Source organism: Hesperophylax consimilis, chromosome 8 (genome assembly GCF_061612785.1).
Source record: "Hesperophylax consimilis isolate HC1 chromosome 8, BYU_Hcon_1.0, whole genome shotgun sequence".
In the NCBI taxonomy this organism is placed as follows: domain Eukaryota; kingdom Metazoa; phylum Arthropoda; class Insecta; order Trichoptera; family Limnephilidae; genus Hesperophylax; species Hesperophylax consimilis.
The window spans coordinates 22,432,389-22,497,143 of NC_142843.1; the positions used below are offsets into that span (position 1 = coordinate 22,432,389).

The following is a 64,755-nucleotide window of genomic DNA, read 5'->3' on the forward strand; positions in this document are numbered from 1 at the left end:
TAGTGAGGAGATCTAATGTATACGTAATATACGTAAGTGTAGTGAGGAGGTCTAATGTATACGTAATATACGTAAGTATAGTAAGGAGGTCTAATATACACGTAAGTTTAGTGAGGAGGTCTAATGTACACGTAAGTATAGTGAGGAGGTCTAATGTACACGTAAGTATAGTGAGGAGGTCTAATGTACACGTAAGTATAGTGAGGAGGTCTAATGTTTACGTAATATACGTATGGTGAATAGAAAATTATGTACAAATGTAATACTCACAATGTAAACTATTCAGTTTCTTTGAATAAAAACTTTTTTCTCGTGTTATTTTATATTCTATTGGACAAAGTGCTGATTATCAGAAGGAAAATAAACAAAGTTTTAGACCTCGTAAAGTAATAAAAGTCAAAATTAGATTATTTTTACGGTATCATTTTGTAGAATAATGCCTCAATGGCGATTTACCCACACGGAGAAAAATGAGTACTGCTAATTTATTAAGAATGCCTTCAATGTATTGGTAATCCTGATAAAAACGAGATTGCACACCTTAACTAATTGATTAACAGGTTTCCTGGTAAACTTTGCACGTATATTTGCCTTGATGATATATCAGGAGGAAATTCGAAAATTCTGATTTGCATAAACACGTGTTCCAACAGCATGATTACATATTTTTATTTTTTGGAAAAAATTAATGAGGAAAACCTCAAATTGTAATATTTAGTTATTGAAGACGATATTGGCGATTATATATCCTAAGCAAAAACATATTTTGAATAGTTTGAATTGAAGAGTTTCTTGATAAATTAGCAATACTTATGTATTCCGTGTTCAGCAGACATCCCAGGCCCGGGAGGAAGTCTATAATACTAAAGAATAAGTTAAGCAACAATATTCAGCATTTCTAATAATAAAAATACGGTATATAGTGAATGATTTGTAAGTGACCAAGCGTTTAAAGTCGTCGGGCACCCACCGAGGCGTAGTTGGTTCAATCTTCTGCTAGTTCATGTCTTCCATCATCATTCCAGCTTATAATGGTGGCAATAAGAGGAATATAAAAAAATTTCATGTTGTTCATAACCTGGAAATGTTTGTATTTCTTTAAAAAATGTGTTAAGCATCTCATGTTTTCTTGGGATCTAATTTAACACCAAAATTTATCAAGTTTCAAGAATATCAAAATACCAAAAAGGAAACTTGCCATCTATCTTATTCCAAAACTTCCAATGAATTATTATTGACTAGCCTACATATTCATAAGAGTCCTACAAAAGTTTTGTTTTCAAGTAAAGAAAGTTTCTGAGCCGAGTCAGTACTTTTCTACTTTATTGCTTTACTGCCAATAAGGTCTGATTCATTTAAGTATTTGAGTTTAACCCAATATCCGCGAAAAACTTTTTTACTACGTACTATTTCGCAATGTGATTAATAAAAGCCTACCTTTAATCAGTCATAAATTGATTTAAAATATTCTAATTGTCTTTAAAAAACTATTTTTCTAATTTGTGTACCTGATATATTGTACCCTTAATTTCCTCACGCTGACTTAATCTGTAAAAAGATAAATTATTTTAATCATCTTTAAAAACACACTTTTCTAATTTGTGTACCTATGTTAATATTGTGTTTGTATCTATGTCATAAGTTTTTTTATTATTGTTTAAAAAATCATTAGAACTAAAGGTAAATACTCCTCCCATAAACACGAGCTCCCGGAGCTCAACTTATGGAGTAGTAGAATAATAATATGTAATGAAAAAATAATAAAAAAAGAATTCACAAATATTGTCACTATCAAACAACTATACTTTGCGTATGAACGAAGCCATCTACAGTTTGCGTCAACTGTGTGATCTCCATTTAATGCATTACAAATCCCACAGTTGATTTAATAATTACTTGCAACTGTAATTTTTAAAATTGATTCCTTGAGCGTACTTGAGGCAATATTCAGATGCGACGTAATAATAATAATAAAATTTGGATTATTTTTAAAATCACCTCAAGGACAATGGTTATGGAATAGCATTGTGAGTTTATTTTTAAACAAAAGCTTATAGAATTTAGTTGACAGGAGAAAATTTCTGAAATAGGGAAGTTATCTGCTCTGTAAGAAGTGATTTTATCCTTCGAGACTAATAACTAATAACCATTAATTACAAGTGTTTGAACCCTCGCCGCTTACTGCGGACCAGGTACTCAAGATACAATTATTTTAGTGTAAAACTCTTTTGTTAACTACGACATTCGAATAAAATATTATTATATCACATTGCTATCAGAGGTTAATTACACAAAAAAACTATTACTGCAAAAGTGGAAAAATTATTTCGGTATAGCCTCACAGTATTCTCCCAACATTAGGAAATATTATGAGGCGATGAAATATGTCAATCACGAAATGTTATGACGATTTATTGTTTTTATTTAAGATTTATTAAACCCCTATCAATAAATTTAGTTTATTATAATTTATGTGTTATCAATAGGCCGTTATAATTTTATTGCTCGATATCATCTCCGTCATAAAATAAAATATGGTTTTTAACACAATATGTATTTCTTTTGATGATGATATTTATTTTTTGCAAAACACAGAATTGCCTACTAATAATTATAAATAAAAAATACATATTTCAAACAAAACGGTTAACTGTTTAAATGGTATAATTTAAAATTGTTATTATAATTATTTTAATCATAAAATTAATATAACATTTAATTTAACATAATATAATATAATTAATATAATATAATACATTTAATTTAATATAACATTTTTACTCCTAAACACATCATGTAAACCTACAAATAGCTGTAATTTTCTGTTTTTCTTTCTTGTGTTTGTGTGACTTGTTGCATAGCTTTTATCAAATGTAATTTTTTTTGTAACTTTTAAAGTATCTGTCAAATTAAAATTATGTATACTACCAACCATGTTAAAGCCCTCTGGGCGTTAAATAAATAACATAATTTTCGAAACAACTGAAAAGAGAAGACATTTAAACTTTGGAACAGAAAAACACACAGACAAGAAAAGGTTTTTTGCTGTCACTGGGACTCAAACCCGGATCAAGTTTCAAGCGATAGATTAAGGTTCATTGGCACCTGAACCCTCTTTCAGTTTTTTTTTCTAGTTCAATTCTCGAAAGCCTTGTGGAAATGAGTGAACCTTTTACGAAGTAATTTATTGGGTTTCGATAAACAAAATTTACATATTTGTAATAAGCATTTACTTTGTGGCTCGTCATAATTTACAATAAAAGATATAAATTTGTTTTAGACCACTTTAATTTTAATTGTACTCTACCGGTTGCGGAAGCACCCTTCCTTCGTCAGGAGAATATTAAAACCTGATGAAGGAAGGGTGCTTCCGAAACCGGTAGAGTACATTAAAATTAAAGTGGTGTAAAACAAATTTATATCTTTTATTGTAAACAAAATTTAATTTATTATTTAGGGTCTTATCTGCTCGACCATGGATGTCGTCGATTTTTAATGTATCATTAACAATATAAAATAAAACATAATAATAAAAATACATTTTTTAAATATTCTTTTTCGTAGGAACGACGAAACAAAGTCGCCGAATCATCCAGCGTAAAAGCGACAAGACTCTTAAAAGACTGATGTCTCCCATCTGTATATGATTTACTGTCAAAATAAGAGGATTCATTCACACAGACGAGAAGAGACCGAATAGGGCATTTACCCGTCGAATTGGTGCGTTTCCGATGGCATAAATTCTTATAGCCGATACACACACATCATCCTCTCTGGACCTTTGCAAGGGGTCTTTTTTACGGACAACGAAGAGGAAAATGGAAAAGAAGCATGATATATTAGACAGAATGTTTCGATACATGGATACTACGATTACCAATGTGCTGAAGTTCAGCCAGAAACAAAATATTTAGATGATACGATATGATTTGAGATTTTCACAGACAAAATCTTTTTTTTTGGCTTCTGCGTTGTTGCGTTTTCTCTTGCTTTAAACAAAATTTACTCTGCTGAAGTACACTGTGACACTGTTCAAAAATTTTTAGTAAATTCTCAACCTGACATAGTAACCCTAAAATTAAACTTTAAATCTTTAGGTCAAATAATAAATACTCACTTAAATTAATTCTACGGATAGTTTTAAATAACAAATAGAAATAAATAACGGAATCAAGTAAGTATTAGATACATTATAATCTTTAAATATTGAAGACAATATTAGTGATTCTTAAACGCAAATCTGAAACAGAAAAATCAGAAAAGGAAACGGTCACATCTGGGACTCGAACCCAGGACCCTTGTCTTTCCGGGACAATGCTCTACCAACTGCGCTAATGGGACCCTATACTCATCGGTCACTTTTAACTGTATCATACTTCGAATAAGAACTACCAACGTTGTCTTCATTTTTTTCACCGCACATTTTTATTGGCAACTATCTTTATGTATGATCGCAAGATTCAACCCGAACTAAATGAAATCCTAGAAAGCGTCTTATAGATAAACCTATCTTATTGTTTTTATTTTTAATGTGCGACATCTATTGACTTTTTCTGCAAGTCTAGAAATGAATTATTATTTTTCGGAATAACTTATTGAGTAAAACCTCAAATTATAATATTTAAATATTGAAGACAATATTAGTGATTCTTAAACGCAAATCTGAAACAGAAAAATCAGAAAAGGAAACGGTCACATCTGGGACTCGAACCCAGGACCCTTGTCTTTCCGGGACAATGCTCTACCAACTGCGCTAATGGGACCCTATACTCATCGGTCACTTTTAACTGTATCATACTTCGAATAAGAACTACCAACGTTGTCTTAATTTTTTTTTTTTTTTTTTTTTTTTCACCGCACATTTTTATTGGCAACTATCTTTATGTATGATCGCAAGATTCAACCAGATTCAAGAGTCTGGTAGAGCATTGTCCCGGAAAGACAAGGGTCCTGGGTTCGAGTCCCAGATGTGACCGTTTCCTTTTCTGATTTTTCTGTTTCAGATTTGCGTTTAAGAATCACTAATATTGTCTTCAATATTTAAATATTATAATTTGAGGTTTTACTCAATAAGTTATTCCGAAAAATAATAATAACATTATAATCTATTTATACGTGTAGTGTGAACTCACGCAATCATAATTATAGAACAAATTCCAACGACGATCTGAAGATTTTTCACCAATTTTTGGGAAGGTCCACAGTTAAAAAAATTTTTAACATAGGTAGGTACTTGAAACTACAAAAAATCAGCATTCCGTGTGGCTACAAAACTAGCATAAACTTTTGTTTTATTAGACTGAAACCAGTTTATCAGATTGCATCCATACAATAATAATAATAATAATTGATGCCGCTATTCCAAATTCCTGAAATATGCAAAAATCTGTTTCAGAAAAAATAAGAAAATACACAGATTTAGGAAATGAGATTAAAAGAATTTGGCATTCTCAGAATATAAAAATATTACCATTTGTTACTTCAGCTACTGGCATTATACCTAACTTTCTCATTAAAAATTTAGGCGTATTAGATCTGTCAAAGAATTTATATTTAAAAATGCAAAAATCAATGATTTTAAATACATGTAGGATTACGAAAGATTTCTTAAATATTTATATTGGGGGGTCAGTAGGATTTAACGGTCCAGTAAGTTCTACCGAGCCGAACCCTCTGATATGAAAATATATGGAGTCGGTGAATTATTTTCCCATTTGACCTCTGGTGAGTTGACCTGTTGTTCTTGTATTGCTTTGTATTTATTAAGCTTATATAATGCACTTGCATAATGTGGATTGACTAGATGATCATTTGTGAAAGAGTGTGTGGAAGGACTTAGTTTTTCCTGTAGGGAAGATTTAACCCGGACATAAATCGAAAAAAAAATCTTTATTCCAGAAAGTAGAGAGGTAAGCACAATCCCACACATTCCATAGAGAAAAAAGTCAAACAATAGAATTTTATTAAAAAAGGAATAATAATGATTTAATGTTAATGTTGACTTTAAACGTTTCACGTTTCAGTGAAAATAATGTATTTATTTATTTAAAACAACATTCAATGGTTAAAAGTTTTTTAACAATACCCCTTCACATTATTACTCGTATGTGTGTTTTTTATTAGAAACAATTAAAACATTTAATTAATTTCCCAAAAGCTTTTGAAATTATTTTGAAAACTTTTATAATTAACTTTCAATTTTTTATACTTTACCCATGTTTTAATTACAGGAAAAATGGGATAAAATGAAAAACTGGCAACAATTAATTAAATTCTATCAACTTGAGCGATGCCCTCGTTAGTATTTTGTGTATTAAGTAATAAATTTCAAATGTTCTACGCGCCCAAAATGAATTAATTATAAAAGCGGATAAGAAAACTACCGAAAAGAGACTAGGTCAATTAAATTTTTTTTAGGGAACTAGTAATTATTTTTCTTGACGATCTAATTAGCTAGTAGACGATTAAAAATACTGTGCTGTAAAAAATAACTGGGGCCAATCACCCTTATACCCCCATTACACGCAGCAGTATTTACTATCAGTGTACTGATAGTGGCCGTCAGTATTTGTATTCCATTAGACGTATCAGTATACTGACGTTATTATTTGTATGCCATTACACGTATCAGTATACTGACGTCAGTATTTGTATGCCATAAACGTATCAGTATACTGACGTCAGTATTTGTATGCCATTACACGTATCAGTATACTGACGTCAGTATTTGTATGCCATACACGTATCAGTATACTGACTTCAGTATTGTTGCGAGAATCCCGCAGAAGACCCTGGACGAAAATAAAGCCTGTGTTGCTATCATTTTAGCGATCGGTACCTCCAAAGAAATGAATGACTGAGATGAAGACGAAGGATTGGCTTCTCAAAAAAGAAAAATTCTCACATTTGAATTTAATACAATAAAAATTATTTTGGGATGAGCGTTTAGAAATTCAATAAATTTCTAGATATGGCTGTTCGATATATTTAGAAAAAAAATACATCCGTGAGAGCTTCGATCACGCCAAGAAAAAAATAAGCTATAATACGTTTCTATACGATCGGCAGAAGGTTTAAGGATTTCAAGTTTTAAGCAATTCCGTCTTCAGCAACAATAAGCCAATCAATATATAGGCTTTATGTTGTCAGTATTTGCCATTACACGCGTCAGTATTCGCATCAGTATTTTAATTGATGCGTTTAATAGAAGTATTAGAGCGATCAATTAACAGTTTTAATATTACTTGAAGAACCAGGAAAAAATAATAAAACTCTTCTAAAACCTATTTTTGCCATCGCTATGTTATAAAATAAATACTGAGCGAACATGTAACTCGTATTTTATCTCTAGGACCACTATAATACCAGCTTTGTATAGTTTAAATTCAAGCGGGCCGACACGACGCACTTGGAAGTTACCTCGAAAGTTGGCTAAAATTGAGTGAGTTTTTTCGCAAATAAATATATATTTGGGGGAGTATTTTACTGGAGGGGAGTGAAATTATTAAAATGGCCGCTATTTTAGATTTTTTAGGTTTTTAACAAGTAAATGTTTCCAAATTATGGCCAACTGTCTTAATAAGATACTCGTCTGTGCGACGCGACATCAGATGAAAAAATGTGCAGGGCAATTTTTTTACTACCAATACCAATATTCGCAGTAACTATTATTATAGGCGATATTTACATTAGAATGTCAAGACAATAGATTTGGTAAAAGCTATGAGTAATTTTTACTAATTACCGAAAAATAATTAAACTTCTTGTGACAGAAGATTTCGTGATTAAATAAATTGCAATTGATTTATTGCTTTCTGTTATTTCAATTGATTTTTGTTACTATATGTGCTAATGGTTTTGCTTTTGATTTTTGCTTATATTTGCCATGGATATTAATGGTTTATGTAAGTGATTTTTAAAATGCGGTGTTTGAAGAGTTAATTAAAATGTGTATTTTAACATGTGTACAGAGTTGAGACGACGTAAGCATTGGATTCAAATTTTAATCGCATCCGATGGTCAAGGTTTAGCCAACTTCGGAGTCATATTGAGTAAAATAGAGAGACATCTTTGGAATAACGAAAAAAAAATTGGGATAGCTTTGTAACCAATCATCCAACTCATCCATGCACGGCGGAAAGTATAAAGGAGGTTTGCGTCACGGCTAACCCGAAATCTCTTCTCTAAAAAACAAAACCCACCATCTGATATATGCGTCCTGGAAGTATCTTTGCCCAAACTGAAATTTTCGTAAATCAACTATGAACCACAAAAATCGAAAATTTCCGTCCAATCGATTTTTTTATAAAATCATGAATGAGAAAATAGGTTTTCAAATTGAAAAGTCTTAAATTTGGTGGTATTATGTTGATAGTCAGAATAACGAGAGGGCAGGTAAGGAGACCATGCATGAATGTAAATGAGGCAATGAGTCTGTAACTCTGCCTGACTCTGAAAAAACGGCATGATGGTTAAAATTAAACATTTTTTTCATATTGCAAATTATTGCAATTATTGCACTGTGCAGGAAAATCACTAACGTACTCTGAATGCAAATATTGGTGTTAATAAATCACTAACGTACTCTGAATGCAAATATTATTGTTGAGAAATCACTAACGTACTCTGATTTCAAATATTAGTTTTAAGAAACCACTAACGTACTCTGAATGCAAATTTAGTGATAAGAAATCACTAACGTACTATGAATGAAAAAATATTAATGTTAGGAACATCTTACCGCCTGAGAAAACTTTTTGACGGCTCCTGCCTTACGGCTCGTATTTTTCCAATAAATTTCATGGTTTTTGAATTTTTTCGTCGAATCTTCACTTCACCAACCTCGGCCTAAATCATCCAAAATTCGTTGCACCATAGCAACCGAAAACAGCTTCTAAATTAATTTTGTTTTATCCACTAAAGTGAGTAGGTAGTAAAATTGGAGTACTCAGTGGAAGTGTGGCCCATCGACCATAATCAGCGAAAACAACAATTTTAATGTTTTAATTTCAATAAAACAATAACTTGGTAAACACCAATTTTGTTTTACTTCATATGAAAAATTTTGTGTATATTTTTGACAAAATATCCATAAAACCCGGGTTAGCTCAATCTTACTTTTCATGGAATTCAAGAGATGGCGCTGTGTAATATTGTTCTTTTTTACACAATTACATACTAAAACGGCTAGTTAAAAAAATAAACATGGCATAATATGCATGAGGTTACTATAGTCTTTCTTCGATTAGTAAAAATGTGAAGTGTGAGGGAAAAAATCCAATACTCAGGGCCTACGAGATATCCTATATAAATACCTCGGGAAATCCTACACTCGTATCTCACCTTTGGGGATAGTGTGTGGATAATCGTTTTGAAGATATGAAGGAGTGAACCAGGGTCTTAAAGAGACCCTTGTTGTAGGACATAGAAAACACAGTATTTTAGAGATAGGTACCTGAAATATTTTCGTAACTCAATGATTATTCGACTGTTTTTATCTTTCCTCACCAGGTAGCCATTAACTCTGATTAATTGATGTGATGATGTATTATTTCTGTAGATTAACATTAATTTAATGGATTGCATGCATAGTTACATCATATCTACCCACTTATCTTTTATCTCCTGCGGTTTGAAATTTGTTGATTAAAATATTGTTCACAGGGAAAAATAAAACTCGCAGTTTAAAGGTAAAATATGTTATATTTATTATTTGGCAGGAATTAAGTATTAAATATTGTCATTGAAAAGTACAGTTAACAAATCTTAAATATATAATATAAATAAATAATTCTTGAGGAATCTTTCAGCTTAGAAAAAAACTACGAAGATACTGATATTTTATTTATATTTGATATAATACTTCACTTCCGTATGGATGTGCGGAACATTTATGCAAAAGTTTTTAACGAGTGCTTCAAATTATGTAAATATAAATATTACTTAAATTAGTTATTAAATTAATTACTTAGATTAGATAAATTTTATTCTTAGATCAGAATGGTTTTTTAATCAGCAGAATTTGTAAGGTTTTAAAACTCTTAAAAAACAATATTTCATATTTTTTCACACATGTATTGAAACGATCTCCTGTGAGTTCAAATATCTTTTAACCGCCTCTCAAAGAAAAGTGTCTATAACGCATTGTTATAACTATGATACACTCTCAAATGGATGATTATTTATTAATCCATCACATTTTATTTCTAAATGATTTCCAAATAGGCAATTGCTTTTTTCATACTTTCGTCGAATAATCACACGGATGCACATTTGTAAAAAAGACATATTAACTAATCAAAATAAAACCAAGTATTGTCAGGGCTTTCTGATATTTTTAAGACTCTTGGATGTTTAGTAACTTAGAACCAACATTTGAAATAGTCGTCGAAGCTATCAAGGATTTGGCATCAATGTACACAATCTGACAGATGGAACAAAAAGTCAATAGCGACAAAAAAAATTAAGAATGTCTCCTTTCAAATGGATCACATAAAACTAGAATGATATCCTTACCAAATTATTGTTGATAAAACTAGGTTAGGTTAGGATGCTTTTTGAAAATTGCAAGCCATTTATCAATATGGTACCTACCTTCTCATTTGCCTGTACACAATGAAAATTTAGTTCGAAGTGTTGGAGTTAGTAATCCTTCCAGATGGACGAATGAGGAATGAAGATTTTTATTTAAAAAATGTGATATGGGATAACAACCGTTGAGGAAACAAAATCCCTTGGCAACACTTAAGTCTTCAATTTGGACCTTTATTTATCAGTTTAAAAAAGTTTTTGACGATTAAGTTCTAACTACACTATAGTGTTTGGGTTATTATGTCGCGGGGCCAAATCCTAATAGCTTGAGGTGGATTTAACACAATATTTATAAAAATTTTCAAATAGCTAATTAATACAGAAGCTGAATTTTGAATAACATCATAGATTAAGCACGCATTACAAGTTGATTGAAAAAAAATTCTTTAAAATCGCATCCAAACTTTATAGGAAACAAAGATTTGCTATTACTTTTACGGCGATAGCACTTTAAAACTGCTTTTTCAAACGTTTGAAAGTCAATTCGTTTTTTAATTCCTATGTCACTTCCCAATGTCTAATTTTTAGTTTAATTTTTTCATTAAAATTTAGCATTGACATCAAATGGCCACTCAGCCCTATTTTATTTTTTGACGGTTGAGGGTTCCCGTTAAATGACGATTCTAGGCCATTTCAACAGTACTATCACGTCTTTTGAAAACCTTGTCAGCTTATTACTATTGACAGAAAGCTGAAACGCACCTAGAATCAGCGTTCAAGGGGGACTTTTCAAATGGCAAAAAAAAACAATATGGCGCTGAATGGCTATTCGATGACATTGTCATACGTGATTTTTTGCGAAACAACTGGGCGTAAAAGGTTCATAATTATTAATTAATATTTTGTCAGCTGAGTACCACCTTCACAGCACTTATTACAGCTTCACATTACAGAGGTTTTTTTATGAATCCGGGAAGGAATAATTGTTGTAATTTAATCAATTTACTTCTTAAAAATCCGAAATAATATTATTCATATTTTGTTCCCTCTGGTTAAAAAATAAAAACATTTTTTATGTTGCTGGATAGAACAAAGTTTCTTAATTATTATTAATTTCTTCTGTTATCTAGCCTATGTTTTTTTCTTGTATTTTTACAGAAATACTGTATAAAAGCCCTTTGGGCGTTTAAATAAAATAAAATTAAAACATCAATTCTCCCTTTTTGTTCACCATTTACCGCAGTATTAGTACAAATATTAGGAGAGTTATTTTTTTTACTGCACATTAAAATATTTTCTCACTCTTCAAAGCTCTTATGAATCAGAGATAAAAATTTAGTGGAAAATTATTCTAACATCAGAAATGACAAGCTGTGATTGGTTATTGCTGATTGAACAAATTGATCAGCACTGGCAATAGAATTTGATTATTAAATTATTATTAGAGAACAAAAAAATTTTTTTGCCTTTTTCTGCCTGATTTTTATGATTTAGACAAACGTAAGGATACAGATAGATACAATTTCAAAAAGGAAATTTAAAAAAAATCTGCTATAGAATAATTAAGATTAATTAGGTAAAAACACGAGGTAATAATTATATATTATATAGTTTGTGGCAAGTTTGCAATATTTAAACATTAATATTTTTCTTATACATTCTTATATTATACTAGTTTTAACGTATTTAGTATCACATTTCAAACGGCAATATTATGTTAACAAAATAATAATATGACCTAACACATTTATTTCACCCTAAGAATACTTTTACTAGTACAACAGATAGTTTATATTTACGCGAGAATCATAGTAAAGATTACAACCTTTTTTTTAAAATAATTTTTAAATGATACCTCACGTTTAAATAGATATCAATAATTATTTTTCGTGGATATGATTATTTCTAAAGCAATAACTGCGATGTCTTCTATTTAACAAAATAATTTAGACTCCTTAACACCCTAATAAAAGCTGAAGACAAATTGTTTTAGACGTTAAATTACATATTTCATAACAAAGACGTTTTCTAGACATTCAATTAGTATGATTGCATTCAGTAAATTGTACGTCCCTATCACACGAAATTAAATTTTAATGCAACTTTAGAGTACGTATTACTTCCAATAATACATTTATTTATCTTATCGTTGATGACGTAACAAATGTTTGTGTTAAATTTGCAAAAATGGGATGTTTTTTGGAATAAAAATGCCTTCTAGTACATTTATGAAATCACTTTGATATTGTTTGGTAATATAATCACATTAATGAGTTTCATTTAGCGCAAACACAAATGGTCTCAAGTCAACAATTTGAATAATGACACCATTAATATAATAGTAAGTGGTAGTTACACAACAAATAAATAATATTTAATATATGTTTGGCACTTCACGTGTATCTAGATACCAGATACCTATAAATTTTTCTAATAGCTTAACAATTTAGTTAATATCTAATAATACACTTTAAATTATGTAATCTAGGCATGCCTCAAAAATATTGTCCTTATTACAACACTGGGCCGCAAAGTGATCCAGAACTTGTTAAAATAATTTCATAATTTGATGAAATCATTGTATGAAAATCGCTGTTATTTTATGCACTTTTTCATACAGTGGCAGAATTTCTTCAGATAAGCGGTGGAGACACATTGGCCTGTCCCCTGATAGGCAGATAGACGACTAATAATACCTTCAGTCACAAATGTTTGGCTTTCATTGAAGAACTTCACCGTCGCTTCAAATATCATTTCTGGCTTCGAAGAAAACGTTATCAAAAAATCGGATGAGCTGTTGCTTTTATGTAAATAATCATATTCGTGAAAGCGTATAATTTGATCGAGTTTCAATTTGGCACATTTCCTACACTTTTTATTGACATTGCTCAAGACTTCCTCGATTTCTTCCAAGATGAAGCCGAGGGCTCTGTTGGCCACCTCGTGGCTGGACGACAGCGCCTTGAGCGGGTTGCAGGTGCACCAGTGCGGGTGGATGGAGCAATCCGCGCAGCTCCTGTCTCGGGGAACCTCCTGGAACAAACTTTGGCACATGGGACAAGCTTCACTCGACACTACCACTTCTTTTCTTCCGGACAAATACAGAATATCCTGTAGTGTCATGAACACGTCGTACGGTGTCGTCAACCGTTTGGTATTTAATTGTAAATTATTGTACTCGTCCTTGTGCAGTTCTTTGAAATCTTTCGGAATGGATACGTACATAGCGGGAAGTCGTTCCTCGTAGTAACCAGATATCAAAGTTCGCATTTTGCCATACCTTATACCATGGTCACTTATAAACCACACTATAGTTTTATCTAGTATCCCTGTATTTTTCAAGGATTCGAAGAAATCAGCGGTCTTTTCGTCCATGGAAGATGGGGATCCGATGTCGTTATGACTAAATGTGTTTGCCCAGAAAAAGCCGAAAAAGGGGTCGCTTTTATATTTTTCTACAAAATTTAGAGCGTATTGATAAAGCAGCTCTCCCGAAGTCAACTGACCGGAACAGTAAACAGAGCCCTTAGATTTATGGACGTTCTTTTCCACCATCTGATAAACCGGCCGTAAATAATGGTCAGTGGGTTTAGTCGTGAAGCCCTTATGATAAGGTTTTTCGAATGTATCGATGCCGACATCATCCTCTGCGTAGACGGTGATATATCCGAGGCGCTCGTATTCCTTCCACATGAAGTCACATTTGTCCGGGGAATTAGCTCCGGTACCATCGCACAACTTTCTGGCCCTAGACTGATTCCGACCCGTCAGAATAGCCATGAGATTGGGATATGTATTATCGTCTATCTGAAAAGAAAGATGATCCATTTTATATTTTTAATCAAAAATGCTTTGTTTATACCGTTTATACCAACCGGTCTCGGTTCAGCTTGAACCTTCCTCAAGACTGAATAAACACATACTAATTGCCACATATCCCTACGTCTCATTACTCTACATAAACATAGAAAAAACACTAGTGCGTTAATCTTTTAAAAAATTTGGTACTGTCTTGTTAATTTATCATATCTGTTAGAAACGATTGCGTTCGTCGCCCTGAACGCCACACCAGGGTATCTAGCACGGTAATTCGACAAAGGATCTACCAATGATGTTGATAGCTTGATATCTCTCCCGAGCATAACTGCAGATCGCTAACACACAAACAACAATTCATGCCGAATAAATTAAAGATACTTATTCGTTGTGGACTATTTTTTGTTCGTTGGCAAACTGCAGTCATGCTTAGGAACGAAGACAAGTTACCTACATTATCGATAAAAATGTATACCTTGCTAGATACCAAGATAATTATTTATTCAGTTTACCACATTATGGGACGTATCTCCAAAATATTAAACACTCTACGCGATAAACACATCAAGTCAAACTGGCTAAATCTATCACATGATGGGAAAATTATAGATGTAGTGGGTGGCCAAATGCTTAGTTGCGCATGCAAAATTACATTATCATCTGTTTTAAGCTAAAATTTGTAAATAGTGGGAAATTTAACTTTTATTTCTTTCTTTAGTTTAATGAAGTATTTCTCAGACAATATTTAGTGGAATACCCTCCGCGTCAGTTGTTGCACATTTTTTGGTGTGTTCTGAATGCTTTCTGCCAGAACTAGTGACTCCGGCTTCATTTATAATTGTCTTCCTTTGCACTCCTTACTAGCGTTACTCCTTCGTAAATTTTCTCCTGTTTTTCAGGCAAATATCACCAACATTTTGTTCATATCGAGTGTAGTGAATCGCTACCTCCTTACCTTCTAATTTTCTGACTTTTTAAAAGAAAGACAAACATTTCCGGGTTACGAATAACGAAATAACCAAACAATATTTGAAAATCTCCTACTACCACCACAGTTAACTAAGATGTGTGTTGTGATGAAGGACTTATCCAGCCAAGGAATTTAACAGCCTGGGTGGGACCCAAACGTAATGTCAACTCAGCCACCGACCGGTCAATTTATTATTTTTCTATCAAGTTTATTAATAATAAAATAAACAACCTCTCTCCATGGCTATAAATGTATTTTTTTGTAAATTTTTCGTTTTAAATAATCTTTTTTTTTTTTTTTAATTTATTGAAACATATTTTTTTTTTTTTTATTTATTTTTTTTTTTTTTAAAAGAAAGACAAACATTCCCGGGTTACAAATAACCCAACAATGTTTGAAAATCTCCTACTACCACCACAGAAAGCCGAAAATGTTGCTTGTGTTGTGATGGAGGACTTAGCCAGCCGAGGAATCGAACACGCGACGCTCGGGTGAGACCCAAGCGCTATGCCCACTCAACCACTGACCGGTCAACAAGGTTACAATTTTTTTAAAATATAAACACCAATATATCAATCACTCTCCTAATAAAGCAGCTGCTTGTGTTTAGGAGAGGACAACAAAAATATTTTTACATTTGTTTAAATTAAATAAAAATTATTAGTAATAAAACAAAAAATAACACAAAAAATAACAATAAAAGTAATAAAAATATAGGTTAGTTAATAAATGATTCAAAGAATTTAAAAGGCAAAAACATATTTCTAAACAATAAGTAAAGTTATGAGGTGGTACAAGAGTATTTTAATTTAATTTTTTTTTATATTTTTCGTAGTTTTCTTCCGATCGTATATCAAGGGGTAATTTATTAAATAATTTTACACCCTTGAATATATAGTGATGTTGTGCTGTTGTGGTTCGTGCTAGTGGCATGGTTAGTCCTCCAACAGATATTATTCTTTTGCTAATATTCAATTGTGGTAAATTATTTTTACTAAAGAAATCTTTATGTATTTGTAGAAGTGCAATTTTGTCATAAATTTTTGTAAGTGGGGGAACCGGGAAATCTTGAAAAACATTTATAGTTGGGTAGTAATATGGCTTTTTTAAGATGATTTTTATTAGTATTTTTTGAATAGTTTCCAGTGGGAGTAGGGATGATTTATATGCACCCCCCCAAGCCACGATTCCATATTGTAGGACAGAGTGCGCCAGTGCATAATAAATATCTTTTAGTATTTTTAATGATACAATATTTCTTAGTCTAAAAAATATATAGATTAGTTTTCTCATTCTGTCTATTGTGGAATTTATTTGACTTTTCCATTTAATGTTATTATCAATAATTATTCCAAGATATTTTATTTCTTTTTTACTACTAATGTTTATACAGTTTGAATTACAGGGTGCGAATTTAAGGAGGCAATTTCTTTCGTGAATTTTTATGTTTAGATTTACATTTGAGTTATTCCCTGTTAGGCTATAAGGTATAAAATGGGTTTTTTCGACATTCAGTGTCAATAAATTTTCGTCAAACCATAGTTTAACGATATTTATTGCATTATTAGCTGATACTACGACCTCATTCCATGAATTTCCTTCAATAGTTATAACTGTATCATCTGCGTAAGATATGATGTTTCCAATGAATGGGAGTTGAAAAAGTTCATTTACATATAATATAAATAGTAAAGGTCCCAAAACAGTTCCTTGTGGAATTCCAAAATCTATATTTTCTATTTCACTTAATTCGTTGTTTACTTTAACCTGTTGAGTTCTTTGATAGAGATAACTTTTTAACCATGTTTTAGCTTTACCAGTAATTCCTATATTATTTAGTTTATTAATTAATTTTGAATGTGAGACACTATCAAAAGCTTTACTGAGGTCAATGAATATACTTAAGCATTTTTTGCCTCTATCTAATGTTTTGTAAATAAGCTTAGTTAATTCTGCAATTGCGTCTTGTGTGCTAAGTTTATCTCTGAAACCGTATTGACTAGGGTTAATACTTTTTTGGTTATCTGTATAATCAGTAATTTGTTTTTTTATTACTTTTTCGTGTATTTTTGCAATGTTGGATAATAAGGATATTGGGCGGTAATTGTATACTTCTTTTGAATCTCCGGATTTATATACTGGGATTATAATGGCTTTTTTGTATTAAACGGGAATATTCCGTATTTAGTACTTACATTAATTATATGCGTAATCGGTTTGGTTAGAAAATTGCAGTATTTTTTCAAGATTTCTGTAGTTATACCATCGTATCCTGGCGCACTACCATTTTTAAGTGATTGTATTATGTTTTCAATATTTTTTTCTGAAGTCGGTTTAAAAATTGAAAGATTGCTATTTGTTATTTTATCTTCATGTATGTCATCAGGTTGATAATTTTGGTCAATTTTATATGCAAGTTTTTGACCGACGGTAGCGAAAAATTTGTTGAAAATATTTGCGCACATTTTGGTTCACGGATAGCATTTATTTTAGTTCCATTATTGTTTATGACATTTATTGTAGACTTATTTTTATTCATTATTTCATTTATAGTGTTCCATGTTTTTTTAGGGTTTTCTTTTGTGAGGTTTATTTTCTCCCTGTAATATTTTTCTTTTGTGTCTTTGATAATTTTAATGAGTTTGTTCCGGAATATTTTGTATTCGTTTTTTACTTGGCTATTGGTAGGGTTTTTTTTGTGTCTATGAAAAGTTTTTCTTTTTTCCGGATAGATATGAGTAATCCTTGCGTAATCCATGGTTTGATTTGCCTTAATTTAGAACTTGGTTGATTATTTATAAAGGTTGTACAGTCTGCGATATGAGCATTTAAAGTTTCTTCAAAGAAGTTTGCGCACATGTCTGGGTTTTGGCAATTTAGTATTGAGGACCAAGATTCGTTACTTAATTTATTGTTTAATTTTACATTGTTCAATATGGAAATTATGTTAATATTTTTTCTAGAGTCATTTAATCCTAAGTTTTTATTGAAATCATAAATAAAAATATTTGTATGGTGATCTGTTATATCATTTTTCCATATAATAGATTTAATTTTTTCTGTGTGTTTAATATTGCTCCATATGTGGTCCGGGCATGATGGCGATTGGTTTGCAAATTCTCTTGTGAAATTATTTACACATGATATAAAGTTCATTTCATTCATAGCATTTATATAATCTAATTTATTTTTACAGTGGTTATTAGGACCAATATTAATATTTAAATCACCTATTACGATACAATTTAGATGGTTTTTGTTACATAGTATTTTTTTTAATTCTTCTATAAATAAAGGTACATCAGAGCTGTATGTTCGATATATTGCGATTATATTGAATGGCATATCATTTAAAACAAAATTTAATGACAAACAGTTTGCTTTGTATATGTGTATTTCGGTAATATTGATATCAGTAAATTCTTTTATTTTGTATAAATTTTTTAATTCATATTCCTTTCTCACAAATTTAAATAACTTATTCCATATTATGCTGTCTCAGTTAAAGTCACAAGGAGGAAATCCATAATTGGTTTTATTTTACTATATAATACTTATGTACAAACTGATTAAATGTAAACTGTCTATTTCCCGAAAATGAATAAATAAATAAATAAAACAGCAAAAAATACCTAGATGTGTGCATTAAAAGCGGGTAATCAAAATTAAACTGGGTACCTATGTCGTATCACAAAGTGACGCTACCTGTGAAAGTTTGATAAATTTTATTTGACTCATATAAAATCATCGTGGGAGATTAATGGAAAAGTGTCGAATGGGATTCTAAATAAATCAGAGTGTTTTTTATTGAAATGATCCAATTACTGATCTATTCTTACCTTGTTATAGCCTTGAAAGTCAAGCCAGTCATGATCTTTCAGAAACTTATAGGTCTTTGGCATAGCTCTAATTAAGTTTATTCTTGAAAGTGTGTCGATGCCAATAATTAAGACATTCCAAGCTCTCTTTGAGCCGAAGGTATATCTAAAAGTTTGAAGTCTTTTCTTTACCGCATCCGTTGGCTGGACGTTCAGGAAGATGTTTTCATGCGTCTTCTCGTGGCTCCTCCCTTTGTTGGCAGTGACTGTGCATTTGGTCATGATAAACTCCTCAGATTCCGCGAGAGCAACTGAATCGTTTATTTTTTTACACGTGGACTTACTGAAAAGAACGGCAAAGCTTAAAATAAATGTAACATTCATCATTATCAGCATTATATTAAGGTTTTTGATAAACGGTATAAAAGAACATAGTGATTTGTTTTTGGGGAATTAAATACAATTGATTCCACGGGTATCTTTTTTGGGGCCACCGCGTAGTTCATTCCCTTAGCAAGCACAGAAGTCGCTTTTTTGGGGCCACCGCGTAGTTCATTCCCTTAGCAAGCACAGAAGTCGCTTTTTTGGGGCCACCGCGTAGTTCATTCCCTTAGCAAGCACAGAAGTCGCTTTTTTGGGGCCACCGCGTAGTTCATTCCCTTAGCAAGCACAGAAGTCGCTTTTTTGGGGCCACCGCGTAGTTCATTCTCTTAGAAAGCACAGAAGTCGCTTTTTTGGGGCCACCGCGTAGTTCATTCCCTTAGCAAGCACAGAAGTCGCTTTTTTTTTATCAAGTTGTTTTTGATCTCCTTTTTTGGCTCGGTTGAGACTCTCGAACTTTTGCTTGTGTCTTGCATCTGTTGACTGATTTAATCAGTCAAAAAGATACCCATATGTGGGGAATCAATCATATGTGGGGTAGAGACAGCCCTACATACAATGCTGAAAGTTCATAAAATGTCAGAGACGCAAGCAGAGGACATACGACAAGAGACTTGTCATATTTTAAAAAGGGCCGTAATATCCCAACCCAACATCACTAAATAAATTGAGCGCCAATTAGTAAATCTTGGTTCTACCAGCCGACCGTGGAAATGTCACTGTCGTATTTAATATGGAATACTACATTAAAATGATGGAACACCTCTTGTGCGACACCAACACCTATAAGAAGATTAAGAACAATCCTACAAACAAGATTGATCTAAAGACAAGGGAACTGGTCAAAGCTTCTAGCATTAGAAAAAAGGATCGATCTAAGCTTTTCGTAAAAGTCTCCAGAACTCTTTCCCTGTACGGTCTTCCAAAAATTCACAAAAAGGAGATCCCAATGAGACCTATTGTCAGCGCTATTGGTGTACCGACATACAAACTGTTACAATACCGATAATATTATACAGATAACCACCAAACTAGGCACACACCTATTTTCTGGCGGTCGGATTAATTTATTATAACCATCTAACTAGACACACACCTGTTCTGCGAAGGTCGGATTAATTTATTATACGGTGCTCATGTTTCATTATTTGTTTGTGGGTAAAATCTACTTACATTAATTGAGAACTGTCATTCTTCCTAATGATATGAAGGTAGCAGCAAGACACCCGATCGCCCTTTGACCTAGTTTTGTTGACAAGTGTTTCGTTCAGGTAAATGACATTCTGCCTATGAGAATTCTGCTGCATGTAAGTGTAGGAAGGTCCAGTAGAGCACGATATGTATTTTTGAGGAGTAAAATATGCCATGGCTTCACTTCCCATGGGGTCTATGTCAGGTATTCTGCACGCCGGACTCCAGACCAAGAAATCTGCAAAACGAAGAAAAGTAGTCTAATTTCGTATTATTAACCATTAACTAGTGATTAATATTTCAATCATGCCACGAAGAACATAAGTCTAATATTGTTCATTCTATTTATCGAGCTTTCTACATCTAGTATTATCTTAAATACATCTATTTGAATTACGATTATGTTTTCTTGATTAAATGAATAAATAAATAAATCAATTAAATGGATTCTTGGAAATGTAAAATAATCCACTTTCCGACATTCGAATGAGCGGAAACATCTGTAGATACACTCGTTATCAATGACAATGCATTCCATAAACTTTTAGTGGAAATCACGCATACGCATTTTGCTAAAATTGGATGGCACTATATTTAAAATTATACAGCTGTACACGAAATAGATTTCGGAACTATCAACTTATAGGAACTATATAAGGATTTCGCTTAGGTATTAGCAGTGTTAATTTTTGTCCCTGGGAAGGAAAGTTCAATCCTCAATCAAACCAAAAAAAAACTTTGATATTGGCTACTATTCGGTCCAAGAGATGGCGCAACTATGTCGAAAATTGAAAAAAGATATATTATATTTAACAATCCTTGTTTTTTACGAGTTGATTCATTTTATCCAACAAAAGTCAAACTACTAATGGAACTAATTTAACATGTTATCTAAGAACCATTAAATAAGGTGTATTATAATATGTTGTATGTTGTAGGTACCACTTAAAAATTTTGTCACAGAGGTTGAAATAATGACGCTGTTTAAATTTCTTTTTTTTGTTCTCCTAATAAGAAAATAGCATTACTGGCTAATCATAACTACAAAAAGTTGTGCCTATTGAGTCAAATATTATGGAGTAAATAATGTTGTAACTTTAAAATCATCAATTTTTGACTGGTTGAATATTTTGTCACTCTGATTTATCTTTGAACAAATACAATCTACTGAAAAACATCTGCAGAATGCATAACTAGAAAACATCATGCAACTGAATACAACAATATCGCTAAATTCTACAAAAAGGTTTTGTTAATAAAAGTATGGGTGAGCCCCACTTGCCCCCATTCCAGTGATGTGGAGTAGGATTCCATGGTTCCGGGGCGGCTGATCCCGGAACGCGCCGCAAGTCAATTTTTTTAAATTTTGAAATAATTAGGTGTCTACCTATGAAAACAAGTCATTTCTGTCTCAAAGAAAAATATCATCAAAAAAAGTTGAACAGGCGTTCAGGAAATTAGAAGATAACGTGTCGCAGGTGAAATGTTAAGGGGTGCAAAAATGGCTGTAAATTAATCAGAAGAAAGAGTAAGGATATTAGAACATTAAGAAGAAAAATAGGAGATGAAATAATAAGATGCAGAGAAAGATGTAATGATTGCTCAACACTCTCGGCGTAATTTTCCCGGGACGAGAAAGTCAGAGTGCTACCTCTTCACTCTCGTATCACGCAGTATTGCTGATTGGACTGCAATTACTTATTTTGTGACTGCGTTCGCCTATTGTCCAAACTATTTCCGATTCCAAGGTGATGGTATACATATTGCATACTGCTTGTCCTGTGACACATTGGAAACAACCAAAGATAATGGCATATAACAACAAACCAAGATAGGACAAAGCGCAAGTGAGACGAGTGCGTCTCTTTGCTGCATATCGGGTAGGTTCCACGAGAGTGTTGAACAGGCATAAATGGAGAAACAGAAAGTATGACTGTTACTACCTGGGTGTGTTGGTGTGATGATCGTGGAGAGTTCTGGGTGGGGGTACCAAGCAGGCGGCAGAAGACGGTACTTCGGGCGGCCTATCAGGTAAAGGGCGGGCAGCAGCAGCAGGGCGGCAGCGGTGCCTGCAGCTCGCGCCCTCCGGCCCGCCCACTCGGCACGCTTAGCTCGCCGCCCCTCATCGCAGCCCTTGCCGTCCCCGCCCAGCAGCGGGACTGCCTCCTTCATAACTAGAAAAATAAATTCAACATTTGAATAATTACGAATAGAGCTGGTTAGACTACTAACAGGACATCGTCAGATCAGAAGACACATGCAGCTTCTGGGAGTGGAATATACCAACTGATGTAAAAAATGCATAATGAAGAGTATAAATAAAGAGTAAAACAGTGGTTATATTCAATTACTTTTTGAGCAACCTCAATACTTTTTGTGTATCTAACTATTTTCCCAAACGTTAAGAAGGTTAAAAACGTTAATAATCTGTAGTGCAATAAATAGTGATTTTTTAAAAATCAATTCCACTTGTATCCCGCCTTGATGGAAAATACGCTCAGAAACCAGGTAAGTAATCCCGCTCCTGCGTCCGAATATCTCCTTTGGTATCACGCGTCATAGACGAGACATGACGTGCAATAATTTAATTTAAAATTACTAGTTGACTTCGGTTGCTAAGGAACCGAGTGACCATATAAAAAATGATAATACCTTTTAGAAATCATAAACCATCAAATTGAAAAAACATACTGATTATATAAAAATAAAAACTCTCTGCATGGTTCTTGGAATATAAACGAAAAACATGATCTCAGCACATAACAGATCAATAGTATGTCTGGGTTAGTTTGGTACACGGGTTTAAGAATCACGCAACATCTTTTATTAGAAATTCGTAATATTAACACCTCATATAGATTTCTATATAAATAATGAGAACAACATTTGAAGTAAACACGAAATTTGAATAATGTAAGAATATAGATGTTGTAATAATATTATTTTATTCTTATAATTGTCTTGTGCGTTGCTTACGCATTTCTTAGATCGTATATATTTAAATAAAAATAATTAATATAAACTAAATAATTAAACGGCAAACGCACACAACTGAACAAACGGCAAACTTGGCAAATCTATGTAGTTGCGGATTCGTCAAAAACGAAGCTCTGGCTTTCATTCAACAAAAAGTTGAAGTGATGGATGGAATTATTCTAACCCAAGTGTGCAATATGTTTTCGGAACAAGATATCGACTACGCAAGAACTCTACGAGTATTTTGGGCTAACCTCCAGGCCCCTCGACGAGGAGAATCGGCGAGGGAAAAAAGAAAAGGTCAATCACTGATTTGATTAAATACATGAGAGAAACTGACGGTAAACTTCTGCCAAAATTTCTTGTTTTAGACATTAAATATCTTCCGCCAGTAACGTTTGATTACGTAAATGTAACAACTATGTTAAAAGAAATAATAATGTCGAAGAATGATATGCGTAATCTAAAACTGAATGCACTGAACGATAACTTCGCAACCTGCAAAGACGTAACAAAATTTATAAAATAAGTACTGCAAGATTTTAAAACAACGTATTCAATAAATGTAAACAGAGGTGATACAACGACATCTGTTGACAATGCGTCAAAGTTAAAGGCCACCTGTAGCAAACTAAATCATCAGGCGAACATCAAGACAATTACAAAGCACTCTTTTCAGGGTGAAATGCCTAAAACCAAAAAAAAAAATCAAGCAAACAATGCCATCTACCGACAACGTCTCAAACAATGTTAAATCAAACGCGCCCACCCAAAAAAACGTGTGGAATAAATCTTATAGAGGGACAAGTACACTGGATAAAACCGACCCGAAGACAGGAAATAAGGCGTTTCCAACTGAAAAAAATATCTGAATAGCCCTGTTAATCAAACATGAGAAACTATGAATGATTGGAGAGAAATTACCTACAAAAAAGAAAACTCGCGTACTTTAATAAGAAAAAAAACGAGAGCTCCAGGTTAAAATTCCTTCCAAAACAGAGGTATATGGTTGCCTCCTAATTCGTCCCAGAAACAACTACCGATGAAATAAGTGGGTTATTATTCTTCCACAATATACAATGTAAAATAGATGAATTTCTGGCAAAATCAGGCGAGTTTACAACTTTTAAAATTGGAATAAAGAGCGAAAAATTCTCAGAAATTATCATGGACGAAATTTTGCCACCATATCATAGTCCAAAACTTTATTTTTAGAAAAATCTGATCTCCACGCTGAACAGAGAAGATAAATTTTCTACGGATCGTATCTCAGAACTGTACGTCGATTCGACGGATAAAACATTTTATTCAAGATTTATGCGAAACTAATTACATAATACTGCTCCAGGAAACATGGGTTCTACCAACAGAATATATGTTCAAAAATTCATCCCCAATTTTCAGAATATGGAAATTCAGCCGTAAATCTAGCTGTTAGCCTTCTAATTGGACTACCCTCTTTCTGTCGACACAGTGGAATGCTCTGAGCCAAGACTGGCGACAATACAAGTTACTGTAAACAGTGACAATTTTTTTTTTCAATTTGTATGCCAACAAATAAACCCGAAAATCTTGAAGAATTCATAAACTGCATGAGTAAGGTAAACGCAATAATCGATAAAAGGAATCCTTTCTTTCATGGCTCGAAGTCGGAAAATCACTCTCAGGGCCGGCAGTCGAATACTGGAAGAAGTACCGAACTATTTTCAATGTAGCCTTGAAATTATGGTATTGCCACCTCACTAATAAATAAAAATTTCTATAAATTTTGGCAAAAAACCTCTTCAGAATTGAAAGCTGATATGAAAACTCCTCTCTGTGTGAATGGAGTAGGAGGAGGGGAAAATATCGCCAGTGAATTTCGTACCTTCTTTTCTATGGTGGGTTAAAAAGTAGCGGAAAAAACTCTGATTGTAAATTTTAGTTATAAAATCGAAGGTAATATTACCACCAACAGCATTACTCCACATATGGTTGAAAGAGCTGTAAGAGAAATGGCTACAGGAAAAGCCACTGGATATGACTCAATAGCTCTTGAGCACATTAAGTATCCAGCGATTCATATTATCCTAGCAAAACTATTTTCAAATATTATGCGTTATAGGTACATTCCGAATGAAATGACGAAGACGGTTATTATTCTTATAATTAAATCAACAAAACTTGATCCATCCGTGATCAATAACTACCGACCAATATCACTCTCGAGCGCCGAGGATGATTATTTGAAAAAATCTATCGACGCGACGGTCGTAACAGACAATCTAAAGACAGAGGATAAGCAGTTCGGATTTAAATCCGCACTGTCGACATTTATGACAATATATTCCTTGAAAGAAACCATCAGCTATTATAAACCACGGAAAACGTCACTCTATACCTGCTTTCTAGATCTAAGCAAAGCGTTTGATTGTGCTAGTAACTATAAACTCTCGAAAAAATTAAGAAAAGAGCAGTTTCGGAAGATATAATAGCGATTATATCAATAGGGCAAACGCAGCGAGAAAATGTGGTGAAATGGTCTGGCGAGTTTTCCAACCCATTTTATTTGAAAAGTGGTAAGGCAAGCAGGAAGCATGTCTCCAGCACTCTTCAATATATACACTAATGAACTAATTCAAACACTTAATAACACAAAAATTGGTTGCCATGTTTAAGGAGTTTGTATAAATAAAATTAATTAGGCAGATGATATGGTTCTTCTAGCTTACTAGAACTACTCTAAATATGAGAACATTTTGCAAAAAATCATAACCTTGTATAAAATAGTCCAAATCAATCGTCATGGTATTCAAATTTAAAAACGAAATCATGCAAACATTAGTATGGCTAGACGGAAGGAAATTTGATGTTAGACGTATCGTTTAAGGCCTAAGACAATTATCACAGACGACTTAAAAAACATCAAGGTTATGGAAAGAAAAATAAGAGATTTTTGTTAGAGCAGGTATGCTGCCAAGACTTTTTCACTTTTGCAGTACCAACATCAAAATGATACTATTCAACGCATTCTGCACTTTACTGTACCACACAAACACGTGGCATTAAACCCACAAAAGTTGAAAATTGTCAACAATAAAATAAACTTTAAGCTTGTAAATCAATCTCAACTTCTTCAACGATCTTCTCTACTGACTGAGCTTGAAAATAAATAATGGAAAGGAATACCTGCCTGGGAAGTGTAGGGAGTGTGGCGAACCCACCACACAACCTACAATAGCCATCCCAAACTAAGGTGTTAGCTACCGTGCTCAGGCCGAATGACCTGGAGAATATTGTCTCAAACGGTGCTTTCGAGAAACAGGGTCGCATGTCGCATTCTAATTCTAAAAAATATATATTAATATTTATATTGGCAATGTATTTATTTTAAAAAAAACACACCATTTTGTTTTAGCGATATATTTAAAAATAACTAACTAAATAACATTGCTTAGTTACCACTATCGACATTGATCGACATGTCTCGAAACCAATGGTTTCTTCGTCAGGATAGGCGAATAATGAATCAGTTATTATTATTAAAAATAAAAACATGTATACACTTAGGTGTATAAAATAACTAAAATTATTATAAAACAGGTAATGATTATATAAAATAATAATTATTTGCATAAATGCGTGTATTTAACTTAAATGCGTTACAGTCTTTCTACTCTATCAATCTCCATTTAATAATATTGTGATATGTTGGACGTTGGGACGTTATGTTGTTGCTTCCCAGCGTGGTATCTCTCCTATATAAACTCAGCTAGATGCTAATTATTAATGGTCTTATGAACACCTTATATGATAAAAAAAACTAGAATTCCCCATACAAGTAATTGGAAACAGGTTTCTCATATTTCAAAGGAATTCTATAAATTTACATTAACATAGATGTATGTAATAACATTGGTAAACTCAATAAAAAATGGTGAGTGATTTTTTTAACGTTCCATGAGGTCATTTTTTAGCCAACATTCGTCGTCTTCTTTACGAATAAATAGCTAAAGATGCTGTGATAAGCGAAACATTTTTTTGTGACATTATGCATGCGTTCCTTAATGGGACATAGGACATGATTTTCATAGCTCCGTCAAATATCCTCAAAATCTTCATAAGAAAAATCTAATTTTCTGGAAAACAACATAAAAAATGTCGAATTTTTTAAACTTTGGCACTCCGTAACACTCAAAATCACGAGCCGCCACTGCTGACCAGCACCAATTTTTTGGCCCAAAGATCGGTTACATCAATTTTGGTCGTCTTTCAGACAGTCTATTTCAAATATATCTAAGGTATATCTCAAATTCATCAATAAAACTTTTTCCAATTTTTATCATGGCACTGTAACATCTGAAGTCATAGGGACTACAGTATTTCTGTGAGACTGTAGGGAGTGGAGAAGGCAAAGAAATGGGGAAACGATATATGCCAAGTACCTGGATTATCAGTTCTTGTATTTTAACATGGCTATCCATTTTATGCAACATTTCAACGATTGCGATGCGAAGAACATCACAGACAATCAAAACCAAAAATTTTGTTCCAAAAGGGAGTTCCCAAAAACCGCTTATTTCGATTATTGTTTTGCAAGGCGTTGGATTTGGGCATTAATAGCCTATTTTGCAGGGCGTTGGATTTGGGCATGAATAGCCTGTTAATTTTCAACAAACCTCTTCCCTTTAACCTCCAAAATGTCAGCATACCCTACAATATTGATCAAATTTTGCGAAATAGTTAAACCTCCACACATTTCCATACTTTAGTGTCATAACCCCACTAGATCTGGTCAGTGAAATTATCGTGTGATGTTCACACTAAAAAATGAACATGGTGAAACCTTGGCAAAATGGTCGACATTAACCTACTCTAAGGACGGGTTGTTTCGAGGAATTTGAACAATTCATCAAATTTCAACGTTCATTTCCGGGTACTGTGAAAGTCCTATTCAAGTTCTGTTATTATATTATCACAGGCTAGTTGCATGACAAAACTGAAATAATAACAGAACTTGAAAAAATCTTTCACAGAACTGGTAAATTAACTTTGAAATTTGAAGAATTGTTCAAATTCTCCGAAACAACCCGTCCTAAGTGTTCAAAAGATAAATAATTATGATGTCGTCTTAATACACTAACTGCTTTGAATCTAAGTGTGTATGAATAGCCTATGAATTATAATCACCACCATCGCGTCGTGCATATTGCATTTTTCAAATAGTCCTTGCATCATTAAATCAAACGGCTACATTATAACCTGGCAACACAGACTAATCAATCCCTGGCAACATTAATTTTACACTAAATTTATTTTGCAGAGCTGATACATTCATACGATTATGCAAATCTTCAATGTAAGGCCGTCAATAAAATTGAATCTTCGTTCCTATTATGTTTATTGAATGATTCATTATTTTAATGAGCATTATTACTACCTGCATTACAATCGTAGATTCGGACATCACCACTCCGAAACCTTTGGAAATAAATGATTACGTGTTCACATAATATTAACAATATTTTAAAAAACATAAATAAAATGAAAAAGAAAAAACAACGAAATAAGTTAGGTTATGACTGAGACTCAAAATCTAGACAACTCTTTTCCACCAAGACCACTTCATGTCAGGCCAAGACAATGAATCAAATTGACATATTATTTTTATATTATCCTCATCCTATAAAATTATTTTTTATGTCTGTGACAGACCACGCTATACTCTCGTGGCTTTGCATATTTGAGCATATAGTTCGCACACGTTCGTTCTCATTGGGAATGTATGGAGAGCGATATGCTGAAATATGCCCAGCCAAGAGAGTATAGGGCAAGTGTGTCAGCCCCATAAGCCACTACACCATGCAGGTATAACATTTAAAAAAAATATTAAAATTGAAGGAGGATTTTATGGAAATGTGAGATTATTACGTTATCATTCAGTGTTCAGTGAGTACCGTACTACCAACTGAACTTATCCTCACAAATTCATTCACCGTCAGTTTTAACAATCTGATACTAAACTACTTGAACACATTATTTTTAAATTTATTTAATATTTTCCGATTTTGTCATCTATGTTAAAAATTCAAGCATTTTCTATGTATCCGAACACAATATTTGCTATAATTTATTATAGTTGGCATCGTAGATAGAATTTGCCATTTTTATTTCAAGGTAATTTTTATTTACTAGCAGTTAAAAACCCGCCCCGCGGGTTTTTGTGCTGCTAGGCCCTGCGGGCGGCACTTTGTTGGGCTTCGCTAAGTTTAAGTGATACTAACAACAGTTACATTTAATAGGTACATATTAGGTCATTCACAGAGAGAGGGCGAGTATATATCGTAAATACATTATTACAATATAGCGCCCCTGAGGTGATATCTCACAAAAACGGCGCTCTACAAATTGTCCAATAAATAAATAAATAAAATGTTCACATTTTATTGCGTACACATGCATTGATATACAACGGAAATAGATAAAATAATATAATCTTATTAAACTTTATTTCAAACACAAATAACTTTGCTTACATAACTTTATTATATACAACCACTACATGTTTCATGAACGAAGTTCACCTTATCAGGAGTAAGTATACTCCGAAGTAAAAAATTAAATATAGATTACAATTGGAAAGAAGAAGTGGAAGGAGGGGGGAGAGGTTAGAGTGGGCGGGGTTTATCAGATTCGGATTTACAATATCGTTAGACGGAAAAGACCAGTTGAGTGAGAAAACATTTAAAAGAGAGTTTATTAAAAAAAATCATGTTAATTATATCTGCTTTTATATTAACATGTTTACTAATTTCTAAAAATATAAAGTATTTATTTGCAATGCTTTATATCCTGTGTGAAGTATTTTAAGACCTGAAAAAACAAATAGCATATAACCCCAAAACAATGTATTCATAAAACAAATAGCATTTAATAATGGTTATTCTAATAAATTGATAGTTGAAATACTAAATAATAAAATTAAACATGATCTCTTCAAATGGTATATTTACCCTTTTTCTAAAGATAGAAATAAACAATGGCGTAGAATTCTATTTGTGGATAACGATATTTCCAAAATTATAAATAAAAACATTCCTGGTACTATTCCGTTTACCGGCGTTTTACACTACTAACAAAATGAAGAAATATATTCTTAATAATAAAGATAACGATAATCAAACAAAAAAATCGGGAGTTTATAAACTCAATTGGGATGATTGTAATTTCTTTTACAAAGGTAGAACCAATAGAAACTTTGAAGTCAGAACTAAAAAACATCTCGGAGCTCTAAATGGAAATAGTGAATCTGAGTCTGATTTGAATAATGATCACACTTGATAAAAATTCAGGTCTTAAAATACTTCACACAGGATATAATGCATTGCAAATAAATAATTTTGAAATTTTAGAAATAAGAAAACATGTAAATATAAAATCAGATATAATTAATAAGCAAAAAAAATTATAAACCCTCTTTTAAATATTTTCCCACTCAACTGGTCTTTCCCGTCTAACGATATTGTGATTCCTAATTCTGATAAACTCCACCCACTTTTACCCCTCCACCGTACTTCCACTTCTTCTTTCCAATTGTAATCTTTATTTAATTTTTGACTTCAATGTATACTTACTCCTGATGAGGTTAACTTCGTTCATGTAACATGTAGAGGTTGTATGTAATTAAGTGATGTAAACAAAGTTATTGATGTTTTAATAAAATAAATAATGCCATCAGAAAGTGATAAGCTTTTAGAAGATATATAAAAGGCTAATATTTCTCCATATTATAAATTTATCCATATTATTATATTTATCCATATTAAAGGCTTGTTAATGGTTAAGTAATTTTGCGTATTGTTAGCTGCATATTTAAATATTCGCGCCAGTCATTTGGTTCGTTCTTATACCGCCAGGGGGGCAGAGTGGTTGAATTTTGCCCCTATTAGGGATTTACCGAAAAATTTGAATTCGACCAATCAGAGGGCCTACATCGTCCAGACGCTAGCGTAATAATACTATCAGATTGGTTTGTGAATACGCACATTTTTATTCATGTTATTTTAGTTAACATAAACCAATGCGAGAGTATTTTTCAGATAAGGCAATCTACGTAATAAAGCTAATAAAATGGCGGACTTCCGGAGCACTGGACTTGTTTATCGTTTTCCTACTTTAGTAGTTAAGGTGATTACACCTCTCGCCTTGTGTAATTCCGTTCATGTGTAATTTTGTCCGAGTGTTATTCTGGCAGTGTTATATTGGTACGTGAAATTTACGTCTGTGTAATTCGACCATGTAACCACAGTATAACTGCCTTTTCATCTCTCCCTCTCTTATAATTAAAATTATTTATTCCTCCGTCATGCCGTCAATATTCAATACGAAATATGCAAATGTTTTTACTTAATACGATAGCGATATTTCATAATAATATGATAAATATTTTTAGAATTTTGACGAAAATCTTTGATCAATATTGTTGACAAAACACATAAAGGCAGCGCTATATACAAATGTTTATTCTTTTTTTGTCCTATTAAAAAAATATTGATTAATTTGGTTTAATTTTTCTATTTATATTTATATTCGTTAAATACAACTGTTTGATCCTAAATAAGATAAATCCTACTTACGCAGATTGCTGAATTGACTATATATTAAAATCATTAGCCAATTGAAATCATTAGTCCACAACGCACAACACGATAAAATTAAAATTATTATTGTTTCCGACTTTATGTCCGGGTTAAAACTTCCCCACAAGAAAAACTAAACCCTTTCACACACTTTTCACACCCCAAATGATCATCTGGTCAATTCACATTATGCAAGTGTAATATATAAGTATAATAAATACAAAACAATACAAGAACAACCCGTCAACCCACCATGGATCAAATTTTAAAATAACTCATCGACTCCAGATATTTTCATATCAGAGGGTTCGACTCGGTAGAACCCCTAACTGGCCTGTAAATCCTACTGATCCCTCAATATAAATATTTAAACAATCTTTTGTAATCGTTCATGTATTTAAAATAACTGATTTTTGCATTTTTATATATAAATCCTTTGACAGATCTAATACGCCTAAATTTTGAATGACAGAGCTAGGTATAATACCAGTAGCCTAAATAACAAATGGTAATATTTATATAGTCTGGAATGCCAAATTCTTTTAATCTTATTTCCTAAATCTGTGTATTTTCTTATTTTTTCAGAAGCAGATTTTTGAATATAAAAGGAATTTGGAATAGTTATTATATATAAGTTATTTTATTAATTTTGTCATGTAAAACTATATCGGGTCTATTATAACTAATCGTTCAGTCTGTTAGTATAGTTTTATCAAAATATATTTTATAAAATTCATTTTTTAAAAATGAATTTGGTTAGTATTCATAATATGGTACTATATTACGGCAGTCAATCAAGTTATGTTTAATTACCAAATTTTGGTGAATTATTTTTAAAACTTGATTGTGCCTAAATGTATACTCGGACGGCGCTTATACAGAACATCCCTGTATTATATGTTCCATAGTTTTCTTTAATTATATGCTTCCTATAATTTTTAGTATTAATAACTCTATCCCGAATGGCAAGCATAAATCCTTCTATTTCCAATACTCAACCATTTGTTTGACGAAAATTTGTAAACATACGTTTGGTTAATAATAATAATGATTGGATTATTTATATAGCGCCGTTTTCGTGAGAAAATCACCTCAAGACAACAACTTAATTTATGCATTGATCACTTAGACTTAATTACTTTTGGTTTATAACTAAGTTTCATAGATAGAGAGAGACTAAGGACGGGTTGTTTCGAAGAATTTGAATAATTCATCAAATTTCAACGTTCATTTACGGGTTCTGTGAAAGATTTATTCAAGTTCTGTTTTTATATCATTATAGATTAGTTGCTTGACAAAACTGAAATAAAAACAGAACTTGAAAAAATCTTTCACAGAACTTGAAAATGAACCTTGAAATTTGATGAATTGTTCAGATTCTCCGAAACAACCCGTCCTTATTGGTTGAGATAATTGAAGTGTTTTGCGTGAATAATTATTATTAATTAATTATTATTAATAATAATTTTTATTTTAATAATTAGATGTCGCACATTAATATTAAAATAAGGGTTTCATGATAACTCAACACAGTGACAATTCAACACACTTTTAAAAAGTGATATAAGTCATTAGAAACGATGAAAACAAATAAATTTAACATAACCTAACCTAACTTACTTAACCCAGTTAATAAAGTATTTGTTTCATCACTTTCCTGACTTTATATAACTGATGTGATGAATTATCATTGTGTTGATTTATCCAGTCACCAAAATAAGATATTTTTATCTAAGGACACTGTCTAGATTGCATTTAGTTCGGGTTGAATCTTGCGATCATAAATAGAGACAGTTCACAATGAGAAAAATGAAGACAGTGTTGGTAGTGCTTATTCGAAGTATGATACAGTTAAATATGACCGAAGGAGATAGGGTCTCATTAGCTCAGTTGGTAGAGCGGTGCTCCGGCAAGGCAAGGGTCCTGGGTTCGAGTCCTAGATGTGAACGTATCTTTTTCTGATTTTCTGTTTCAGATTTTCGTTTAGGAATCGCTATTATTGTCTTCAATAATTAAATAAATTTATCTGTCGCAGTGATAGGATAACTGAGATTTATATATTTGGTGAGAGCTGGTACTTTTTCAAATTCCAAAATTGTGTAAAGCAAGTAGGGATGGATACACTATGGATACATGATGGATTCACCCCCCATACACACAAGCCCTGCTTATTTATGGGGGTACATCAAATACTTATATAATATTATTTATTTATTTATTTTATTTATTATTTTATTTACGCCCTAATGGGCTTTTACATGAAAATATACATTTACATTGATTACAATAATTGAACATAAGAAGATAAATGGAGTTAATTGTAAGAAAGCAACACATATAATAAAATTTTGTGCAAATTAGCAAAACACTAATAAGATGGATTCAATATAAAATATACCCAAGCATGAAATAGTAAGTAAAAGAAAGTTCAACATAAAAAGTAAGTAAGTGGGTGTGTTTAAACCCAGTATTAATTGTGAGTTTAACAAATCGATAAACCAATATAAATTAGAGTGTAACTTACTCGTGAGGTAAAGAACATTATAACAGAGATTTAAAAAAAAAAAAAAAAAATAACAAAATAAGAGTTGCACCTGTAAAAAGCAAAAACTAATAGAATTTAGCAATATCGACATGAATAAGAAATAATAAGATCTGAGATGGAACATAGTGTTATGTATAAAAAGTAGTTAGTAGGTATATGCATACAATTATAAGTGTATAGTAGAGCAAATAAAAAACAAACAAATATGGATATAATTTACTTGAAAGGTTTCGAATGGGAGAAGATGTAATAAAATTATTAAAGCTATAAAAGTTAATTATTAGCCGATAGAATCGAAATAAGTTGCCTTTTAAAGCTCACAAAATTGTCAAAACCAAACATATCTATAAGTTCACAGTATTTATTCGCAAGGTTGTGAATTCTAGGAATTGGTGAAAAAATAGAATAATTAGTGTTGAGGTTCTTGTTAAATTTAAAAGTATCTTTACTGCGAGTTTGCCTAGCAGGAACATTAATGCAAATAAGTTCCAACAAATTAGGGCTGTCAATTAAAGATTTAATAATTTTGAATAAAAATAGCAAATCAATTAACACTCTTCTATCAGATAATTTAAGAAGTTTAGTTTCAGCAAGCAAGTTATTGTAATTTATAAATTCGATTGGAATTTTCATTTTAAAATTAATGTACCGAAGGAATTTATTTTGTACCTTTTCTAATGATTGAGAATGGACCTTGTAGTACGGTGACCATACGGTGGAATTGTATTCTAATTTGCTTCGTACTAACGAGCAATACAGATGTTTTAATGTTGACATACTTAATACGTAAATAACTGTATTATATTTTATAATGTAATTCGTGTACCTTTTTTTATTAAAATAATGTTTTATCTACAGCCTCAAAATTTGCAAACTTTTTCATATTACATTTTGACAGTTTTATTTTAATATCTGTGTTTGATTCGTGTATTTGTTTAGCGATTGTTTTTTCGTATTTTCCTTTTCTATACAATTACAATTTATTATAATATATTAGATTGTAAGTATCTTATTTTAATTAATCATACTAATATTTATTATTCTACGTAGTCAAAATTATGCTGGGCATATTTTAAATATTCTAAAACAAAGATTTTTTATGTTTAATGCAACATCTGCAACTAATATTTGTCACACGACGTACAAATTTGATCTGCGGACTATGAATCATGAATTTTCACGCAAAAGCAATATAGTGCTTGCCTTTTATCATTCTCGATACAGCTAGATACTAAGATATTGTGAATAATTAGTTGATCAGTGTATATGAAATTAAATTAAATTATTATTTATACACAAAAACAAAATATTGAGTGTTTTTTTCTATTCCGATAATTTCATTTGTAGGGTCCTTGACAAGATTAATTGAGCATTATGAATAATTATACGAGTAGGTAGCAAAGTAGGTACTTAAGAATTTCTGCGAACAAATATTTCCCGAATTATTTGAAAAAGCCGACCTTGGTTAGCGGAAGAGGTTTTCAAAGTGAGACCGTCTCAAGACAAGAGAAACGTCTTAGAAATTATGTCAAAAACTTTACAAAAGTATTTTTTGCTGAATAAGGTTGCGAAATAATTTGAAAAGGAAGAATCTTTACATTCGTAAATTTATGCTCAAGATTCATAATTTGTTAAAAATGTTTTTTTTAAATTTATCAATCTAAACTTGATTAAACCTTCCTCCACAGGGAATGGAGTCAATACCCCTAACACCTAAGTCAAATCCTTATTGGATAGTATCTACTGACATTTATTTCATAAAACTTAACTGCTGTAATTTTTTTTTAATTTAATGTCATCTGATTTCAGAAAAACGCTTGTGGGCGCGCGTGCGTGAGCAAGAGTGCCATCAAAAGTTGATTCAATTGCATTTTCATTGACAACAGGTATATCTGCTGAGTTTCAACTAGATTGAGTTTAGGAAAGTGGGTTTATTTCCACTTCAAAGATTCCATTTCATTCATTCATTGATTCAAGAAAGCAAAGTCAAAATTCAAATAGATCTATTTAAAAGCAAGGTTTTATGTATTAAGCAAAAAAAATATTCGGTACCAAGAATTTTAGTCTATAAAATCTAGATAAACACAGCTATTTTGAAGAGACAACATTATGTCCATCGTGAGCTATGAAGCTTTGAAGTTCCAAATTTATTTTCAAAATAATAATATAAGACACTGTATATTTTTCTGTCTTTTCCATACTTTTCAATTGAACAATGAAATAAAATTTAAAAAATTCTACCGGTAATATTTTGGGCGACGCCGCACCGCAGTCAATAGCACCGCAGTCATAGCACCGCAGTCATAGCACCGCAGTCATAGCACCGCAATCATAGCACCGCAGTCATAGTACGGCAGTCATATTACCGCAGTCATAGCACCGCAGTGTTAAATTAAATATTACCTTACTTCAAATAAATTAATTACAAGGCCTAATAAGATATAAAGGTAAGGTTGAACAGATAGCAGTCTTATAATCAACTAGCAAGCAATTGGACAAGTGTAATTCACACGCCTTGTCTAGTTTTTTTATGAATGCGAACGTAAATAAACGTAAGCCCATGTCAGTGGCGTGCGGTCTGTAGTAAATTACATATATTGTTTGCTTGATTCGTAGGTATTAACAGAGAAATAAATAAGTATCACTAATTTACTAAAAATCCAATTAATTTATTCGTAATCTGGTTAAAAACAGGATTTCAGGCCCTTAACGTATGAATTGATAGGTTTCCCGATAAACTTTTAGTAAAAATGTGGAAAATACTCTCAGTATCTCCCTGATGTAAGACCACCATTCAGAATTGAAATGGTTTTGGCTGTGTTTGGTGACCAGATCTGTAATAAAAATAATAAATATAATTCCTTTTTTTATTAAACAAATATCAGTTTTGAAAATTCATCACAGATGAACAAAGTATTGGAATTATTTCCAATACTTTGACATATTCTTCGCTGTCTTACTAAATTCTAACTAATTCCATCTGTGAATAATATTACAATAACATAATTACAAAAGTGAACATTTTCAACTGCGAACTTAACAAATAGTATAAAAGTCCATAAAATAGTTGTTTATATCCACTCGAGCGATTGGTGTCTTATGCTACGTATACACAGGCGAGCTGAACTGCCTAACTGAACCTCTACTTATGGGAAAGGAACAAAGCAACCGTAAATGGCGCGAAACGCGCGCCGCTTGCAGTTGCTTCGTTCCTATCCCGTAATTTGTAGCGTTTAAGTTCCCAAATGTATACTTACCATTGTGTACATTTTTAAACTAGCGCAATAATACACTGAAAATCGCTCTTTTAAAATTCTGTTATGAATTGAATTTGTTTATGTACATCCTATCTTCTTGTGATTACCAATAAATGACAACTATGATTTTAGGTAAAAACATTAAAAAAATAATATATTTTTCTGAATTATTACTATCGTGAGAGAGTTTTTGTTATTGTTTTCTATGATTCTGTTTTGAAATTAATTAATATTATACCGTGTCTTATATTTATTATAATTGATATCTTGTATTAATATGACACCTTCAATAAGACCAGAATAAGCACCATAAAATAATATATATTTCTTACTTTTCACGAGCAATTTTTTGTTTTTATATCATTTTCTTATAAGTCTCATTGTTTTTAATGTTTATTTATTTTACGCCTATAAAGGCTTTTACTTACATATATAACAATATTTAAAAAATTATACTCGTAAATAGTGCAGGAAATGACTGTTTAAAACACATATACTCGTATAAATAAAAATATTGTTGAATTTCATCCACACAGTATGTAGGTACAAAATATTAAAATAAAAAATTCAAAATATTTTTTTTCATTCAGCCGACAAAATACTGTTATACTGTCAATTTAATAGCTTTATCAAAATATTCCCCTACTTGGTGAAAAAAACTTCAATAAGGTATGCTTATATAATGAAATTGATGTACTAAATATATCAGCAACATCGGAGTATTTGTTTCCTAGCTGTTGAATCCGTCGCATAGGAGTGTGATATTGGGACGTTGATATGGAATTGCTTCAATAATATGGTAGGTACTGTCTTGTAAGTATCCTGCTTGGAGTATGAAAAGAGATTATTATTATTAGAGATATAGACAAAACGAGGATTTACATAATTGGTTTTATTTATCGATAGTATACGTTTGATGAAATGTAAACTGTCGATTTGACGAAAATAATTATATTATGATTTATGTAATATAATATGGATATACATTAGAAAAACCGTTATTTTAAGAAAATATATCTCTTGTTTCTTCTAAATTTTGTAAGAATATGGATGATGGATGATGCATGATGATAAATTATGTATGATGGATGTTGGTATTACATGTATCGTAGATAATATTGTCAGGCAATGTTTTCATCACGTTTTATTTCCTGTTGTGTAATGTGAACGCCGCCACTGATCAACGTGCATGTACATTTTGTACATTTTGTACATGGTGTACAAGAAACCAGAATCCATCGTTGTAAAAGGTTTTATGACGTCACTCGTCACGCTTTATGTCAGATTAACTTTTCCCATTCAATCAGCGCTTGTTTTTTCTTAGCTTCAATTTTCGTGCTACTGCGTGTACGACTTGTACGACTTGTTGAGAACAGCTTGGGGAGGAGATTAGTTCCCGGAAGAGGCCACATAAAAGGCAATAATAATAACCAATACCTAACATAATCAACAGTCTAGTATTGTATGTCTAATAGCCATTCTATGATTCGAATAAATAGTTTAATGCGTAAGTGATGGCATTTTCGGCATTCAAATGCTTCAATTCAATTCAAAGGCAATAATGACATACGGTAGGGCACTAAAGTATTAATTTTGTATGAATTATGTTTGACACAATATGTCACAACATGTCATGTGAACATCATTTTAATGTCGTTGTTTTATTTAATTGTTTCCGTAAACTGAACTGAAGATAAAAAGCCAGGCGAACAAGTAAAATAAGTGCAAGGCTTGGAAGAATACGGCCGTTCAAATCTGGTCCCTAAATATGGCTAAAGTCATTTCAACCGACGACTCGCATTTAACCGAAAAGTTAAGCATCGGAAGCTGATAGAAAAATTGTTACCTAAACAATAGAAAATAGTTAAATTAAAATACATATTACAGTTTAGAATAACATAATGTGAAATATTGTATTTTTGCGGTATATTCAGAGCTGTGGATACTCACAGTATAGCATTGGTACAATTCCGCCATTCATAATCGATTGGTTGCTTTAAATAGATTTAAGATGCCTTGTTTGGTGACCAGATCTATAAATAGCCAAGTTCTTCTCAACTTTTCTTTACCTTCTCTTATATATCTACTCTACTATCTCTTTCCCTTCCCCAGTCCTACAATAGTCTTACAATACCCACGATCGGGGATGCCATAGTCCCACTGGCCTCGGGCCTCTTGCATGGCATTAAATTTATAAAATAACGTTGGGAGGCAATCTTTAAATGCAAGACAACACAATATGATATTATTATTGATTAGTTATTTTTACGTACGTGTTTGGCCATGAAATTAAATTATATTCAATTCAAAACAACTTGTAGTTTTATCGTGATTCGATTGACTTACTAAATGTATGATTCGCATTAAAATCATCATGCTTTATTACTTCAAAGAAATTTCATTGAATCATCTTACAGTATCGAAAACATTGGATACATTTTTGTAGGTTTCAAGGTCCATGAAGTGCAGTTTTTTACCTAATGACCTCAGCAATCTTATCGAAATTATTGTTCGCCAGCTGTCAGAGGCACTATTAAAAAACACTAATCTATTGATCACCATGATTCGTTATACACAATAACACTCGAGCATTTTTTAATCGTTGTTATGGCGTTGGTCCTTGAGAGATTATTTTAATGATTTAAGGTTTCAAACACGATAACTAAAAGATGTAATTAAAAGTAATAATTCTAGCGTAGCATTTAATTACTTATTTATTACATCAAGACGACTAGGAGAGAGAATATTGAGAGTTTTTCGACAACAATTTCTTTGGTTAATCAAAAACTTAAGCTATAAATCACCCAGAATCTAATTTGCAGCCATGCTATACACTAATTGAAATACATTCATGATTAATTTCTATGATTGGATATGTATTTTTTTGGTATAACCTATTAGTAGGTTTTTTTTTATTTTGGTGTAATAAATTTGACCGTCTCTAGCCAGGGCAATTCTGAGAGTATTGCACAACTAGTTTTGTGAATAATTACATAAATTTCGCCATCATATCCAATGGAAATATATTTTAGTTCTCAATTATCTGAAAGATTAATGTGGGTACAAATGACATGATAATCGAATTTAATATTATGTAATGTAATTTTAAAGTCCTTTATAAATTGTAATTACTATAATGTCTGAGCAGTGACGTAGTAACCGGCTAACTGGGCAGCTGCCATCGGCCGGACTTCGAGAGGGATCGGATATTCCAACTCGAACAGATTATTTGTGACAAATTTGTGAAAAATATTTTCGGTCCTACATTCGATTCTTACATATTCCGGATATATGGATTAATTATCATAAGCCTATTTACAAAACGGGAGTAGCTTAATATTTCATTTGATTCATTCATTAATGGCGCAAAATAAATTTATAATCGAGGTGAAGGAGTAAGCCCCAGGAAACCATGGATATAACGTGTGAATTGAATACTTGAGTAAGGTCATAATATGAAGAATGGGAATAACAAAATAACCTTCATTAGACAGTGAATAAGAATGAAACAAATAGTGTTCCAAAACACATTTGTGTGAGCTTCCATCCTACCTACACCTGCAGTGAATTGGCGTAAAGGTGAGTTTCGGTTTGCCCCGGGGCTCGGAATATTTTAGTCACTCCATTGCATATCGAAGTTTTTTGCTTCATATCAACTTGAACTACAAAAAACACAATTCGGATAAAAACGTTTTAAGTACTTATATGTGTAATAAATCAACAGTACGTTTAATAGAATCTGGTACCTACCTACTCCGGCCGCCATGTTGATAATATTGTTATAGGTATTACATTGTATTCTCTTTTCGTTGCGAATTCAGACAGATAACAAAACATTGTTGTTGAGACTTTTTGATGAGAAAATTGGCCCTCGGCCATTCACCTGAATTCCAGGTGATCTTGCGACAAACACGCTGAGAGTTACGACGGATTATTTCACAGAGTCTGAACGATCATCGAATATCTAAGTTGTTTTACAAGTTCTGTCAAAGTTGTATTTAAGTTTTGTCATTTTAAAAATTATTGGTCAGTTGTATCACATAACTGAAATAATAACAGAACTAGAACTTAATGAAAATGACATTTCACCATCGTTTTTCCAGATATTAATAAATTAAAGTATTTCAGGAAAATTTTGTTTTTTTTGGTCAATCTAATTTGACTGTCTCTCGCCAGGGCTATTCTGAGAGTACAACGAGACTATTTTTATGAATAATTACATAAATTTAGCAATCATATAAAATGAAAACATATTTGAGATCTCAATTATCTGAAAGATTAATGTGGGTACAAATGACATGAATGCCATGCAATGTAATTTAAAAGTGCTTTAGAGTGCACAGTGTTTAATTTAAAAGTGCTCAGTAGTAAAAAAACTCTCATCTAAAAACTCAAATCCGTACTTCTGACAGTTTTTTTGTAATGCACTCTTTCTCATAACTCATAAACATAACAAGTAACTTAAAGAGGGGATAGAATTAGTCTCTCATGGGTAGGACTAGACAGAGAGTGAAGGTTCTATTCAAGTTCTGTTACTATAACATTATTGGCCAGTTGTTTCACAAAATTGAAATCATAACAGAACTTAAAAATCAGCTTTTAAATTTGATGAATTGTTTAAATTCTCTGACACAACCCGTCCTAAGTGTATATATTACAGTGAAAACCGAAAAAGTGGCTAGAACGCATTCTTACTAGTTAAAACTAGATTATTTATTTAGGTAAACTGGGTTTTTATAGATGATCTCACTTACGTGAGAACAATACAGTTATAAAAACTCTGTTAATAAACAAATAGGTACAACAATAACAAAAATCTACTCAATAAATAAAGAATTATACTTTGATTAAAATTAGTTTTTAGTAGTATATAGTTAAAACTACATTATACTAGTAAAAACTACATTATAGTATGGTTAAAACTAAATTATAAACTAACTAGCTTTAACTAGAGAAAACCAGTTCCAACTAAAATCCGGTTTTGACTGCAACATATTATATAACATGAAAAGTGTAAATGCAAATGGTCTGCAAATCGACAAGAAGTTTTCTCTTGTTTGTTGATTTTTTTTCTTTTCTTGATTTTTTTTCAAATGCATAGATAAGTTTTTACTTTGTACGATTTTAGCACCCGTCTTGAGATAGTTTTAAACACTCGTAAAACTACTTTCTTCAGGAGAAAGAAGGAACGAGGGACTTTTCTATTCAATGAAGGTCACTTAGAAGTCACTTTGTCCTTGTTGACAGCAACATTTTTGCTCTCGTCTGAATGCGACATTAAAGAATTATCATGTACATTTTTTTGTATTTTTTCCTCACCACCGAGTCCTTGTTGGGGCAGATGAGAATTGACTTTTCGTGTTGTTGTTTATACTGTCTTTTGTGCTTTTTTCTTTGAGATCTTTTTCCAAGATTTGATGTGTTTCTTAAATTCATTAAACTATTGTCATTTTCCAGTCTTTGAATTTTAAAAACACAAATCCTCGTGTACAAAATATTATATTACTTCCACAAAACCTCATATTACTACTTAATTATCACAACATCTAACCTATTTAAAAAAAAAAATTTGTGTTAGTATAAATGAACGTGTGAAATGAAGAATCCGTTAGTAAAAAATAAGGAAAACTTAGGTAACACTAATGAAACGTCTAAATACCAAGCCACATCAGCAACAATTATCGCATATTAGCCGTTCGTCCTCAAAAGAATACTCAAGAACACGGTTATAAATAATAATATACGATTATCGATCACCGGTTATAACCATACTCTAACACATCACTAATAGCTTACATATAAATTCGTGCACTGTTAATAAGTATCTGGTTATTGAGGACGTAACAGAATTCCTCCAAAAAGAACTAAAAGAATTCACACTTGTTTTCATTGTTTGCTCAAATTGACAGATTTGAAGTGCGTTTGTGAGTCTAGCAGGAAAATTCGTCAGAAGAAAACACACAGAATTCATTAGCAGGAAATTGCCTAATAAAACCAAATCATGCAAATGCATACTCAGTGTAATTTAAATATTTCCAGCTGTTCAATGAGTCTTGCAGCAAAAAATCTCACATATTATTACTATATTCATAAAGGTATTCTTACGGTTTACAGAAGGAATATAGTGTGTAGAAAGTTTTTGAATCACAGATTTGGAAATTCCCTCTATTATTTTCAATTTGTATTGATATTTCAGGCGACTAATTATTTCTTATATGAAAAAAATAGATTTAAATTTTTTCAATTCCAAAGGAACTTTTGCTTACCATACATAAACACTAAATATGCAAAGTTTCTAGGACCTTTTTGATAATGCCTCGTGATAAAAAAATAATAATTGTAAAATTGTGTAGATATCAGTCAATATTACACAGATATAGTCAAACTGTGTACTTATAGTTGAAATTAAGCACGTATTTAATACAATGAATCTGTGTAAACACGACGCATAGTACATGATGCGTACTAAAAATTAGTTACGCAATGTGACGTAAGAATTATCCCATGTCTTGCCAAAACGTAAATCATTTCACGTCGGAAGAAAATTATCTAAGAAGTGTTTGAATGTGTCTACACTTTTCCTTTCAGCGTCAACTTTTCACTTTCGTCACGGATAACGTACACGGTGCGTTCAACCGAGTGCAATATTACTACTTCAGAATTCTAGGAAATTCTAGGAGTTACCTTCGGAGGAATAATTCATCTACATACATTTGAACATTTCCATATCTACAACATAGTACATTTACACCGCAAATTATACTTTTAATTAATTTTCTACAAAATCCATGAATACGAATGTGCAAGCACAGAGACATGTAATGAATTTTTCCCACACAAATTTAACGGTCTATTCATATTACACCAAAATATTCGTAGTATGTTTCAAAATTTTGATGAATTTATTATTAAAATCAATAATCTAATATTACAACCAGACTGTATAATATTAACAGAGACATTTACAAATGATGAGTCACCAGCCTTTCAACTTCCTAACTATACATACATCCCAACTAAAATAAATATCAATAAAAATAGTGGAATCGCAATATTCGTTCACACCAAATTCAGTATTGTCACGACTTTAGAACACCCAATATTACTGACTAACTGTATTCAAATCGAAATTAAACTCGATAAATATATTTATCACATAATTGCCATTTACAGAACACACGAATCAAATATTTCACATTTTATAACTCAACTGAAAAATATATTACTACCGCTTAAAAATAAAACCTGTTTTATCGCGGGTGATTTTAATATTAACATTAACGAAAAATCAGAAAATATTTTCAAAAATGAGTTCCTAAATTGTATGACTGAATTAGATTTTAAATCATGCATAAACAAAAATACTAGAGAAATGCACGGACAAAAATCGTCTTGCTTAGATCATATTTGGATAAACATAAAATTACAAAACCTATATAAAATCAAAACAATGATTTGGCAAACGAATATTACTGACCACCACACTTGCTTATTATTGTATGATAATGAAATAAAATCACAAATTAAGGCTCCAATTACTATTAAAAAAACCACAAATATTGCCACTTTAGAGAAAAAATTGAAAGCAGAAACTTGGTGTACGATACTACAATCTAACGATGTCGAACAATGCTCAAATATGTTTGAAAAACAAATTATGGATCATATTGAAACCTCCACAACAGAGGTCTCATTATACACGAATTCAAAATTCAGACGTATAAAACCTTGGATCACTTGTGGCCTAATAAAATCTATCAGAGAAAAAGAAAGGCTATATAAAAATACAATTAAAAATCCACACGATGAAAATGCTAAGATAGTTCTCAAAAAATATAGAAATAAATTAACAGCTTTAATTAAAAAAAGTAAAGATGACTACTTTAAAAAAATAATCTCTACTTCAGAAAACAATCTAAAAGTTATTTGGAAAACGGTAAATTATGCAATTGAAAATAAGAAAAAAAATAATTCTATAAAATATTTAAAACATGAAAATAATATCATAGATGTATCCAAAGACCCAAAACTAACAGCAAACATTTTTAATTCTTACTTCTCTAAAGTAGGAAACAATCTCGCTGATAAAATCACTAAATCTGTACACACACCAAAAACTATAACAACTAATACCCAAAAACAAAATACACTATCCACTTTTAAAAAAACTACCGAAACTGAAATACAACTTGTAATAGAAAGCATGAAAGACGGATCCTCTCCAGGTTTTGACCACATTTCTGTGAAAATTCTTAAAGAAATGAAAATGTATCTACTGAAACCACTAAACCACCTTATCAATCTCAGTCTGACTAAAGGCATATTCCCAACAAATTATAAAAAATCTATAATATCCCCTATCTTTAAAACCGGCGACCCGCAAAATGTTTCAAATTATCGACCGATATCACTAATATCGAATATAGCAAAAATATTTGAAAAGATTGTGAAAAAAAGGGTTGTTGATTTTCTAGAAAACAATAAAATATTACATTCCAATCAATTCGGATTCTTAAAAACAAAAAGCACACAAGATGCAATAGCAAATGTAACATCATTTATATACTCTGCACTTGATGAAGGAAATAAATGCGCAGGAATATTCATAGACCTAAGAAAAGCATTCGATAGTATCTCACACGCAAAGCTTATCAAAAAACTGAAATTAAATAACATCAATGATAAAGCCGTCCAATGGATAGAAAGTTATTTGAACAATCGTGCACAATTTGTTAAAATAAATGACCAAACTAGCGACCGAGAAACATCAAATTTTGGTATCCCACAGGGCACCGTGCTTGGACCAATATTGTTCATTTTGTATGTAAACGACATATTTATTCAACCATTGCATGGCCAAATTATCTCTTACGCTGATGATACAGTCCTTATAATAAAAGAAAAAACTTGGGAAAAAATTAATCTAAAAGCTACAGAAGACATAAATAATCTAAAAATATGGTTTGACAATAACCTCTTGTCGTTAAATAGTGATAAAACATATGTCATTCCTTTCGAAATTAACACTAACATTGTACCTCCAAATCTTCAAATATTCTTACATAATCATTCTCTCGCACAACACGATACTAATCACTGCCAACAAAAATGTTCACTTCTGAAAATAGCGGATAAAATTACATATCTTGGAATAATCATAGATAAAAACCTAAAATGGAAAGATCACATCGACCATACAATAAAAAGAGTTAGGAAGTTAATTCATATATTCTTACGGATACGAAACTTTTTATCAACGAAAAACCTATACTCAATATACTACGCATTAGTACAGTCTATTCTTCAGTATGCCATTATCAGTTGGGGAGCAGCTTACAAAACTAATCTGACCCCCATAGAAATTGTTCAAAAACTAATAATAAAAATTATACTAAAAAAACCTCCAGACTTCCCAACTGACAGCATATTCGAAGAATTCAAAGTTCCAACATTTAAAAACTTATTTATAAAAAATTCAATTATACAAATTATAAAAGAAAAAGATAAATACGCATTTATAACTGAAAATCGTACTAGACTTAAACATGTATTTGTGTGCCCCAAATTAAACACTTCTTTTGCACAACACCATTATACTCACCAAGGAAAATTCTTTTTCAATAACCTACCAATAGAAATCAGAAGCATTAGGAACAAAATTCAATTGTTGAACTCCATCAAAAAGTATTTTAGAGAATGTCACACTAAAAATCTTACTTGTTTTTCTTCTTACTGAATACATATATGTTTACATATTTTAGTTAACGGGTCTGATTGCCATGTGTCTATATTACCTACACATACATATATATTGAAATACATGATTATAGTAAATAGTAATTATAATTATATGAAATGTATTAACTGTATTAACTGCATTGTATTAACTGTACACGTGACTTTATTTGTACATAATATGTGAAATGTTAACTCTTCTTCCATCCACAAGCTAAGGCTTTTAATGGAAGACCAGTAAAATTATAATATAAAAATGTAACTAACTAAAAAAATAATAAAAAAATTAAAAAAATAAAAAAAAAACTTAACTTTATATTTAACCATTAAACTTTATACCGTATATTATACTTTAAAATATACCTTGTATTTTTTAACAATACTTTTATATTTATTTTAATGGCACACGCCGTGCCGTTTATATTTAAATAAATTTATAAAAACATTCATCAATGTAACTTTTACAGTTGGAAAATTACACAGGCGGAAATTACTCGTGAATAAAATCACAAACGGTCAAGTTACACATAAAAATTAAACTCACAAAAATTGCCCTTTTTAAGCTTCTGCCACACGCAAAGCTCACATCAACAGATAATATAAAGCACAATAGCGCTCGCCATACAATCCCATACAGACCCGACACACGTAAAAAGATAACGCGCTATAAGTGTGGTTCTGAACTTCGCTAACCGAATTTATTTTCCGAATTTATTTTACGTAACCGCTCCCGACGCGATATTTGAAAAGTTATGCGTACCCCTCTCCGCCGTAAAAAGGAGAGGGGGTCATTTTAATTACGGAGCTACCAACTAAGTTCCGTGTTCCCTTTGACAGCCATGACATTAGCAGCCTAATAATGCATTTCTTATTTATTATGTTAGCTCATATCGTCATGTGTGCTAGTAAATTTAGAAACATAAAAAAAAACTTTATTTGGCAAACATACTTAACATATATTTAAAATATAAATATAATCAATAATTGAAGTAAACAAATTTTCGCCCTTTCAAAATTAATCATATTTTTAATCTCAGTATGTTTATATGGTAATATCATTCGGTTTTTTGATAAAGTTGGACGGCCTGATACCTACATAGAGAAGCTTCTAGTTTGTTCGTTTGTTGATTGTTTTCAATTGTTTTCCTGGGTAATCTGGTTTGCTCTCGTCAGCTCTCGTGCTCTCTTCTCGTTCCCTGCCCTGGTGTTGGTCCTTGCCGCCTTTGCCTTCGACATTTTTGGAAATCGACGTGAGCTTATTTAACAATAATTTATTATATGTCGCTTTCGTCGATCGGCGTGCTAACTGCGAATTTCCTGATTCGACTGAGAGGTTATGTCAGGTTATGTGAAAATGCGCTATTTACGCGCAGATTGTTTAAAATCTAAAAAGTTTATAAATATCACTTATAATTATATAGTCAACTGAGCACTGCTGGCGGCATCATCATCTGAGGATGAGCTGTCCAACAGATCCAGCAATAGGCGACAAGTATCATCCATTTCGAAAACGTGCTCAAGCTGTCAGTAAGTAAATTTGTCACTTTGACAGATGAAATTATGTTGCTCGGCCGCTCTCGAATTCAACTGACCCCCTCTCCTATCATAGGAAGAAATATTTGATAGCGTCGTGTGTCGGTAGAAAAGATGATGCGCTGTACATTAACTTTTGATGTGAGCTTTGCGTGTGGCAGCAGCTTAAACTGAATGTTTTGATGTGTATAATTTTTATTGTGTAATATAATTTTGTATAATTTATTCCGTGTATAATATATATCTGGCATGTAATTTCAGTATGTATTGTATATTTTCATCGTGTGACCGGAAGGGAGGGAAGAGAAGAGTAATTGTTGATTGAGGTACTGGTACATATTGAATCATTTGGCGGGTTGGAAATAAGCCGACATAACTCAGTGGTTTCAGAGCACCTGACCACACATCAGAAGGCACGGGTTCAATTCCTGTTATTTTTACTCAGGAGATATTTTCAATTTGTATTGATATTTCAGGCGACTAATTATTGCTTATAATTATTTGTTATCTTTTATGCTATGCATAAAACCTTGTCTTATAAACATTAGTTTATCATTAAAAAATAATCTTTTTTTATCAAATAATTCCTTCGGAAGATGAAACAGCTGCCGAGCGTAATAATAATTACTCCACTTTAACTAAGAACTTGTTTATAAATAAATCAAAAATTATGAATTAAATATTAATATTATTGTATATACGAGTATTAAAGAAAAACTTTAAATTAAAAATGGAGTTATACGAATTAAACTTGAAAATGATAATTAACTTTATCTGTGGACATTTCATTTTATTATTTTTTTGATATTTTAGACATTAAACTTGTGAATTACAACAAGGAACAACGCCCTTTCACAGCGAACGAAAATCGTCACATTCTTTTTGAAGACACAATTTTAAAAAGATCAAATTTAAATTGAAATAAATTATTGTTACTTTAATTGTTGTTTTTTATTACTTCATGAAACTGCGCATCCTACATCAGTAACACTGCAAAATGCAAAGAAGAGAACGTGAATGAATGCCAACGGTGGATACATGATATAATTTTCATTAAAAATGAATTTCATGAATGACATCAACTATTTTTTATCTCTCCGTTTAGAAGTTATTACAGTTATAAATCGAAATGAGAGTTTATGCCCACACGTTACATATGAAGGCTTTGTATAAGTTCTGCGTCATCGGTACCCTCCGGGACTTCAGCAGACCGGACAGTAAGAAAGACCTGTGATGCTTAATACCTCCTCGCCAATTACCGCGTTGAGTTGAGCCGTTTTCATGTGTAGTCAAAAAACATTTTACAATAATTCAACAATAGAAATACTCCGTTTAGTGAAAATGGCACTTATTAACCCAATTAACGATGAAAATCGGGTAATAATCGTATTAATTATTGCAAACGATCAGTATTCAGTGTATTAACCATTTACGTTTCGATGGCATCATCTAATTTATGCAAGTCGTCATCATCAAATCACTTCTGTTAGGTAAACTTATTTCTATGATTAAGATTAAGATTAAACTAGATATCTACTATGAATGACTCGCCTTGACCACATTCATTATTATCCGATGTTGAGACATCTTTAACATATTTTACATACGGCTGCAGATTATCTTGAAACAATCTTGTTCTACCTGTGAAAAATCTATAACGATGAAGGTTTTGCACCATACCATAACGTTAAAAATATACATCTGGACATTTTCGCCAAATTTGTAGACGTTTTAATCATTTAAATTGTACATAAGTTTCCACCAATACCAGATAACTAGAAGTTGCGATTTTTTGTGTAAATTCTGGAACTAACTACCCTAATATATACTCCTTATTGCCCACTCAACTAATGGAGGGAAATAATGAGGATTCATCGGTGGACATCTTCAATTTATCACTTAATGAATACAAATGATTTTTAGTGCGGCACTTCAGTTATATATTTAAAAAAAACTCATTTGATAGTCGTATAATTGTAAATAATTATATTAACAATTCCTAGGTAACATCCCTTAAAAAAGGTGATAGACACATGGAAGTAACGGATTCTTTAAAAACTGTATATTTTCAAAACATATATTATGCAAGCTATTTGAGGCACCACAAAATCTATCTTGCATACCTTGAGGTGATTTTCTCACGAAAACGGCGCTATTCAAATAATCCAATTATTATAATTACTTTACCTAAAATTAAATACGAAATCAGACTCTGTTTAGTTGAATGTAGAAATGGGTCACGGTTAATACTCACTTCCTTTCGATCCAAATAATTAATTTTATATATATGCAGGTTGACAGTTGTACTTAACTCACTAAATAAAGTAAATGAATAAATCAGCAAAATAATAATTGGATGACTTGTATAGCGCCTTTTTTGTGCAAAATCACCTCAAGGGCGCTGTACAATTTTATAATACATTTCTTCAGTGATCTATGTTATTACTAGATCTATTTATGGAGATAATATACAGTACAATACTTACCTGGTAGGTTACTTGAGATTAATACTTAATTAACATTATCTAATTGTTTATTAGTGAAATTTAGATAGAGGATTTAGGACATAATTGGAAAATTGAATATAACTGGACTTTCTCTCAGGAATGGTATATTTAATTTAAGGGTATGACAGCTTGAAAACGTAAGTTTTTAGTTTAGAACTGAATTCTGTTGGACTTCTTATGGATCTTAGTTCCGGAGGGAGTTTATTCCAAGCCTTCAGCCCAGATACTCCGAAAGCGCGATCACCAAACTTAGTATTTGGCTTGCGCTTAGGTTCCATCAGTCTGCCTGCTGATGATGTTGCTGATCTAAGAGTTGACTGCCTCAGACCCGTGTTTTCCGGGACCCATTGTTCAGAGATGTAGGGTCGGGCCATTTCATTGATGGATTTAAACACCATCCAGCACAGTTTGTACTGGATTCTTTCAGGGCACTTAAGCCAGTGAAGGTTACGAAGGTGTTCTGAAATGTGTGAATATTTTGAAACCCCGGTTATGAGCCGCGCTGCTGCATTAAACACTGATTGAAGTTTGTCAATTTGATATTTTAAAAATATATAACAAACCAATATTCTACAATACGTAAAAATAAAAATAAATTATTAAAATTGTAGGACATGACAAAGACAAACACAGCAAAATTGCTCGTCCATCAAATGTGCGTAAGTACTTATAATTACTATTTCGTTTTTTATTTTAAATAAACTCACTAGTTGAACAGATTAAGCTGTTTTCTGTATTCTTACTGTGTTCATTAAAATTATAATAATATCTTCTTTTGGCAAAGTATGTGAAATAAAGGGATTTTTTTCCCAGACGTAATCATACGATTAACATCAAGTTAAGTCATGTAGAAAGTTATTAACGTCATTTTATGTTTACGTCAATGAAGTTTCTTGTGATATTTTTCATCGTTTCTTCGGAAAACGCCAGCCAACATGAATGAACAAAGAATATTTCCAGATTGTGCAACTTATAATTATAATTTGCAAATTATGGAATAATGTAAAGTTGGTGAGTTGGTCTAGAAACACGGTATAACGCGATCACGATTTTCTGGCGAATGGGTTACGATACGACAGTTTTCACTATCACCATCTTAAGTAATACCTTTTGTACATCAGGATTTCCATTCTATTCGTATAGTATTTTCTATCGTGCACTCTGCGAAATGAAACCAGATACATTGAAATCATGTTACATTATTTTCAATTTGGTGTGCATTATTTTAACCTTCATTTGACCTCCTATTTATTAGTTTTTTGTTATGTTATTACGATGAATGCATGAGTTAATTATTTGAAAAAAATGTATTTCGTTATGGTAATGTTGTTGCTTTGAAAAAATTATGAAATTTGATTCAATATTATTGTTGAAAAATATTAAATCTAGCACTAGTAGTTAATAACATCGCAAGTCTAAATTAACTTAACGGACTCCGTGGTCAAGCGGTAACGCAGGTTCAAATACCGGCGTACGCAAGTAAATTTTATTTGATTAATTTTTATTATTTCACAAATTTTTCGTTTAAAGTAATATTTAGTATACTTACAGAACGGTCCAGAATGGAAATACTGTCATAATCACCCTTGTGTAAGTCCACCATTCATAATTGAAACATTGCTTGAATTGGATTTAGCCGTATTTTATGACCAGATCCTTCCCAACCTTTCTTCTCTCCATCCCCTTACTCTCCCTACTTCATTCAGTGTCACAAAAAAACTCTATTGAGGATGCCATAGTCTCACTGGCTCCAGACAAGTGGTAGCAGTTACCCTTCGAACTTCATTAAATCTCACAACACCAGACGGCTGGGAGCAGTTGGGATCATCCACATAAACTCTTGTGCGGAATTCACATAAAAATAAATTTAAATAAAACAAATACATATATCATTAGTTCTCTTCTACTATATTCGATTACTTCTAATTTCACTAGAAACTGGCTATAATTTAGAAATGTATTCCGATTTACTTATATTCTAGTGGCGTTTGTAATTGAGATATCCATTTCGACATGAAAGATTATGAAATGAAAAGAATACAATGCCAAAGTAAATTATTAGCTTAACCAATGGAGCATTCTGATATATTATATAATTTTCGCCTTAAGCGCTCGAAAATTTGTAATTGTTTCGTTTAGAAATTTCCAGCCCTCTTTCGAAAAATGATATCAGCGAATTTTTATATTAAGTATTTATAGTGCTACAGAGCCATTGAATGCACCTACATTTGATCGTTTATCGCATATTTTTAGAATTCATGAAAAATTATTAAAAATCGTTAAGTTTACATTATTTACTTTAAAATTGTCTTTTGTGGTACCTACTTGGAGCAATTTTAAATATTATGACTTATGTGTATTTTATATGGCCTACTTATTAAACACTGCTATGAATTTTAATTCAAATATTAATTTTTAATATTTTAACATATGATCCAAGATTCTTAAGAAAAAAAAAATCTAAAATTTCTGTTCATATAATTTCAAAAACAAATAAGTCGAGAATGTGAAATTACTAAGTTAAATTTATGATTAATCGAAGATTCTAACGCGCTGGAGCTTACGAAATAATTCCAATAAATGTTTCAAAATTCTCTTAAATTTGCCTACATTTTGGCCAAATAAGGTCCAGTGGATACATTTTTTTTTATTTTGAATTCTAAAATACTCGAGCTCCGCAGTGGATCTAAAATAATCGATGAGAATTATTTTGAAAACCGTTTGCAGGGAAAAGGTTTAAAAATCATTGGAAACATTGATTCGATTATTTCGGTTTTTTTATCCGACACCTCACAAGAGGGCTCCTGTCTGTACAGTGTAAAGGCAGGGGAGCTACGTCCCCTCCCGGTTGGGCAGCGTTGTAAGACGGGTTAAGATAAGGGATGTAGGAAGGGATTTATTAATGCGGGTAATGAAGGGAATTAAGCAATCAATCTCAGATAAGATTACCTCTCCCAACTCAGCACAGATGCACAGATTGATTGACTTCTAAACTAAAGCAGGCGGCACTATAAGGAAAGGTGATGAAAATGACCGCATGGCGTCCCATTTCGCTGCTCTGTAGTGCCAAACCTTCCTCTTTACATGCTTGTCAGGTTGACTGTTCAAGGAGGTTGACAGAAGTGGTAACCAGGCAGTGGTCGTAGGATCCTAAAGGCGCTGTAACCTTCCACTCTGTACCCGAGTGGCTCACTGGTGAGAACCAGATTGAGCGAATTGGCTCGATGTGATGGGACGTTCTGGTCGGAGATTCTACGAGTTGGCTGAATCCATTGGCTCGATGTGATGAGACGTTCTGGTTGGAGATTCTACGAGTTGGCTGAATCCATGGATAAGAACAAAGGATTCTGCTGATCTGAGGGGCCGAGCTTGCTAAGCCCGAGAACTTCAGCCATTGTTTATAGAAGTCATCCAGAATCACAAACTCAGCCGATGGGTACCGGGGAAAGAGAATGTCTACGGTGTTGCTCAGGTATGTAATCAAATAATTTATGTCTTTAACGGGATGATAACTCACCGACACAGTGTAATTTATTAAAAACCCGACATCAAATTTCTGGCTAGGTTCTCTTTGTCCAAGAGTTCACAGTTCACATATAAAAATCCTGTCTTCAATTTTTTGAATTTTTCGATTATCTACATCACTGGCCATTTTTAGCGCTCGGGCACTAAAAGCAACATTCCCCGTCCACAGCGATTTAATTGCTAAATCTTTTAATTCAACAAACGAACAATTTCTTAGAAAAATGGAATTGGTCAATATGTTTATTCAACAAATCTTCTGACAAAAATTGCGACTTAAACAAAAAATTTCAAATTGCAAACTATTTCAAAAATGTACTTTTCATTTAAATTTACAAGAAATCAGACATAGTTATCCTACAATGAGTAAATATTTACTGAGAAAAATTAGTTTTGCTGATTTATGAAAAAATGTTATCAAATTATTCGTAATCCGGTTAAAAACGGGATTGAGGTCCATTTCCCGAAAAACTTTTAGCCAATTCCTAATATTTCGGAACATGTTCATGTAGCTAAATCTGCCTTGATAATAAATAATAACGAAAAGCAAAAACATATTGATTTTATGAACTCGTGTTCCAACATCGTGATACTACATTCCTCTCTTACTAAAAGTTAGGAAACCTATCAATTCATTCGTTAAAGGCCTGCAATCCCGTTTTTACATGGATTACGATTACTTTGAAGAGATTCTTAATAAATTTAGCAAAAATAATTAAAAATAAATACCGTTTTTTTATTGCCACTTTATTGTTAATATTTTTTATTTATTTTACCTTGAACCTTCATCATCATATTTTCAAATTTTTTATATAACCCTGAAGAAGGTTCAGGGTGAACCGAAACCGTTTGGTTGGTTTGTTTTTTATTACAAAATATGTAAAATAAAGTTGTATTAAAAAATGTGAAAATTTCAATTAGAAATATTATTTTTCTCCGTGTAATATAAAAATAAAATCGTTTAAAGGCAGAAAAAAGTTAAGCTACTAACATAGGTAATATGTTTGACTCCAAGTAGGTAAATCAATCCGCTTCAAATATGTTAAAAAAACATTTAAAAAGTCGCGCAAAATGGTGTTTGCAAAAAAATATTTCTAGTGAGAATAAACACTTCAGAGATTAAAATAAAAGAGATTCTCCTTTTACATCGACTCGTAAAATTGAGACCAAATAGATTCAATTGTTGCGGCTTTGTAATATATATATATCTATGTTTTTACTAGCACCTACTGCATCTAATCTTGATTTCAATATCAAATGTAACTCTAAAGGGATTTGCAAAAAATGCATTATATAATTACTTTCACAATGTATATAATTATATTCATACTCTCCATACAATTTGTAGCTTTGAATAATAATCAAATAATATTCGCAGATTGACTGAAAAATGATTCGAATGGGTGTTGCTATTATGGCATAGATTAAAAAAACCGCTAGCATGTGTTTGTACTGGGTTAAATGAATATAGCTACATTTATTATAAATATATATGTATTTAACATATTTTGAAGTCGGTTGTCGTTAATTATAGCAAAAAATACTATTCGACCACAGACATTCGTAGTAGGAACAAGTTTTTTTGCTATCAAGAACAAGACCTAGAGGTGATCTTAAAATTTTGTACGAAGATAGAGAAAAAAACAAATGGGACCACTTAAAGTGTTTTGCGCGAATATGTAGGCGTATAAGACGTTAATTGTTCTACGCAATAACGGGATTTTTTTTCAGGTTTTAGTAGAAGTTTTACACAGAAAACTCATTAAAACTCTCAACAGAAAGAAAGAAGCTTTATTATTATTATTTTTTAATGATAAACTACTGTAGATATGACAAGGTTTTTTATGTATAGCACAAAGGATAACAAATTATTACAAGCAATAATTAGTCGCTTGTTGGTTGTATGTAGGTGAAAAAAAATGGAATAAGCAGTAATTGTTGATTGAAGTACTAGGTCATATTTAATTATTTGGCGTGTTTGGCTCAGTGGTCCAGAGCACCTGGCCGGACATCAGAAGGTACGGGTTCAATTCCCTTGGGGTTGGCGGCATTTATTTTTAATCGGGAGATATTTTCAATTTGTATGGATATTTCAGACGACTATTATTGCTTATAATAATTTGAAAGAAACTTTTTTTTAGCAGATATTGTGCTGAAGTTACGGGAAGATACGGTGGGACAAAGGAAAAGTAAATACATTACATGTTATTATTTTACATTAATTTTCTGTAGTATTTGAGTATTTATAATTATATTATTAAGTATCCATAATACGTTTAAAACAATTAACGACATTTTTAGCACCCAAAATATCGAATAAATAACAACACCTCACAAATTATGTGTTAGAGATTTGCAATCATTAAAAAAACAATATGCAAATCGAAGCGAAAGTATTCAAATGCTAAAATGCTTGTATAAATCTTCTAAATTTATAAGATGCATCTTCGTAAAAAAACAGTAAATCGAAAAGACACAAGAAATAATTATTTTGTAACGGCGCAGCTATTTATTACGGACTTTAAAACGAGAGCGAAAAATAGATAAACAACATGAAAAAAAAAGTGAAAACAATTCACTGAAAAATCCATGCAATTTCCGCGCTGTGATATGAGTCGTATAGTTCCTATCTACGATAAGTCTACTTTTCTCCAAAAATGAACTAATGATGCAGTTTTACTCTAGCGGCTCTTTAGCATACTAATCAAATATCGATGAGTTCAAAACGGCCGTAAAAACCTACGAAAAGTGGATTTAAAAATCGCAATGAGTTCCAAACAACGATAAATCCACGGAGCAGTATGTTCCAAAAGCCGATAAGTCCACCGCTCGTGCAGGCAGCCAATGAGCGAGAAAGATTTCGTCCAGGCAGCCAATGGGGGGGAAGCATTTCTTAAATTCTAACATGGCCGCTGAAGCAGTTTTTTTGTAAAAGTGTCTGCCTTTTTATACGTTTTTACAGCTAAATAATGTCCGATCTAACCACAAATGTTGTTCAAGTGGCGGGTAATACATCTAGAAAGCGAGTTATCATCAAGGAATCTTGCAAAAAACACGTGGATAAAAACACGTGTAATAGGTCCTTAAAAATCTCCTATTTTGAGTGGAATCATTCATTGAGAGTCGGCCATTACTGGGTGATCTCAAAACTTCACTCAGTTGTTTTTAATAATTTTAAAGTTTGTATTTATATTGTTTTCAAGTTTAATCTTTATTACAGTTTTCTTATTATTATTTCTAATAATAAGTAAGGTACACAATACTATTAACAAATTAACAAAAGTTTTTTATTTTATTTATTTATTTCTTGTAATAAGTAAGGTACATAATACTATGGGCCAATTAACAAAAGTTTTTTAATAAAAATAATACACTTGTTTTTGTTTAAAACCACGAGTTTTTATTAAGAATTAATAATTGAAAATCCTCGATTTTTGTATAAAATATCTGTTTTTGAATTTATCGAGATGAATACAAAAAAATAATTATCAAAAAAAAAAATTATCATCATAAAATTGCTACATTTCTTTCATCATTTTAATAATATATATTGTTCTATAATTTAGTTTATTCGCACAATAGCTTTTGAATTTATTGTGATAAATACAGAAAAATTGTAATCACAAAATATCTGCATTTCCTTTTATATAATATTTTTGTGTTTTGTTCTATAATTTAGATGATTAGCACAATAGTTTTTGAATATTTTGTGATAAATACAGAAAAATTGTAATCATAAAATATCCGCATTTACTTTTTATAGTAATATTATGTTTCATTCAATAAATTGGTTTTGTTTAATTCTTAAATATTGCAATGATTATTTACTTTTGTTTAGAGTACAACAAATATTTTGTTTATTTTTTTCGGAAAACAATAAAAAAAATATTTTTATGTTTTTTTTTGTAAACACATTCTAATCCATCGTATTTTTTTGTAAAAAATTTCTAAAAAAATTTCGTAAGTACATTTGTATTTTATTTAATTTTTCTTCTATGCACTTTTTTAACTAACTTTTATTAAAAAAAAAAAAATCATTAAATATTTTCTTTTCATTTAAATCATTTTTTTTGTTGGCCCTATACTTGTCATTCACATTTCAACGGTGTTAAGAAACAAACACCGATAAGTACAGGCTGGTGAGTTCCTATATACGATTAATTTGACAGTTACTTTCAAATGCCGATAAGTCCATCATTATGTACGTAATTACTCATAAACTATTATGAAATTAATGGTTTTATCTTATTATTTGCATCCGTAGTTTGACAACAAAGCCCACTTAATAAATAATTCTCTAGTTTTTATTTAAAAAACCCTGTAATTAAAAAATATTAATTTGCCAACATTTCACGAAAGTGGACTTATCGTAGATAGGAACTATACGACTCATATAACGCACATTGTTCTGATGATTGTATTTATGATGAATGAAAATGTGTACCAACCTTATTGTTTTTATTTTCTGAAGGATCTAAGGGGGCCCGAATTTCACGGGCCGCAACCTTCGAAGTCTCAAGAGAAACCCGCCATCACAGTTTCACAGGAGACATCCTGGCAAACGTAAATAAACATCACTTCACGGCAGAAAAACACAACCTGTTCCGGTTCGCGATCGCTACTTCACAGGATCAACAACAAAGACTCACTGAGATAAGAGAGATTCAAGGATCCATATAAGAAGATGGAGGAGATCTCACAAAAGATCCGCGAACATCTCGGTGTGGTTTGATTAGTAGATCGCGGACGTGCTACGTCGCGGAAGGTTTGCGAGTTAGTATACACTATTCACTGTTTGGCATTGTGCGGCGTTTCGTGTTGTGTTGTATGGATCGCATCGCCTCTGCCGCGTAGCGTCGTGGCTGTGGTGTGTTATATCGCACATCAGGCGGCGAGTTGAGGGCGGCAGAGGGTAGGGCGGGGGCGGAAAATCCGGGAGGGTGGCGGACTACCCAGGGCGGCATCGAATGTTGCCATCTTAAGGCTTTCCGATATATTTGGTCAAAAACGTGGGAAAATATTGTTCGTTGGAGCAAGATTATTTTTTTCCTATTATAGTATCGTAAAATTATTTTTTTGTAAATACTCAATATATCAAACTACGAAATTTAAAAAAAATGTCTGAGTTTCAACAATCTTCAATTTTGTTTTTCGTTTTAAAATGTGTCAAAGGTTTCAAAGGCTCAGGTTTTTGGCTAAAATGAATGTTTTATGAAAAGAAAAATCGTCGATTTTTAGAAATCGTAATTTCAAACAACATTAGCGAACTTTAAATCTAAATTTTACCGATAGAACTATCCATCCCATCAAGTCTGGCAACACCGTGGGGACGCTGAATTCGCAAGTTTGCGACGCATGCGCGGGTTGGCCGACGCCGCTGCCACGAAAGCCTCCATATTTAGGCTTCAGGGGTATCGAAGTGTGGCTGGAAGTATTATACCACTATCCAGTATTGCAGCTGAACCTTTCCTGACCCCAAAGGGGGAGGTGCTAACAGGGTATCCCCGTGGAAATAACTTTAGTCATTTTTTATTGGATACCCCGGGGAACTTAGAAACGAGTATTCATTATAATTCCGCACTTTTTAGATTATTCTGTACCTTATTTAGATTAATTTGGTAATTATTCTGTTCTATCGAGGTGTTTGTTAGGTTGTTTGATAACGTATACGAATGGATGTTGAAAAGTTTCTCAGACGTTTGTTTGTGCATCTTGAATGCATTCCAAATTTCCTAAAAAATAGCAATAATTGTATATTTCTTGCCGCAAACCATTACTTTTTAGTCAAGTGCAACACAAAAAAAAATGATATCGCTTTAGTAAACGATTATTTTCAACACATTTTTAAATGTCTGACTTTCTTTGAGTTTTGAGTTTTTTTGAAGTGAAACTTCTTTAGGCGCGTAATTCGGGGACGGAGTAAAACCGAGTCAGGATCGACACGAAAATGCGGGTACCCCCACCACCGCTCACCGTTCACTGTCCCTCTCTCACCATATGCGCTTGTTGAGGTGGGGGAGCCGCTCACGAACGTTTTGCTTTGAGTTACGAGCGAGATACGAGTTCGGTTTAGCAGGTCGGCCGGTAGCGCACTTGCGCGGCCACGCCCACCACGACCAGTGAATCAGTTAGCAGCGTGCTCCCGCTGTGATAAGTTGTGTTCGCGTTTTGTGTTGCGTTTACATTTACATTTATAGTTGTAGTTCATTTAATTAATTCATTTAATTTTTGATGAAATGAAAATAGAGAGAGAGGAATACTAGAAGTTTCACTTCTGTCTTGCGTAGGCTTGACACACCCACTTTTTTCTCTTTGAGTTTTGGAGGACGTTTGGGAACCACTTTGGGAACCACTTTTCTAATTGCTCGAACTGGTAATGCATTGATCGCATTTGATACTGATACTGGCGCTGTTGATACTGTCAGCATACATTCATCTGTCAGTTTACATATTTCGAGGCCATTGATAAGCAAACAAAAAATATTTAACACTTTTTCCGAGAACAATTATGTCGAAAGTTTTATATCGGTGCGCCCTTGAGGTGATTTTGCCCAAAAACAACGCTATAAAAATTATCCAAATATTATTATTATTATAAGGAGTGTTGCCTGGAAACATAAAATATTATCATCATTGTAACTCAACGGACAGTGTATTTTTTAAATTTAATTTTCGTTCTGGGATTAGAAATTTTAAAGATTTATTTAGACAACCGAAAATGAAATGCAAAAAATATTAGTGTGGTGATTTTCACCAACGATTCGATTTTTTTAAAATTGAATCTACATATATATTTAACGAATCGAGTGTCCCTGCATGACAGAAATTAGTAGTATGAATCACGAATTAGTACAGATAATGATAAACGATGAATGATGCTAGACAAATTAATTTTTTCAATAAAACTCTGGAAAATTTCAGCCAGAATAAAAGGGAAAATGTACAAATACATCGATAAACATAAAAAATATTGATAAAATAAGAAAAAAATTATAATCACCTCAGGTGGTGCAGAAACCAGTATCCAAATTCTCTTCTTCATCACCACTTCCCATTTCCTCACAAAATCCCCTCAAAAATGGGGATTCCATGATTCCACTAGCTCCAGACCTTTTTTCTAAGTTTGAAGTTTAGAATAATATTCAACCAAGGTTATAACTGATCGTCAAATCAAGCTACGTTTTGCAATATTTCAGGTACCAGATGTTTGCACAAATAGAATATATTCAATCAACACCTTTTCCCATGAGATGAAAATAAATTTACACGCACCTGCACACTAAAGGTCATCAGTCATTCTGCTTAGAATAGTCATTTCTATGCACTTTATGAGGATCGTGACCTCCACTCCAGTGTCCATGGGGCGCAAGGCCTCTCCACTCCTGGCAGTCCTGTGCTGTGTGGAGAGCTAAGGATACCAACCTACCGGACGCCAGTTATACTCCAGTGCATTGGTGACCTTCTTCTGCCTCTCCTGCCAAATACTTTGCCAGTTACTATGAGATTCTCAGTTTGGCGAGCCACATGTCCAAATTATCTTAAAATTTGAATTTGCTGTCAATTCCCATTCAACTACAGATTGAATATAACGATCATGTTTTGTCAAAAATTTGTAGTTGAATGTGTTGAGTAATTATTGTGTGTATGTAGGTCTACACTTATGACAGTGATGAGAGTAATCATAGTAATTTATTATCTTGCTTACTCCCACTTATTGTATTTTACGGATAAACGACAATGAGTGCACTACACTTCGATCAAATTACGATACGTTCTTTTTTTATTTCACTTGAATTGTATTTGCTTTATTTACTTGAATTACAAGTTAGAAACATACCGCATGCAAGCAATGCATGTTTGTATCTACTCTGGCTACGATACCTATATCCACGTGTTTAATTTTCGACTACTTTTTGGCGGCTGATATTAAAAATAAAACATATATTCATTTCATTGAAGACCTTCCAAATTGTTGATTTATTTGATTGACAGCTTTCTAGTTATCGCCTCATTCTGTTAACCTGGACAGGTAAATTATTTAACAAGTAATTTGGCACGCACGTGTCTATATGAAATGGAAAACCGGTGTTTCTAAAATGTATCCACCTCGCACTTCCAAACTCTCAATCAGCCTAATGTGTGGCTAATTATTTCAATTAGTTTTGAACATGACATTCAATGGTATTGTAATTTTGGTGGATTGTTTTGAAGGTGGTCGAATATTTTATTTACAGAACAATACAATATTATCTCATATTGTGATAACTGCATCTTGTAATTTGACCACATTTGTGTTTTGTGTGTTTCGGTTAGATTATTTCATTGATTTTCAATATTATCTGAATTAGAAAATAATGTTTTTATTTTGTAATTGATTAAAAACATGTGAGAACTTTTTTATCTTTACCATCTGCTGATTTATATTTTTATTTTGAATATTGTGGGGAAAGGAAAGGTACGGAATGGAATGTAAAATAGGGGAATAGGAATATGCGAAAGTTCCTACATAAGTTTTCGGGTGCGGTTACTCAAAGTAGATTTTAATTTTGCGTAATATCTTCCTTTGTTTATTTTTTCTTTAAAATGTTACAAAATTACAATGAAGTCCCTTTGAACTGATAGATAGCAGTTTGTCAACGACTTCTTAAAAACATACTGTTTTGTATTTTTAGTCCGGGATCGGCTAATATCATTGCATTGATATTGGATTAAAAAAAAACAAACAAAAAATTAATAATTACAAAAAACATGTTTCAATTAACCTTTTCTTTCAGCATGCTGCTCTTTCTGAAAATGTGTTTCTAATTAAAGTATATGATATGCCAACCAAGAGTGAGAAATAATCCATATATTATGTGCAAAAAAAAAACATTGCAATTCGCAGGATTTTGAACCTTCGACCTCTGGTCCCAGCGTCGAGGATCTTACCGCTCCACCACTGAGATTGGAGACGGTGACGGAGGTTACTGATATTTGCATCATATTGTTTTGCAAATAGGAAATATTTAATATGTCAGTTAAACAATAATTGGTAGAACATTAAATATGTCTTAGGTTATATATATATATATATATATATATTTTTTTTTTTTTATGTGACACCTCACAAGAGTGTCCCTGCCTGTTCAGTGTACAGACAGGGGAACTATGTCACCACCCGGTTGGGCGGCGTTGTGAGGCGGAATAAGGTAGGGGCTGTAGGAAGGGATTTGTTAATGCGGGCCTTGAAGAGGCTCGGATTATAGGAGGGAGGAAAAACAGATGCCGGTAGCTCGTTCCATATACGAGCCGACTTACACATAAACGAGTCGTAAAAACGGCCCGTTCTCATGAAGCCAACGTCAACCGTGAACGGG

General features: G+C 32.2%; 1 protein-coding gene across 2 annotated transcripts; it reads right to left on the reverse strand.

Annotated features, from left to right (window-relative positions):
- Positions 1–9,751: 9,751 nt before the first annotated feature.
- On the reverse strand, positions 9,752–60,244 carry LOC149421733 (uncharacterized). Of its 2 annotated transcripts, none has more exons than XM_089635051.1 (5): positions 59,848–60,244; positions 22,650–22,880; positions 20,689–20,944; positions 19,327–19,477; positions 9,752–14,337 (listed from the first exon to the last, which is right to left on the reverse strand). In XM_089635051.1, exons 2-5 carry the CDS (start codon positions 22,876–22,878, stop codon positions 13,126–13,128), a joined length of 1,848 nt encoding a protein of 615 aa, XP_089491177.1. In that variant the 5' UTR covers positions 22,879–22,880; positions 59,848–60,244; the 3' UTR covers positions 9,752–13,125. The 2 variants fall into 2 exon arrangements, with proteins under 2 accessions (XP_089491177.1, XP_089491176.1); XM_089635050.1 differs by having other exon boundaries at positions 19,156–19,477.
- Between the last annotated feature and the right edge of the window lie 4,511 nt (positions 60,245–64,755).

What these genes read in the sequence shown, in the direction of transcription:
- LOC149421733 (XM_089635050.1), bottom strand. Translation starts at nt 22,878, where the DNA reads ATGAAGGAGGCAGTCCCGCTGCTGGGCGGGGACGGCAAGGGCTGCGAT. An exon ending in AATGACAGTTCTCAATTAAT is followed by an intron (nt 19,478 to 20,688) that starts GTAAGTAGATTT and finishes CGTTCTTTTCAG; the next exon opens with TAAGTCCACGTGTAAAAAAA. An exon ending in ACTTTCAAGGCTATAACAAG is followed by an intron (nt 14,338 to 19,155) that starts GTAAGAATAGAT and finishes CTTTCTTTTCAG; the next exon opens with ATAGACGATAATACATATCC.